This window comes from Bidens hawaiensis, unplaced genomic scaffold (assembly GCF_021521415.1).
Source record: "Bidens hawaiensis isolate Kalapana, Puna unplaced genomic scaffold, B.hawaiensis_p1.1 tig00036691_1, whole genome shotgun sequence".
In the NCBI taxonomy this organism is placed as follows: Eukaryota; Viridiplantae; Streptophyta; class Magnoliopsida; order Asterales; family Asteraceae; genus Bidens; species Bidens hawaiensis.
The window spans coordinates 84,839-156,690 of record NW_027505420.1 but is presented as its reverse complement, the minus strand read 5'-3'; the positions used below and the strand labels follow the sequence as shown (position 1 = coordinate 156,690).

Sequence of the window (71,852 nt, the reverse complement as noted above, 5' to 3'; positions counted from 1 at the left end):
CACTTAAAGTTATGGTTGTGCGACATTTGTCATACCCCCATCACCCCATGCTTCAAGGTGAAGGAGCAAAACAAAACACGGGTATTCTTAAGGAATTTCCCACAATAAAAGATAATCCACCAAAATAAAAGATTTAGAAAATATATTTTGAATATGAGGTGTAGCCTCAGAATTTGTGTGTGTGTGCAATAAATATATAAAATACAATACAATAAAACCCTGTTTTCACCATGAGATGGAAGAGTGGGATCCTGAGCCGGAAGATGAAGAAGAATATGAGGATTACAATGGGGGTCGGTACTACGAGAGGCATCAACAACAATTCCCTCAAGATGGTCGGGTACCTAACAGAAATCGTCAACCGAACCAGCAACCGAGGTATCGGCAAGCACAGAGACGTCCGGTTGTTAGAGAACCACATGTTCCAGTCTATGAGTTTGATGACAGGGTCCCGAGAGCTTTCGTTCCAACACCCGTCCGTCAGAGACATTTTATTCCACAGGTGGCTACAAATCCTTTGCCAATCATTATTCCGGTGAGAAATGGAAGAACATTTTCAATCAGGCAGAGTAGTCTAACTGGGATACCTACATTTCATGGAAAAGCCACAGAAGAACCGTATTTACACTTGAGCGATTTTAACTCAATCTGTGCAACAATCTCCAGTCAAGGATTCACTGCAGAGGAGGTAAAGATGGTAGTTTCTCAATTCAGTTTGAAAGATGCAGCAAAGCAATGGTTTCTCTCATTACCGTCATCCAGTATTTATATGTGGCAAGATTTGGCACAACAGTTCTTAGATGAGTATTATACGCCACAAAGAACCTCAGAAGCTAGAACATCCATCAGAAATTATCAGCAGCGTACAGGAGAAACTTTTTATGAAGCTTTTCAGCGGTTCAAGTTGTTCTTGAGGACTTGCCCTCACCATGGCATAGCTCTGTGGGAGTTGATAAAGGCATTCCATGATGGTTTATCGAATAATGATGTGCGAGACCTCCAATCTACTACTAATGGATCTTTTCTAACTAATGATGAACAGGTGGATTGGGGGCATCTGGAGAGACATGCTTTGAATTCTAAGAGACAGGCCCAGTCGAACAGGATGATAAAGAGGTCAGTGGTGAAAGCAGTAGACAGTGGAAGTTCAGATGATCAGATGGCACGGTTAGAAAAGAAGTTGGATTAGTTAATGGTTGCTGGTACAAAAGAAAAATGGAAATCGGGAAAGGCATATCTAATTTGTGAACAATGTGGTGAGCTGGGGCACGAGGTAGCAAGTTGTGGAGTTGTGGAAGAGTTGGAGGATGAAGAGGAAGAAGAGGTAAATTTTGTACAAGGAGAGAAAAGGTACAATAATAGTGGTACTATGAACTCTAACACCTACCACCCGGGCCTCAGAAACCACCCTAATTTTAGCTATGGAAACCCGAATACCCAACAAAACCCAAATTTCCAGGGCACTAATCAGAGAACCAGTTATCAATCAAATCAGAGGCAGTATGGAAATGGTTCAAGTAATGGGCAAAGCGGGCACAATCAGAGAGAGTCAGGTGATTACAACAAGAGTTATCAACATAATTATCAACAGGGTCAGCAAAGTCAAGGAGCGGCTCAAGGTCAAAATTCTTTGCAAGATTCAGAAATTGTGACACTCTTGAAAGATTTGAGTCGCAGGATAGAGATTCAAGAGAAGACAAACACTGCAAGAGACAAGCAGATGAGCCAATTGGCTGAAGAGTTGGCCACATTAAAGAGAAATCCTTCCAAGCTACCAAGTGATACTTTGAAGAACCCCAACCATCAGGGTAGCAGTTCATCAATTGGTAAAAACGTGCACGTTAGTGCCATCACAATTGAAGATAATGGAACAATGCGGTTGAAAATTTTGAAACAGGGGCACCACTCATCCCCATTCAGATTGGCGAGTTCAAGACCACCAAGGCACTTGTTGATTATGGTGCGAGTGTAAGTGTTCTACCGGGGAGTGTGTATGACCGGTTTGAGTTTGGACCTTTGCAAGAAGTTGACACCACCTTGGTGTTAGCTGATTTCACTCAAAGACGGCCCCGGGGGAAGTTGGTTGGTGTCGCGGTAAAGGTTGGTGATTTTTACTATCCTGAAGACTTTCTTGTTCATGATTATGCACCAGCAAGGAATGAAGACGAACCTCGAGTGATATTGGGGAGACCGTTTTTGGCAACATCAAATGCTCAAATCAATTGCCAAGACGGAACAGTGTGCATGACCTTTGGTAACCGTAAGTTTGTTCTAAATATATTTTCAAATTCATTTGATTATTCTTTTGAAAATAAATATTCTAGTTCAGGTGCTACTAACAGGTGTCTTCCTCATGTAAGCGAAGATGACACCGAAGAAGAGGGTTTTGTGTTTGATAGGTCGAAGCGGGAGAGAGAGACAGAGGAGTTGAATGAGTAGAAATTCGAATTGGGGAGTTGGCTACTTCAGGTGATGATATCAAGGCTGCGAGTAAAAAGGTGGGTAATGATGAGACATGTGGAAGGAGTAAGAAGAAACCGCCAAAGAAGGTGAAGGTAAAGAAGCCACCGGGGTTTGAGAATGAACAAAGAAGGGTGGCATGTTTTGGGCCAAGGTGGAATACTATGGATAATGTATCACTCTGTTGGAGAAGTAAGAAGAATGAAGCGGAGGAATGTAAGCACTCCATTAGACCACCATAACCGCAAAATGAGGTAGTGGTCCGGCTGAAGACCTTAACAAAAACTTAGCGCTAACCGGGAGGCAACCCAACCTTTTATTTTATTTGTTTTGTTTTTCTTTAATTTTGTTATTCTTTTTGCGTGTTACTTTTTGCTTATGTTTTGCGGTCATAATAAACGCTAAGTGTGGGGAAGTTCATGGTGGTCTAATCAAGATTCGGTGGAGCATATAGTGTAACATCAAAGTTCAAGAAGTTCGGGTCAAGTTTGCAACAGTACTTATCAGCAGGACCCGTTTGACAAGAGAGATTCGAATCAGGTGCATGTGTCTCCTTCCTTTACCTTGGTTGTTAAAGTTTTTAAGTTCTCGTGTACTACACTCAATTTTTAACAGTAAATTACATTGGGAACAATGTAAAGTTTAAGTGTGGGGATGCGGGATTGGAGTTGAAAAAGTGAAAAATGCTAAAAATGTCCCGAATTTAAAATTTTTACACACAATGGAAAATGATAGAAAAACTGAAACTGTTTGTCAAAAATATAATAAAATAATAATAATAATAACAAATAAATAAATAAATCAAATAAGAAATTTAAAAATAAAAATAAGCAAAATAATAATAATAATAATAATAATAATAATAATAATAAAATAACAGTAACACACTTAATTTCGGATGTGTCGGTAGGCTCAGCCTTTAAGAATGAAAGGACGGTTTGGTTGTTGGCTCAATTGAACCTCTAATTACTTGATTTTAGTGGGAAACATTTTCGGGTTTTGTTTGTTTAGCTAAGCCTGTGTAAGGACTGGGATGAAAGGTTGGGCCGTACTCAAGCCTTTTGTTAGATTTGATCACCAAAAGAAAATTTTAAAATATGAATAGACTATTGAAGATGCTTGGATAGGCTTAACGTTAGAGTATGCTAGGTGGCTTGTGATATAAACATAAAGAAAATACTTCTAGTTTAAGTGGTTAACGCTTCATAGGTGTATGGTTTTATAACCTTAAATCCTGTATTGATGGGATGCTCTAGGGTTCGGAGTCCATGGGTCTTTATGCGGTATATCATCTGGGTATTCATATCCCCTAAGTGGATTTATGAATATTAAAAGAGCTCAAAGAGCAAACCCGTAGTTTATCTGCCAACTATAAGTCATTAAACATGATCATTACGTGCTTTTAAAAGTACAATTACACTACTGACTTGATCATACACGCTGTTAGTCATGTGGGGTCCTCGTGCTCGCGTCTCATTACCATTAAGAAGCGGACCACACGGGACACGTCATATGTAAGCCCTACAGATGAATTCGTGCATACTCACCCCTGGAGATGGACTTTGGGGTGTTGCTTGATAACGGGGGTATACCATGTAGTGGGGGCTATTTGCTAGGTAGTAACATAATTGTACCTTAATCGTATCTAATGGCCATTCTGGTAGACTTTGATGATTAAGTTTAGGTTTGGGTTGATAAAATATCCTTGATTGTTTTAGCTATTAAATATGGGCTTAAAATGGTACACATGGTTGTGCATAGTTTTGATCATCTAACTCTAAGGTTTAAGTCAAGTTGGGGTGGTCTGGCTCGGTAAAACCATAATGAAGCATGGTAAGGCGGCTTCAGGGCTTTGATGTGTGGGTCCCATTTAATCATATAAACTAATAAAATTGTCACGCCTTATTTATCTCGGTAAGTATTAGGGCATGGGTTTAAGAGGATAGCAATATCGGCAATCGCGATTTTTGTGTTATTTGTTGATACTTAAAATAAGTTGATTATTTAATAAAAACAGTTTCCGGTTCTGATTTCATTGTACATCTTTTTCGGGACGAAAAAGGATAAGTGTGGGAATGTGATGTGTGGGTGAAATATCGTGTATTAAATGAGTCATATCACATGTTTTACGAGTTTATATGCCGGAAACACGATTACTTTGTTTGAGTTTATGATTACAGGTGTGCGGAGCTTAAAGAAGCTAAATTGGAGCATAGGAGATGGAATGTAAATGAAGGGTTTTATTGCATGAAATGATAGAGAATTTGAAGACGAAGACGTGGCCGAAAACGGGGCATAAATCGGAGTTCAAACGAAGAAGTTACATGTGAAACACCATGGTGGGTGACAGGCCCACCATAGCCTACGGTGACCCACCATAGCCTACGGTGGGGCTGCCATCGTAGCCTACGATGACCCACCATAGCTTATGGTGGGACTGCCACCGTAAGGCAGAAGATGAAGACCGTAGGCTACGGTCTCCACCGTAGCCTACGGTGGTGTGACCGTAGCTTACGGCCGCCTGGGCGGAAAAACGCGATTTTTAGGTTTTTTCTTCCATATTTAAGCCCGATTCAACCCTATGCCGCCTATGCTTCATACCCTAGCCCCCTTGGACGATTTTGGGGCCATTCTCCACCATTTTAACACATCTCAATCATCATAATCATCCATGCCATCATCCATTCAAGAATCAAAGAGGCCATTCAAGATGCATATGCTAGGCTAATCCGCTCGTGACCATCTCCGGGTGTAGGGTTAAGTTGTTCATTGGATTTGTGGTACTTTAAACCTTAACTTTTGGATTTTTTTTGTATGCTTGACAATGTTCTTGGGTAATCAATGATATTTGAAGTTTATCAGTTAATGATTTTTGTCATCAACAATTAGGATTGAGTTCTTAGTGTCACTGGCCTAGTTATCTTTAACCATAGAACGAATGTTTCATCATTACCTAAGATTTACAATCAATTAGATTATTGTTTAGCCGTGTCAATCAATTGGATTAAGTTCTAACGATCAACATAGTCAAACATCTAGTCCCTTGGATTATTGATTCAAACAAAGGTTATAATTCAATAGGTTTAATCGTTTATCCAATTTACTTCAAAACCTGAAACCTGGAGATTGGTACCCTTTTTATAATTGTTTACAAATCAATTCATTAGTGTTTTTGTTTAACAAATCTTTGAAACTGCTTGACATCGTCTGTCCGTTTAGTATAATTAGTTGTTAAGAATTAAACTCGATTAGCACTTTCCACTGATTCCCTGTGGATTCGACACCTTACTTGCCCTTGCTAGTGAAGGTATTTTACAAATGTTTTTGATTGACCTTTCGACATCGATCACAATTCAAAAAGGGCTTGTGACATAGCTTGTTGTCCGTTTGCCTCCTGTCTTGATGTATAAGGAAAAAAAAGTGCATTGAAGGCTATGTCCTTCACATAAATGTGTTAAGAGACTCGGATTTTCACATAAAAGTTCTTGAGACTTAAACCAGCTGGTCAATGGAGTAGTTTATTGATGTGAATGATATAAGTTGATTAATTATTGTCACACAATAGTGTCTTGTGCTTTGAATAATCATAGTCGCTTCCTTTCATGTACTGCCGCCTTTAACCGGGGTGTGACAAATACCGTAACCAACAAATCAATACCGACCAAATTTCCACCACGAGAAATCCCACTAGTCATCTATAAAAACAAACTATTATTTATAAATTTTAAATTATATTTGATGCGTTAGTTATCTATAAAATGCTAAAAACTAAATAAAAGGTGTGAGTGTGTCAACTTATGAACCCACCGCAAAATTTTAAGGAGACTGTTGTAAAATGAATGGAGCGTGGGATCTTGAATATCAAATGCAACAACTGAATATTGTACATTCACATATTTTGGCGATATATAACAATTGATTGAAAAATGGGTTCAAAACAATGTCTAGTTTGTGTGAACCAGACGTAACTAATAAATTTAATTGCAGTTTTGATCTTTGTGGTGAAACCCAAAATGCAGGGATCGACCTTATGGTGGATTTTTCATTGGTATCATCCTTGTTATGGTCATTTTTTTGCAATTGATTTTACCATCAAGTCAAACGTTTGGTTGGTCGTTAAATCCAGGGGTAAAGCTATCTTTTCATGCCAAATAATAATAATAATAATAACAATAGTAATAATAATAATACTAATAATAATAAGACATACGGAAGGGATACATGTAATTTAGAAGCTTAAGGACGGAAAATATGTAAAAATTCTGTCAATTTTAGTCTTTAAGTTCTATTTTCACTTTAATCTTTTATTTCTCTTTAAGTAGTTTGCAGATAGAAGTTAACAATATTCTCTACTGCTAACTTCTATGTAATAGGAACAGAAGTTAGCAATATTCTCTAAAGAATAATTATTTGTGAAGGCTAAATTTTTATTGCTTTCTCAATCTTAGCATCTTGAGAGGTGAACTTTGGATCCATACTCATGAAAAGTGGTGAACTGTATCTTGTTACGGGTCAAGTTTGCTCTTCGGTTCTAATTCGGGTGGTGTATCTGTATCCTGGGCTGTCCGTTGGAATTGTTTTCGTTTGATTTCAAGTTTTCTATTAGCCGTCTGAAGCTGAGCGTATATCATGTACTTCAGATTCTGCACCTACATTAGAAATAGATCTCATTTAGTTCGGCGATTAGGAAGGCCGAAGTAGACGTTATCTTTGACCGTTTGGACGGTCGCGGTGAAGATGTAGGGACCGGATGCCACTTTGGCGAGCTCATGCATTGTCTCCAAATTTCCAACATACTGAAATCCACATTATAAAGGGCCTTGTATTGTTTTAAGTAACACTCCATCAAGTTGACATCGCTCATGCCGTTTTTTCTCCCATTGTTTGAAACATGGGTGTAAATGTCGGAAAAGTTCGTCATTTTTTTGTGCATTGCCTTCCATTTGTTGGAGACGGAATCCTCCCCGCGGTAGAAACTTCGACCTATTATAGCAAAGAATTAGTAAGTATTTCTTCCCAAAACTCGGGGTTATGCTTGCTGTCAACTTCAATCCATATAAAAGCTTAGTATTAGTCAACAAAAAAAATAAAATATGAAATATATATAAATAAATTTATAATTTACCTTGAATTGAGTATTCGGATGAGTCAATCCACGCACGCGTCAACGCCAATTCCTCATCCGCTTCCCACTTTTGTTTTTCGGTCTTTTCGGGGGTTGTTTGATTGTCAGCAGGCTTTTTTTTGTGACTTCGTTTACGACGAACTTGCGGTTCAGATACTTGGGTTTCGGATACTTGCGAAGGCATATACGGCATTGGCGGTCGAAAGAACATATCGATGGTAAACGGTGCATGGGTGTAGGCATTACGGTTCGATGTTGGTTGGCAAAGAAAGGGTTATTAGAGTCATTGTTATTTGAGAGCAAATTAGCCTAACACCTTTGAGCCGGATCCCACGGGTTCGGGTTTGGGATCGGGTTTTGGCATGGGTTTGAGCTCGAGCTTGTGTTCGGGTTTGGGTTGTTGGAAATAATGGACCGATTTGATTAAGTTAACGTGGCCAAACAAGCTATGACCCATAAGTGTTACACCTTGGGCAACGAACATAAAATCCGCTTAAATTGTTTAACCAGTAAATGACGAATCTAATTACGCGAAATTATTATTTATAATAGTTATAAATAATATAGTTTATTTACTAATTAAATAAAATGATTCGGGCTTTAAACGAGAGTTGGCTTGAGTTGGATCTTGTGGCCCGTTAAACTATTTATTGATTATATATAATAATAATAATAACCTAATTAGTATATTTTCTTGGAGACCACTGCAGAAACAAAAAGGAAAAAAAAAACCATCGTCCATGATTTTTCCCCTTGGGTTTTTAATACCGCCGTTCAGCACCATTGCAGCAAAGAAAACGCTGTCGTTTTGGAAACTGCCGTTGCTGCCGTCAAAGGTTGCCACCGCCGTTCCCACTGTCCGGTACTTATTCGTCACCTAGCATCGTTCGTTGAACCTTGGTGTCTTAACCGGTTATTCATTAACCAAGGTATATATTTATCTCATATGTAGATATTAATATATTGTCGGTTTATATTTATTTATATTTAATTGGTTCTTGTTTTACCGTGCTCGTATTGTTTTGTAACCGGATCAGTTTTAGTTTTACTCGTTTATATTCCGCTGCCCATTTATTAATTAATGAGATTTGTTTTTATTTGTCACATTTATTAAAACCGGGTTTAGTGAATAAAATTTTGGCTGATCTCCACCGAAACCCAACATGGGTTTGAGCTCAGATTCATGGTTGTGGAAATATGAGAGTTGTAGAGTAAAATAATGGTATAGAGAGAGTTGTTTGAGTAAAAATGAAAAATGGTTTGAATTTATATAAAAAAATGGTTAAATTGTTTTTTTAAACGGTCATGTGACCGTTGACTGAGGAGGGCCCACAAAATTAATCCAAGTGTGCTGGTCGTTCTAAGGCCGTCCCCACCTTCGGCGCCCCCCTAAACCGCACTCCAAGGGAGCCCACTACCGCGTCCATAGCGAACCATCTTAGGGTTCTTTGGATTATCAGGTTACATGATACTAATTTGTTGATTCTTGTTAGATTTTGTTTCGATTTGGTGTTTTTTTAGTATAGTATTATATAGAGGTGTTAAAAAAAACTGATTTGGGACCGGTTTTAGGCAAACCAAACCGAACCGGTTTGGGTTAAAACCGGTTTCACCCAAACCAGTTCTCAAACCGTCAGTTTGAGGACCGGTTTCCCTTAAGATCTACCAAACCGGTTTGAGGAAAACGATTTAAAACCGGTTAAACTAGTTTACAAACCGGACCGAACCGACCTGACCAGGCTGGCCTATCTTGCTTCTAAACCTGTTTATAAACTCAACCGGTTTGAGTCAAACCGGTTTTGACCAGCCGTTCGGTTCTGATTGGGTTTAAAACCGGTTTTGTACACCGCTAGTATTATATTTGTGAAAGGTAAATTACGGAGTTGTTAGGGTTTGATGACTTTTCCAAATACAGGGAGGGAGGATATCTGCGTCTGCGTCTACGTCTTCTGATCCATCCATCCATGCTAGAAAGTTAAAGCCGTTACATGCTGAACCGTACCTCGGCTCAACGTTTACCGACTCCGATTCAGACGACGAGGAATTTCGTCAGCGTAAGTACTAGCAGCTAGCTTCCCAGTTTTTTATTTCATGATGCATATGCATTATTGTGTTTGTATATATCTAATTTCTACACAAATAATATTAGTATAGATGAAGTAGAACTTCTCAATGACTATATAGAGAACGGGCCGTATTCTGTGAAATTTTGTTCATGTAAGTTTCTCTACCCATACTATACTGTCAAATCATCATCTTTCATTCAATAACCTTCCGTATATAAATAAATAAATGTTATTTAGGTGATGCATGATATACCCAGTTTCTCGTTGGGATGGGGCAGGTTCGTCAAAGAAGAGGCTGTATTTGTAAGTTTCTCACACTTATAACTAATTAATTCATTTTACCCAACCTAATGGAATGGATCATTATATATATCATCTTCTTTGATTCAATTTATGTAAATAATAATAAATAAATAAATGCATGCTAGGTTATGATAATAAAGATGCCAAAGAGCTGCCGCTTCCTGTCAAACGAGGAGGCTGTTCGTGTAGTAAGTTTCCTTTCACTTTTACCCATTGAGCCAAATGATCATATCATCGTTGATTCAATAATGGTACGCGTATGTATATCTTTGTAAATGATAAAACGTTAGGTGATGAAAAAGATACCAAAGAGGATGAGGGGCCGCTTCCGGTCAAACACCAAAAGACTATGCGCTAGTGGTATGTACATCAAGTCTTTATGGCTAATAAAGTCTTGAGTGGCTGGGAACAACAAACACATAAGTGTCTCGGCTTGTTGTTGGGAGTGTTAACAATAACAATACTTGAATAAAAAAAAAATATTGTTTTGTGTTTTCAAATACATGTTTTCTTTTTCCAAATAGGGCGAGGCAATCAACTTAACTAAAAATTACACAAATTAAACATTGTTAAAATTGTACTTGAAAGTTAATGGGAGACCGAGTCACTATCTATTACTAGGGGTGCAAACAAGCCGAGCTTGGCTCATTTATTAATTGATTTTCATACATTTATAATTGTGTGTGTTTGTGTGTATTTTTATAATTATATAAATAATAGGCTCGCGAGCTCCATAAGTGAAGCTCTGGCCCAGGCTTTTTTATAAAGCGAGCTCATTTTTAGGCTCGGGCTCGTTTATAAAGCGAGCTTATTTTTAGCCTCAGGCTCGGGTTCATTTAGGCTTGGCTTGATCGAGCTTTCTACGAGCCGATCTCGAGAAGCTCGTGTTCATCTTGGCTTGCTAGCACCCCTATCTATCTGCCAACATATAGGGCCGTCACTTTTAACCAAAACCCGAATCAAAGTAATTCGGGCTGGTTCTTGGCCCTTGGGTCTGATTTATGGGTTTAGGGTCTACCCGAATAAACTTTTTGTTACAAACCAAAAAAAAATTTTTATGTATAATTTAGCCGCTAAGGATGGCAAAATCCGAGCACCGTGTACAGAATCTCTACGCGTTCCATCCGTTTTCGTTCCACCTTTCATGGATCGACTGTTTATTGCATATTTATGTTTTTGATTTATTTCTGATAGCAACCATAATCTAACTCCCCTAACCACCGTAGTTGTCCTAGCAGGTTTTATCAAGACCGAATCAATGGTACCTTACTGTTGAAGATGGCTTTTCAATTATGGCTGGACAGTGTTTAGTTATGGCTACTCTTTGTTGGACTGTGTTTATTATGGATACTCTTGTTGGACTCTGTTTAATGATGGTTACTCTGTGTTGAACTGTGTTTAATTATGGTTATAAATATGAGCAAATTAAGCGCGTGCAACTACTAAAAGCATACATTATTAAACCTGTGTTTTCCTTGGGCCAGTACCGTAGTTTCCGATGAATGATAATATTGTGAAGATGGTTTGTTTTGAGAGAGTCTAATTGGTTATGCAAGTTTAGTTGCTGCAAGCAAATGCTGATGTGCCCCTTTTGATAAACAGTCATAGAGTACATGAATGTGGTGGTTTGTAATTTGTGTAGTGAAAGTGATCGAACCTTGTTTTCTTTACATGACTGTTGGTTAACTGCGTCTGTTGTTGTCGTCGTCGTTTTGTGGTTTTGCATTCATGGATGATACATGAACGGACATTGCTTTTGTAGTTGATTTCTCATGTGGTTTTGCATTCATTGAGGATACCTGAATAGACATTGCTTTTCTAGTTGATAAATTGTAAAAAATGATAATCAGAGAAGAGGCGAATGGAACTTCAAACTTGTTGATCGATAATTCCAGAGTCTAAACACAATTACGACGACTTGATAACTCACTATAGATCTAACAAGTACAACGAATACTAAACAGTGGCGGATCTATGGGTTATCCGGGTGGTGCCCGGGTTACCCCTCAACTTTTCCGATGAAGTATAAAATTAGTGAAAAATTATGTTTTTCTTCTTCTTTTGGTGTATTATTAGGTTACCCCTGAACAAATATTAAGATACCCTTGAAAATATAAGGAAAGAAAGCGTGGAAGGTTTCATCGGATTTTATTTTGTTTTTTCGGTGGCCATACACAGTTGCAAGACGATGAAGATGAAGTTTTGTTTTGTAGTGTATTTACGTTTACAAGGTAAAAAGTACAAAAGCATTCAAGTTACATTTGTCCTGTCCTTTCATGTTTTAATATTTATTAAATTAAAATTCTAAAATATTTAATATTAATAACATGAGACATAAAGTTATCAGTTCATCAATAATTTGAATTTCTAAATATTATTTATTTATATATTTGTTGGTATAGTTTATTTAGTTGGCTTTATTTGTTTTATTTATATATAAATTAAATATATATTTATACTTCATTTAATTTTTTACTTTATTGTTTTATTTATATGTTAATATATTTTTAATTCACAGGTAAAAAAATATAAATAAATATATATTACGTTTTTGTTTTAGCCACAGTTTGATACATTTTTACTGTTATTCTTTTATAACTTTGAAATAATGGTGTTTTCTATCTCTGAAATAAGTTGTTACGATGTATTTATTTTTGTATATGTTTTGATATAAATTTTATTAAAAATAATCAGTTTTACGTTTCGACATAAATTTTATTCAAAATAAGTCAGGTCAAGATGTTGTTACAAACAAGTAGAGTTGTAAGAAATTGAATCCATTAAAAATTAAAAATTAGGGGCCCATTTTTCCATTCGTATAGGGCGGGCCTCGAATGGCTCTTGAATTCTCGATGACGGTCCTGTATCAGTGTATAATAAAAAATTGGGTTACCCCTCAAATTTTATCCTAGATCCGTCACTGATATTAAACACTATAGATCTAACAGGAGACAGTTCTTGAACAATACAGACAAGAACAAAGCCTAGATCTAACTAACTCGTCTAACAATATTAGACGGGTGCCCGCATGATGCAGTGGGTGTTTGAATGTAGACCCTCTTAATCACGTAACAATGAGTGTTTATGGGCTTGCTTAAAACCTTGAAACCGGTTATCGGTTTGGTTTCACGGTTGGTTTTTTGACTTTCAGTCGGTTGATCGGTTTCAAAATTTTCAAACCGTAGCGAACTGTTTGGTTCACGGTTTATACCGGAAACTAGCCATATGAAACTAGACCAGGCTATAACTGTTGAATGTGTTCAAATATATTTTATCATTTAGTATCATATATATTTTGTTATATATTAGATACTAGTCTATATATGCCCATGTGACACACGGATTATAAACGTTAATTCTAAAACATGTGTTAATAAATATAATAAAAGTAAATTTGAAATTTTATTAAATAAAAGTTTTTTTGCCCGAGTGTTACGTGGAGTCATGTTAATGTTTCTACAAAGGGATAGTTGATCATCAAGATGTATATATTGAGTGTAGTAATGAAAAAGTTTGTCATCATGTGCTATAACTTTGAGGCCACAGTCAGGCGTATCGGTAATGTTAAAAAGTGTTACCCGTTTAAACTCCTAGGAGGCATGACATTGTAGGTAATTGTTGGAGGCTTGAAGTAGTAAACTAGACACACAACCACGATCCTGTTGTCTTTGAGGAGGGGCACGCGCAGCTCAGGAAAATGACCAGCGTTGAACTTGATTTGGTTGCGACGTTAAACCGGAACGGCTTGAGGTCCAGTCAAATTCACACAGCCGTACGTGAGGCAGTTTCCCGGTTCCAAACGATAAGATCTATTGTCATTCGATATTGGTGATACGCTTAATAGTGTCCTACATTCACCATGATACTGCTTTCTTTGGGACATAACCAAAGGAATTGCGTATTTAAATAATCATGTTAACCACACTATGACCAAACCAAAAATAAAATAATCATATAAGTTGGATATCCTTAACATGTCACAACCATACAATACATACTACTGTATTAAAATCAAAATACAAGTTAACCCCATTGCTGTTGTAATCAAAGTAGCAATTAACCTCATTACGAATGACCTAATCATTAGTACAAAATTTAAACCTGATTCAAAAACCTTACAACAAGTGGGACAAAGCAATAAAGTGTGATTCCGCGGGTTCCTCGAGCATCAGCGATGTTTTTTCAAGACTAAAATAACCACTATCCCCCGAACTATTCCTACATAACCAATATTCGGTATCACCTATGCGACTGAATCCAACTATGATGATACAATGGTTTGATTTACCAAAATCCGAGCCGTACATGACAATTCCCGAATGACAAAACAACACTATATTAACCAAAATAAAATCAAAATAAATTTATTACAATTAAATTTATTTTATTTGGCTTTACCTTTCTTGGATTGAGTTTGTGGCGTAGGTTTGTAGCATCAATGCCAGCCACGACTGGTGGGTATGGCACTGTTAAGCGGAAACGGGTTTATAGGGCACTGTTAAGGCTAATGATTGCATGGTTATTTCTAGATTGATAATCAGGATTGCCTGGGCGTTTGATACCATCGGCTGTTGGATTGCTGTCTATGGTGGTGTTGTAGAACCAAAAAAGGTTTGGTTTGGAGGAAACGTTGGTGTTAAGTTTTCTGGTCTCATGCATTGGTTCTAAGTGAACGAGCGCATAGTTTGTGGGGAAGAGGTTTTTGGTAAAAAGGTTGCGACATGGGCATTGGTGCTTAGATATTTTGATTAGTAAATCTTGTGTTTGATCGTGGCATGGGTGTTTGTAACGGAGCAATGTTAAATGATGCAAATGGCGTATTAATGACAATATTTGAAGAGGTAGGATAAGTTGGCCTTACTGTAGTGTAGTAGCTGAAGTTGGTGTCGCGCTGAATAAATTGGTCTAGATAGAGTGCATTGTTGCTTCTCTTTCTTGTTTTTTTTTCTTTTTCAGATTTAGCCGAGATCTTTGTTCTTTTGGAGGAATCCTTCTCCCAATTCCCCTAAGTCTGTTCCGGTTTCCTCATTTCCATCATCATAATGTCGTCAGGTATATTACTTGCTGACGCCATGATATCCGCAGTATACCCCAAAAAAATCGGCCGAAAAAACCATAAAAACTCAAGTTCTTTCATCGGATGGCGCCAATGTTAAAGCATATCCTAACCCAACATGAATTGGGTTACACAGCTAAAGGTGTAAAGTCTGATATTTCATAGCATATCACATTGTTACATCGCATATGCCTATCGTATTATGCTCTAGTGGTAGATGTTGTCTTCTTGTCTTATAAGTGCAGATGCGATATTATAATTGTAGATGGTCTATTTGCGGGTGTTACCCTTACACTGAGCATAAGTAACCGTCGTTTCTAAAATAAAGTTCACCGCTTTGTAAGGATTACCCGAAGCAAATCCTTTGTTGAACTTACCACTTGTGTCACAATCAATTAAATGAAGTTCAGACAGGCCAACCCTTCTCTGTTCCTCAAGATACACATTATCTTGAACTGCACTAGGGATGGCAATGAAACCCGAACCCGATAGGAAAACCTGAAACCCGACATAAATGGGGCGAGTAATACCCAACCCGTTAGTGTTTGGGACGGGTTTGGGATTAGTTTTGAAATTTTTCGCAGGTTTGGGACGGGTTTGGGATTTCTAATATACCCGATTGCCCGATAACATAAACCCATTTACCCGATTATATACCCGATGCACCCGATATAGCTTATTATATTATATATACTATATTCCAAATATATTATTTGTCAAAACTTGTTTATGTCAATTATTTGAGATATTTTACCTATATGGTAACCATCTTTAACCATCTTTGTAATCGATTAGTTATATTTTGTCAAAACCTCAGTAGAAACCTAACGGGTTTTGAACCGGGTATACCCAACGGATATTTTGTCAAAACCCGACACCTGATGGGAAAACCTGAAACCTGACAGGTAATTACCCGATTAAAACCCGACGGGTTTGGGACGGGTTTGGGATGAACTTTTATAACCGGGTATGGGTTTGGGAATACCTAAACCCGACCCATTGCCATCCCTAAACTGCACCTGCCTAGCAAATCGCTAGATATTTACATAAAAAATTTAAAATAAACAATATTAAATCTATATCGCTAGATATTTACATAAATATTTTTAAAATAGACACAATTAAATCTAAGGGTTTTGTTGAAAATTGATATAGAACTATAATAATATAATAAACAATCATATGGGACCGAAGGCCCCCCTCTAATCAACCTCTAATAAATCTTATGAATGAAGTTTTTATTACAAATAGGATATGACAACAGTAATTTAGGGGATTGGTTGGACAAAAATTGCAATTAATCCTAACAAAACATTGGTCAATTGGTAAAAGACCTTGGGTCGGGGGAGTTTGGCGGTCTTAGGTTCAAGTCTCATATATCAAAAAAGTTAAGAGAAATTAGTCGTTAAAAAAAAAGAAAGAAAGAAAAAAAACCCACCTAAAGTGCCCAGCAAACTTTATAACGTGTAAATTTAGGGCAGGAACTGAACCGAACGTCCAACGAACCGTTTTGCAGAAAGTTCGTTGATCTTCGTCTGTTTAATAAATGAACGGACATGAAAACAAAAACTTGGCTCGCTAAGCTTGCAAAACGAACATTTTTTATGTTAAATAAATTCAAGTTAATACACATTTACAAGATTCAATGTAACAATGAAAAATGTTATCAGACCGTCACGTCACGCTACGCGATCCAGAGTCCATCTAACATCCTAGACATCATTTTCACCGGGTCCGACGGGTGCTCCCAAGCGTAACCGGTCTCACCTCTATGGTTCAAAAGGTCAGTGTTCAGATAACTTACAAAGGTTCAAGCTTGCACCTTCTATCACTACCAGTTTGCCAGCTGGCATTGTGCTGACTGTACAACTCAAAAGCATCATTCTACCTCATCTGTTGAGACCTTATATAGGCGTCTTCTTTCTTCTCAGGCACTCTACAAATTGGACAAAATTGGTTTAGTCAACCCAACCGACTGGACACGGCGCCCATACCTACCCAACCGACCCGATTCAGGACCTCTAAATTCAAAGAAAAGAGAAAAAAGCATACCAACTCTATCTTGTATCACAACAGAGAATTCACGCCCGCTGCTTTGTGCAAACGCGAGTATATTTTGATACATATCAAAAGACGGCTCGATACCAGAATCTTCCATCCACTCCATTACCTGTTAAATAAGAGTGATGACTTTAAATTAGAGGTGTCATTTTATATCCGTTTACTTAGAAAGGGTCCATTCGGGCCACTAGGGTCTAGGGGTATGCAGAAATTGAAATAACCGAACCGTAACCGGAATAACTGACATAAACGAACCAAAATAACCAAACCCAATGAAAAGGCAATGGTTTGGTTTTATGTGTTTTGTAAAAACCGATTTTTTGGTTCTGTTTCGGTTTTGTTTTCCACCAAACCGAAAAAAATCGATTGTAATTATTTTGGGTCTTTTTTTCCGGCATAAAATTTCATGCTCAAATTCATTATTTTGAGTCATTTTTTCGAGCCCAAAGTTTCAGGCTCAAATTCATATTTTGGGTCATTTTTTTTCAGCCCAAAACTTTTAAGCCCATGTGGTAAAACTGAAAAAAAAAAAAACACACAAAAGCCATCGTAAAAACCAAAACCAAACGGTTATCAAAAAGCCCAAAACCGACTCATGCACACACCTACAGGCCACATTTATAATGTTTTGGACTATCAAGTGTTTTGAGTGAATCAGGTTAACCCAACTCTTCAACCAATACAAAAGATTAAATTTTGACCCTTTACCAGCTGACCCATTTTGCCACCTCTAGTTTAAATGTAATTAATATTATATGTCAGAGTTAAATGCTAAAGGAAGTTAAGGAGATTAGTGATCACCTCAAGGTACTTTCTCCAATTTTGAGCAGCCAAAAGATTCTTTAACAAAACTGAATAAGTAGAGTTGTTAATTTCAGCACCGGTTGCCACTATTTTATAAAAAACCTGCATAATCGAAACGAGACAGATGACATCAACCGGCCAAATTATCAAAGTTAACCGTTTTTTTTTTTTAACATTTTAAGTATTAAAGTCAAATCACCTTCATCATGGTTTCGGTTTTCCCCAATTTTCCAACCAAATGCAGAAGCTGATTCAAAAGTCCAACCGACATCGTATTGAATGATGGCTCCATTAATCCAATTAGGTCAACCGTCTTCCTCCAGTCTTGTAAACTAACATCAAATACAAATAATATTTATAATACTATTAAAAGTAATAGACATAAATTTACTTGTATAGTTATATGAAACTAATCCACCTTTATATTATGAATTAAAGAACTTACATGCTACACGCTGACAACATTTCGTAATAAATGCTGTCATTCATTGGTATCTTTCTGTCTTGCATAAATTCAGCTACAACAAAAACTTTATCGGGTTGGTTTCCTTTATTAAAAGCCCGCATTAACGCAGAACACGCAATAAGATCGGGTTGAACACCCTTCATTTCCATTTCTTGAAATACTGCAAATGCATTTTCCCATTTTTCTGCAATATGAAATTACCTAATTAACGTTTAATATGGTTTTGCATCTTTGAATGCGAAAACATTACCTGCAGTACTATAAGCATGCAGCATTGCTGTATATGCAATCACATCCGGACCTCCATGTGTCATCTTCATTTTCAAGAATAAAGATTCTGCTTCCACAAGTTGACCCTTAAATTAAAGATTGTGAAATCAAACACCAGTTTGCTTAAGATTTTAAAAAAAGGTGAAATAAAGGTGTAAACTTTATACAATTTACCTGTTTACTATAAACTGAAATCATAGAAGAATAAACCTCATTGGATATATTTATATTTGAATCCATCATTTCATTAAAGAAGTCAACAGCTTCGGTGTATTTTGACATCTTAGAACAACCACTAATTAACACGTTAAATGTAACTGAGTCACGTTTAACGTTCTTTTCCTTCATGGACTTGTATAAATCCAAAGCTTTATCGCATTCCCCTATGTTCATATAACTCCCTATAGCAGAATTATAAGCAACGGTATTCAAGCGTATCCCTCGTGAATCAGCAGCATTGAGAATTGAGTCAATGTTGACTTTTTGGCCAAACCGCCCACAACCTGCCAACAAAGTACTAATCGTCACAATATTTGGTTCCACCCCGTTTGTCTCCATTTCATGCAGCATATTTACAGCTTCGGGTAGAAAACCATTTGACCCGAATGCATCAATTAGTGCATTATAAGTGACCAAATTCGGCTTCAAGTTATTCTTTTTCATCTTATTAAACACTTCCAGTGACTTTTCAGGCTGCTGTGATTTTCCATAAGCATTGATTAAAGATGTATACGACACAACATCGGGCCGAAGCCCGCTTTTCTTTATATCATTAAAAACCGTTAACGCGTCTTTATCCATACCACGTGAAGCATACGCACCCAAAAGTGCGTTATACGATATAATATTCGGTTTAAAGCCTTCAGAAACCATTGTGTCAAAAACAGCTTTGCAGTTTTCGATTTGACCCGAAGCCGAATACAAATTAATGATGCTTGTGAATGTCACGATATCCGGATCACATTGTGATCTTTTGTTCCTCATTGAGTGAAAAATATTAACTGCCTTTTCGAAGTGTCCAAGTTTTGATAGACAATGGATCACAATGTTTAAAGTGGTTGTATCGGGACGAATGTTTGTTCCTTCCATTAACTCATAATAAGATAATGCTTTTGAATATTGTGACCCGGTTTTGAAGGCGGATAGAATGATATTGTGGGTTACAAGATCGGGCCCGACTCCGTTTTCTGTCATCTTTTTGGAAACTTTTAGAGCTTCTTTCCAATTTCCACTTGATCCACAAGCGTGGATTAAGTTGTTGTATGTTGAGCGAGTTGGAGGAATCTGAAATTGAAGTTTTGCATATTTAAGAAAAACGTCAATGAAATGATATTCCATTAACAATATTTAAGAAAATGTCCCACAACAAACTTCACACTGGAGGTGGCAAAAAGGGTGGGTTGGGTAACGGGTAAAAAGGGGTTGATTTATTAACGAGTCCAGCCGGAGCCAGGGTAAGCTCGGCTCATTGGCTCACTCATTAGCTGGATCATTGCCTCGCCCGGCGATTAGTTTAAACTAAAGCCTAAATTAAAATATGTATAAATTACAACCCCAAACTATAATATATGAAATCATAAATTTTGTATTGTATTAATTATGCATCCATCATGTGTGTGTTAAAAATAATATATTTTTTTCCTTCTCATCATATACATAGTATGTGTTTTTCTGTGTAAAAACATTAAAAAGAATAAAAATAAACGAGCTGGCTCATGCGTTTTACGAGCCTAGCTTGAGCTAAACATTTCAGCTTGTTAAGACAAACAAGCCAACCCGAGCCCAACCTGACTCGGCTCGTTTACAACCCTAAGTATGACCCATTCGTCTTTTAGTTAAACGTTTTTATTTTACCCATTTGATATAAAAGCATAACACAAATCGACCCGTTCATAAGTAATAATTGAAATTGCCACAAACTTTCACTTAAAGGGTAGATTTTGATAAATGGAAATAAGAAACCAAATATAAAGATAGCTTATAAACGAATTAAACAGATACACACAGCTGCACGAAGCATGTCTTCCATGATATTGGTTGCCCAACGCCACTGACCGGCTCGACCATGTGCACTTATGAGAGCATTATAAGTTTCAGCATCTGGCTTACACCTAAAACAAGAAGATAAAACTCAAGAACAATGTTATTAACATCAAATGAAGTGACATAATTATTATAATATGATAACAAAATGATACCTCCATTTTTGCATCTCAAAAAACAAGCCGCGCGCCTGATCAGTCTGATTATGCCTTGCATATAACCGAATCATCATGTTGTATATATCATTGTGTGCACAATAATTCTTCTGATTTTTCATCCACTTGAAAACTTGGTTACTATGCTCAAGAGACCCTGTTTGGCTAATCTCCTACACTAGCAAATCAACAACACAAGTATGAGATTGAGCTTAGCATATTACTAATAAGTAAATAACAACATCTTGAACAATGGCACACAATATAAAAAAGATTAGGTCTGACTAAGTTTGACTCGCATTCGGTTCTTCCTCTCTGACACAACTCCCTCATCTCCCAATCTCTCGAATTTTCTGCTTCTTTTTGCATTATGCTGCACCTTTTAAAAATCGTATACAAAAATGTATGTCATCATATTCTCATATGCTAGAACCCTAAGCAAAAGAATTATATTTTTTTACTGAAATACCCTTAGCCCCCAAATGGTTTGAACCAAATTATTTAAAAAAAAGGGGGTATTGGTTCTTATTAATCCCATCTATCATCTTTAGGACATTGCCGGTCCCAACTAACGAATTGGCTGCTAACAGTCCCATCTTTTAACGTGTTTGTTCCCAACGATCCACGACTAACAGAATCCTAACGCCGTTAGTTGCAGGTCGCCAGAAAAACGTTTTTGGCCTGTGCAGTCACATATTTTTAGGGAAAAGTAGATACTAGAGAAAAATGGTATTAATAAAAAAGGACCTTTAGCAGCCAATTCGTTAGTTGGAACCGGCAGTTGGGATTAACAAAAACCAATATACCAAAATAATAATAATAATAAATAAAAAGCTGGGAATTCAAGATTTGGGTAATAAAAATAAAAACTTTCTCAATAACCATATGACACACCTAAAAATCCAATCTTGCATAAATTTCTTGAACACATATGCACAAAGAATCCAACTTGACTACAAAAATGAGCTTACCCTGATGAGGATTGGGTAATTCTTGCGTGTAAATCTACCAGCCCATCGATTAAGCAACCCAACAATATCATCATCATCACCATGTTGACTGAGCTTCAAAATCTTGGAAACCAGTTCTGAAACTGCCCAGTCTTTCTGAAACCGGTCGGACTGGACACGTGTCCGGATTCTTTTGGGCAAATCAGAGTTCTTGTAACCGGGTACGAGGATGGAAACCTGCCGTTCTCCTTTGTCGTAGTCTACAAAGCCCACTTGTTTCTTGGTGGAACACTGGAGTGCCAAGTGTTTTGTTTTTGTTTTTGGTTTGGGTTTGGTGGGTGTGAAGAGGTGAGGAGTGTGTAATTGTAAAGAGGACTCCATGGCTATGGAGTAACAGGAAGATGATGATGAAGATATTAATATCAAGTTAAAAGAAATTATTTTTACTTTGGGTTTGCGTATAAATCCCGACCATTATTATATCATGATTAATTAGATTTAATAGGCTTTTTCCGACGAGGTTCCGGTCAAAATCGGCGGTTTCCGATGAGATTCCGGTAATATTTGAGCCAATTTCCGGCCAAAATGCTATATATAAAACAGACCTTTAAGTCCAATTCGATTAATACCGATTAATCAGTAGTTCACACCCCACCGCCTGACTAGCGACTAGAAATTTCAACGAATATTATATCTTTGTATGATTGTATGATATCAAATCAATAGTTGGTTGATTAGTAAAAAATTGTACGCGTAATATTGATAATCCTATTAATGTTGGTTAATTAGATGTGGTTTAATGGTAGAGCACTTCCTTTACTAGTGAGAGGTAGGGGGTTCAAATCTCATTATCTCCAATTTATATGGGAGATATGAGGGATGACCCTGGCTTGCCAGGGTTTGAGTCCTGATCTCACCCGGTTTTACCGGCTCCTCGCTGTCGTGCCGTTTGGCGGGCGTGGGGGTCGGATTTTATCCGGGGAATCCCTTAATTGGTGGACCGCCAGGGGCTTTGTTTCTTCCGGACTTGTGGCCGGATCGGGCTACCTTTAGCCAATGAGGGCCACGTACGAAATACCCAGTGTTACTTAGTTGGTCGTTCCAAAAAAAATGTTGGTTAATAATTCTTAATTATATTTAATTTTATTTTATAACAAATATGAAGTTAGGCCTCAAGAAGAACAAAAACTAAAAGAATGAACGCTAAACAATAAAGTTTATATGTTTATATAAAGTAGAAGTGTTGTTTTATTCTTTTTCTTTGTTACATTATTTAATATGATAAAAAAAATTATCAATTTGTTTTATTTGGTTGTTTGATTGGTTTTTGGCAATCTAACATATTTTTTACATTGTGAGCATGTTAAAAAGACTTATCATAAGTTGTAAGTTAAGAAAATGCCATAAGCTGTAAGCCCGTTAAAACGGATTGGCAGATTCAAAATATGTCATTTTTATTTCATTCTTATTTTCTTAATCTGCTTAACGCTGAATTTATTTGTGAAGTTCAAATCCAACACACCATTTTGGACAATTCAAACTAAACATTGTATTTAAGATATGCAAACGCAGCGCCTAATTATTAACGTGCCCAACCACACCCGCACCAAACCCGTTCACATTCTGATTCCGTATCTGAGTCATAACCCAATGACCCAATCTCATACCCATAAGTACAACCTGACCTACATCAACGCTGACAACGAATCCCATGGGTATGGACATACCCGATCACATACCGAGACCAAAGTTAACTACGAAAACCAAATAAACTTGAATGATTAATTTTAAATGGCACTACACTCACATAACTTGAATTTTGTTTTCTTTTCCGAACTATGCTACATACACCATTCCCATATAACATGACACAAATCAAGAAATATATCGACTAAGCGCTCATGATACATATGTATATCCAGAGTAAACATGGTAAGATACGAGCTATGAGCAATACGAACCGTTAGTGCCATTAGTGTCTCTAGCCTTCCCTCAAAATGAGACCAAATGCAACTCAGATACTGAAAAATTATAGGCTGCATAATCAGCCAGATGCATTTTTCTTGCCTCCTTTATTCCACTGTTTCTGTCTCTTCCCACCTGATTTATTATCATTTTTAAAACTCGGGTTTTTTCTTTTAAACCCACCTTGTGACGAACGGTCAGTTGATTTAGCAAAACCAGAACGTTTTACGTCTTTCGTCCTGTTATTCCCGCGAGGTGAAAATTTACTAGGCTTATCTGAGTGCTTTCTATCATCCCTCTTTCTCTTTTGGGTATCTGTTGAATATTCTTTCTTGGTGAAATTGCCTGCAGCCTTGGGTTTAAACTTTGACTTACTGAAAACAACAATAAAAAGTAAATCATATTAGCACCATGATAAAGTAACCGAGCTTAGAAAAGTGTAGTTTATGAAGTCAGACCCGTTGTGGGTTGTTTCAGAAAGTCCTGCCTCTGTTCCAGTTGTGTTGGTTTCTTGGGAATTTGGTTTGCCTTGACGGTTCTGTAAATTTAACAACTTTTATGAGATTAATACTATTTGCAAGAGTTGTTAATTATTATTCATTCGGGTCATTAAGCAAACACAGCCAAAATCCATGAAAGGGTATACCTCCAAGACATCCTTCACGAAATCTAGGTATTTAGCAGGTACTAGTGATTTCACTGCTGCAGAACCACACTTTCGCATCATAATCTCCAGGATGACCGTTACCTGTAATTGCAAAAACAATAATAACAAAGTTACAGATAAATATATGTCTTGAAAATGTCCAGTGTCATGATTTATAAACAATTAAAATTATGAAAACTACTTAATGCCATCTTTTGTGGTGAAATATTAATGAACATAACATACTTTGGATTTAAAATGATGGCGAGAAACAGATGACCAGGGCAGAAGTCCATGGAGAATGTCAGATAAAAAGTTCTGCAAGTCATTCACTTGAAGACTCAAAACTAACACCTTGAGAAAGCCTAGAACAGCCTGGAAAGAGAAAACAAATTGTTATGTTGTGGTCTCCGATCCATCATGGGTCGGGTCCGGTTTAGACGAATAGACAGAATTAGGAGATTAAGCTGTTTGAGTTTTGGCCAAGCCCAAAAGCTCTAATCAGGCCCAGTTTAGTTAAAGGGTTAAACCCTAATTGTCTAGTCTATATATTCTCTCCTGTACTTGTAAGTTTGTATCACTCAATAATAAGAAAACCCTAGTTATCGACAGTGGACGTAGGTCATACACCGTGACCGAACCACTTAAATCCTTGTGTCTCTTTCGTTTATTCTTTCGGTTTTACTATTGTATTCGTGTTTGTGTGTGACTCCGAACCTAACAATTGGCATCAGAGCCTGGTTATCGATTATACACACAGTTCCGCCGCCGCCGCTACAGTACCGCGCCGCTGCTACAGTTCCGCCGCCGCTGATTAGGGTTCCGCAGCTGCTGGTTCGTTTTTTTCTGATCAGTTTCCAGTCCTTTTATTCCTTGGGTAGTTTGGTTGTTTGCTGTAATCAAAACTCAGTTTGGATAATGGCCGAGGACGGAAAGATCAAGATTGAGAAGTTTGATGGTCAGGATTTTGGATGGTGGAAAATGCAAATTGAGGATTTGCTATGTCAGAAAGACTTAATGGAAGCACTAGAAGAGAGGAAACCGGAAAGTATGAAAGATGATGAGTGGAAGGTACTTGACAGAAAAGCCATAGCTGTTATTAGACTCTCACTAGCTAAGAATGTGGCATTCAATATTGTAAATGAAACTACCACGTATGGTCTTATGAAAGCCTTGTCAAATATGTATGAAAAGCCTTCTGCATCAAACAAGGTATTTCTGATAAGACAGCTAGTTAACACCAGAATGAAGGAAGGGGCATCTGTTACCTCTCATGTTAATGACTTCAACACTATTATTTCTCGTTTGTCTTCTGTTGATATCAAGTTTGATGATGAAGTTCAAGCGTTACTCTTGTTATCCTCATTACCCGAAAGTTGGTCAGGGACTGTTACTGCAGTTAGTAGTTCTTCTGGGAATACTAAGCTTACTTTTGAAGGAGTCCGGGATTTGATTTTAGGGGAGGACATAAGAAGAAGGAATTCTGGTGAGACATCTAGTTCTATATTGAGCACCGAAGGGAGAGGTAGGAGAAGAGAGAAAGGTAATGGCAGGGGTAGGTCAAAGTCTAGAAGAAGAAGTCAGTCAAAGCCCAGAAAAGACATTGAGTGTTGGAATTGCAAAGAAATGGGGCATTTCAGAAACCAATGCCCTAACCCCTCAATTTCAAAAGAAAAGAAAGAATCTAAGAAGGAAGTTAATCTGGCCACCGGTTCAGATGATTCAGAAGGTTCAGAAGAGACTCTTATCTGCTGTGTTGAAGAATCAACAGATTCATGGATTATGGATTCTGGTGCATCTTTTCATGCCACTTATAGCACGAAGAAGATGAAGAATCTCCGAACAGGTAATTTTGGTAAAGTTCGTTTGGCTAATAATCATGCTGTTGATATCATGGGGATGGGGGATATTGAACTAAAAACTTCATTGGGCACCTCATGGACTCTAAAGGATGTTCGGGTCGTTCCTAGCCTTAGAAGAAAGCTAATTTCTGTTGGGCAGTTAGATGACCAAGGATATGATGTTATGTTTGGTGGGGGTCAATGGAAAGTTGTGAAAGGGAATCTTGTGATCGCCAGAGGTAAAAAGAAGGGCACTTTATACATGGTTGAAATTCCAGCTGATGGGGTAAATGCAGTGACCAGTGGACCGAGTCAGTCTAGTTTGTGGCACCAACGACTCGGCCACATGAGTGAAAAAGGGATGAAAATGCTCGTTGCTAGAGGAAAAATTCCAGAACTGAAGAAGGTTGAATCTGAATTTTGTGAACCATGTGTTTTCGGTAAAAAGAAGAAAGTATCTTTTGTGAAGACCGGAAAACAACCAAAAGCTCAGAAATTGGAGCTTATTCACTCTGACGTCTATGGACCAACTTCAGTCTCTTCTTTGGGAGGATCGCACTATTATGTCACCTTCATTGATGATTCGACACGCAAGGTATGGGTTTACTTTCTTAAAAATAAATCTGATGTTTTTGATACTTTTAAGAAATGGAAAACTGCTGTTGAATTGGAAACTGATTTGAAGGTGAAATGCTTGAAGTCGGATAACGGTGGTGAATACGTTAGCAAAGAATTCCGTGATTATTGTGAAGAGTACGGTATTCGGATGATCTTTACAGTCCCTGGCACTCCTCAACAAAATGGAGTGGCAGAACGAATGAACAGGACGTTAAATGAAAGGGCAAGAAGTATGAGACTTAATGCCGGGCTTCCAAAGACGTTCTGGGCAGATGCAGTTAACACTGCAGCTTATTTAATTAACCGGGGATTGTCAGCACCGTTGGGTTTCAAGACACCAGAAGAAGAGTGGAAAGGTAAAGCTGCAGATTATAAGCATTTGAAAGTCTTTGGGTGTAGCGCTTATGATCTAGTGAAAAATGACAAGCTTGATGCTAAAGCTAAAAAATATGTTTTCATTGGATATGGGTCAAACGAAATGGGCTACAGGCTTTGGGATTTAGAAAGCAGAAAAGTAGTCAGAAGTAAGCATGCAACTTTTAATGAGGCTGAGTTATACAAAGATAGAAACACTTCAAAATCAAGGGTTCAGAAAGAGCGGTTGAATATGAAATTGATGCTCAGAAAAAGACAGTTGAGTCAGCTACCGAACCCGAAACAGAAACTGAATAAACCACAGTTCCTGAATTTGAAGATGATGATATTGGTGGAAATGAAGAGTCAGAGGGAGTCTCTGACAGTGGGAGTTCAGAGTCTGAGGATGAACAGTCTCCACAAGAACCTGACCCGCCTCAGCACTGGGTTAGGAGGTCCACCAGAGTTTCTAAACAGCCGGTACGTTACAAACCTTCAGTTAATTATCTCCTTTTAACTGAAAATGGTGAGCCAGAGAGTTATTATGAAGCACTTAAGTTGAAAGATTCGCTCCAGTGGGAGCATGCTATGAAGGAGGAGATGAACTCTTTGAGTAAAAACCAGACATGGGTTTTAACCAAGTTTCCACCAGATAAAAGAGTTCTACAGAATAAATGGGTCTATAGAGTCAAGGAAGAACATGATGGGTCTAAACGATACAAAGCTCGTTTAGTGGTCAAGGGTTTCCAGCAAAAGAAGGGAATTGATTATAATGAAATATTCTCTCCAGTTGTGAAGATGACCACCATCAGATTGATCTTAAGTATTGTTGCTGCAGAAAATTTACATCTAGAGCAATTAGATGTTAAGACAGCATTTTTACATGGTGATCTTGACGAGGAGATCTATATGGCACAACCTGAGGGATTTCAGGTTGCCGGGAAAGAAAAATGGGTCTGCAAATTGAAGAAAAGCTTGTATGGTCTGAAGCAGGCACCTAGGCAATGGTACCTAAAGTTTGATGATTTTATGGTGAGAACTGGGTACAAGAAATGCGAGGCCGACCATTGCTGCTACTTAAAGAAGTTTAAAGGCTCATATATCATTCTACTTCTTTATGTAGATGATATGTTAATTGCAGGATCTGATATGAAGGAGATTCGCAAGTTGAAGAAACAGTTGTCTGATGAATTTGAGATGAAAGATCTTGGTCTAGCCAAACAGATTTTGGGGATGAGTATATCCAGAAAGAAAGATGGCTCCATAACACTATCCCAAGAGAAATACATAGGGAAAGTGTTAGAAAGATTCAGGATGAATGATGAGAAGACTAAACCGAGAAACACACCTTTGGGAAGTCATTTCAAACTTACCAAAGACCAGTCTCCCAGAACAGAGGAAGAAAGAACAGAGATGGCTAAAGTTCCGTATGCATCTGCTGTTGGCAGTCTCATGTACGCCATGGTTTGTACACGGCCAGACATTGCTCATGCTGTCGGGGTAGTTAGTCGTTTTATGTCGGATCCGGGAAAGGAACATTGGGAAGCGGTGAAATGGTTACTCAGGTACTTAAAGGGTACTTCCAGTTTGGGGTTATGTTTTAAGGGGAAGGATACAATTCTCAGGGGTTATTCAGATGCTGATCTGGGTGGATGTAAGAAGACGTTTAAAAGCACTACTGGTTATGTTTTCACAGTTGGGGGAACAGCAGTATGTTGGATGTCCAGACTTCAGAAAAGTGTTGCTTTATCAACCACTGAGGCAGAATATATGGCAGCAGCCGAAGCAAGTAAAGAATTAGTATGGTTGAGAACTTTTCTTGAAGAGTTGGGAAAGAAACAGGCAGAGTTCTTCTTATATTGTGACAATGAGAGTGCAGTGAAACTTGCGAAGAATCCAGTCTATCATTCGAAGACTAAGCACATCGGGAGGAGATATCACTTTGTCAGAGATTTGATCAGTGATGGTGTTTTCAGTTTGAAAAATATCTCAGGTGCTAAGAATCCAGCAGATATGTTCACCAAGCCGGTGATGCTGGATAAGCTGAAGCTGTGCAGAGCTTCAGCAGGCCTTCAGGAATAATGTTGAGAAGGCGAAGGGTAACTAGGAGGTGCAAAACCAGATGGGTTTTATTTTACATGTACAAGGCAATGCAGGTGAAGACATTTTACGTCTCCAAATGGGAGCAGGTTGAAATGTTTGACGCATCCAAGTGGTGGTTTAGAGAAGATGTCTCGAAGCCCAAGTGGGAGATTGTTATCTTGTGGTCTCCGATCCATCATGGGTCGGGTCCGGTTTAGACGAATAGACAGAATTAGGAGATTAAGCTGTTTGAGTTTTGGCCAAGCCCAAAAGCTCTAATCAGGCCCAGTTTAGTTAAAGGGTTAAACCCTAATTGTCTAGTCTATATATTCTCTCCTGTACTTGTAAGTTTGTATCACTCAATAATAAGAAAACCCTAGTTATCGACAGTGGACGTAGGTCATACACCGTGACCGAGCCACTTAAATCCTTGTGTCTCTTTCGTTTATTCTTTCGGTTTTACTATTGTATTCGTGTTTGTGTGTGACTCCGAACCTAACACAAATAAAGTTAGATTGATCAAATATAGATCCAGAACTAATATTATCTTAACTCACTTTTACAACTTCAATTGTTTTACTATGCAGCAACTCAAGGATTGACGGGACAAGATCAGGCATCAAAGTACAAATCTTTGAGTCGTTATAGATCACTAAAGATAATGCAGAGACAGCGCCACTTTTAATGTGAGGAGATGATCCAGAGAGGTAGCCCATTATCTATAGAATTGCGTAACAGTGAGAATGAGAAGTAAATAAAGATGAGTAAATAAAGTATATGTTTTTCATAAGTATCAAACTACATAGAAGAGAATGATATGATGTTTTAAGCTACTTTTAACAAAACAAGTGATTACCATGCTGACAAATTCATAATAAGGGCTTTTCTCGAGTGTAGATGATGTTTTTTGCAAGGTCGAGCTTGTCCCGAGAAGGATGTCATATGCCACTTTTCTACTTTCTTCCTTGCCCTGGAGGTCAAAAGTAGGTTATAGATATAAGCAATTATAAAAATGCAGAGTAGATAAAAGTAAAGCAAGAAAGAAATTATGATGGATGAATTATAGATACATGTGACAAGGTAATACAAGTGTAAAACTATCTTCCCGTCTAGCTTTTTACATTACCCCTTCCATAATCAGCTAATTACAAGCAAACCAAATACAAGTAATACGTTACTTTTAATATTTAACTTTGTGACGAAATGCCATGTAGTACATTTATCATTTTATATTTAATATCTGAATTTAGTTAACATTTAAGAAGTAGATCCTTCTCTAAACTGATTTTTGTTTCTTAATTTAAAATTACTCAATAATAATCAATTTTTGTTCCATAATTAGCTTTAACTATTAACTTTGTTTTCTTAATTTGCCCATGCAGGTAAATAAGCTAGATACTTGTAAAACAATTAAGTAGAAAAATATGAGGGTGTCCAATTATTTTACAATCAGAAGAGATAGTGACAACTCCGTCAACAAAATAAAAGCATAAAAAGAAGTTAGTTGAAGGAAGAGAGAACAAGAACTTACATCTTTTAATGTCACTATAACTTCATTTAGCATACGAAAACCATATGGGTTTTCTTCATCCAACGCAATCTACAGAATATCATTAGTAAAGCAAACTATTAGAGCGAATTTCCACACGGTAAAACTATTAGAGTGAATTTCCACATGGTATGTAAAACAATTAACTAAATAAACACTAAAGCGGCAGCAACAAAAGAGCCTCAAACTCAAGTAGCATAAAATTAGCAGCATTATTGTTTCATAACAAAATATTACCATAGATCCTACCATATCCTACGTGACTTCTTAAATAAAAAAGGGACAACTTATAGTTGCTTCAGGAATCCAAGGACGCAACTATAACTTTTTTGTTTAGATAAAAAAAATGCTGATAAACAAGTTGTTTAAACCAGTTCAACTCAGAATGAATTGAAAGTAAATATGGCCCAGAGTCTTATTTAGTTATTTAGGTTATATAACCTCAATGTAACATAACTGAGAACTGAAAGCAGATATAAAAATAAATAAATAAATAAACTTCAGAAGGGAGCAATGTGTAACCTCCATTGAGTGAATTATCAGGTTCTTGAAGCACGAAAGTCGCCATCAAAGTGAAGTAACATCATCAGGGGACTTCAAACCAAGTATTAAATCCGTAAGTTCCTCAAACTTTGAAGAACAGAACTCAGAGGATCCCTAAACAATTAAAACAAAAATAAAAATATATATATAAATCTCCTTAACACTAACTATATAAGAACACACAGATGGTTGTTTACTTACCAGATGGTTGTTTACTAACTATATAAGAACACACAGATGGTTGTTTACTAACTATATAAGAACACACAGATGATGTTTTAAGCTACTTTTAACAAAACAAGTGATTACCATGCTGACAAATTCATAACAAGGGCTTTTCTCGAGTGTAGATGATGTTTTTTGCAAGGTCGAGCTTGTCCCGAGAAGGATGTCATATGCCACTTTTCTACTTTCTTCCTTGCCCTGGAGGTCAAAAGTAGGTTATAGATATAAGCAATTATAAAAATGCAGAGTAGATAAAAGTAAAGCAAGAAAGAAATTATGATGGATGAATTATAGATACATGTGACAAGGTAATACAAGTGTAAAACTATCTTCCGGTCTAGCTTTTTACATTACCCCTTCCATAATCAGCTAATTACAAGCAAACCAAATACAAGTAATACGTTACTTTTAATATTTAACTTTGTGACGAAATGCCATGTAGTACATTTATCATTTTATATTTAATATCTGAATTTATTTAACATTTAAGAAGTAGATCCTTCTCTAAACTGATTTTTGTTTCTTAATTTAAAATTACTCAATAATAATCAATTTTTGTTCCATAATTAGCTTTAACTATTAACTTTGTTTTCTTAATTTGCCCATGCAGGTAAATAAGCTAGATACTTGTAAAACAATTAAGTAGAAAAATATGAGGGTGTCCAATTATTTTACAATCAGAAGAGATAGTGACAACTCCGTCAACAAAATAAAAGCATAAAAAGAAGTTAGTTGAAGGAAGAGAGAACAAGAACTTACATCTTTTAATGTCACTATAACTTCATTTAGCATACGAAAACCATATGGGTTTTCTTCATCCAACGCAATCTACAGAATATCATTAGTAAAGCAAACTATTAGAGCGAATTTCCACACGGTAAAACTATTAGAGTGAATTTCCACATGGTATGTAAAACAATTAACTAAATAAACACTAAAGCGGCAGCAACAAAAGAGCCTCAAACTCAAGTAGCATAAAATTAGCAGCATTATTGTTTCATAACAAAATATTACCATAGATCCTACCATATCCTACGTGACTTCTTAAATAAAAAAGGGACAACTTATAGTTGCTTCAGGAATCCAAGGACGCAACTATAACTTTTTTGTTTAGATAAAAAAAATGCTGATAAACAAGTTGTTTAAACCAGTTCAACTCAGAATGAATTGAAAGTAAATATGGCCCAGAGTCTTATTTAGTTATTTAGGTTATATAACCTCAATGTAACATAACTGAGAACTGAAAGCAGATATAAAAATAAATAAATAAATAAACTTCAGAAGGGAGCAATGTGTAACCTCCATTGAGTGAATTATCAGGTTCTTGAAGCACGAAAGTCGCCATCAAAGTGAAGTAACATCATCAGGGGACTTCAAACCAAGTATTAAATCCGTAAGTTCCTCAAACTTTGAAGAACAGAACTCAGAGGATCCCTAAACAATTAAAACAAAAATAAAAATATATATATAAATCTCCTTAACACTAACTATATAAGAACACACAGATGGTTGTTTACTTACCAGATGGTTGTTTACTAACTATATAAGAACACACAGATGGTTGTTTACTAACTATATAAGAACACACAGATGATGTTTTAAGCTACTTTTAACAAAACAAGTGATTACCATGCTGACAAATTCATAACAAGGGCTTTTCTCGAGTGTAGATGATGTTTTTTGCAAGGTCGAGCTTGTCCCGAGAAGGATGTCATATGCCACTTTTCTACTTTCTTCCTTGCCCTGGAGGTCAAAAGTAGGTTATAGATATAAGCAATTATAAAAATGCAGAGTAGATAAAAGTAAAGCAAGAAAGAAATTATGATGGATGAATTATAGATACATGTGACAAGGTAATACAAGTGTAAAACTATCTTCCGGTCTAGCTTTTTACATTACCCCTTCCATAATCAGCTAATTACAAGCAAACCAAATACAAGTAATACGTTACTTTTAATATTTAACTTTGTGACGAAATGCCATGTAGTACATTTATCATTTTATATTTAATATCTGAATTTATTTAACATTTAAGAAGTAGATCCTTCTCTAAACTGATTTTTGTTTCTTAATTTAAAATTACTCAATAATAATCAATTTTTGTTCCATAATTAGCTTTAACTATTAACTTTGTTTTCTTAATTTGCCCATGCAGGTAAATAAGCTAGATACTTGTAAAACAATTAAGTAGAAAAATATGAGGGTGTCCAATTATTTTACAATCAGAAGAGATAGTGACAACTCCGTCAACAAAATAAAAGCATAAAAAGAAGTTAGTTGAAGGAAGAGAGAACAAGAACTTACATCTTTTAATGTCACTATAACTTCATTTAGCATACGAAAACCATATGGGTTTTCTTCATCCAACGCAATCTACAGAATATCATTAGTAAAGCAAACTATTAGAGCGAATTTCCACACGGTAAAACTATTAGAGTGAATTTCCACATGGTATGTAAAACAATTAACTAAATAAACACTAAAGCGGCAGCAACAAAAGAGCCTCAAACTCAAGTAGCATAAAATTAGCAGCATTATTGTTTCATAACAAAATATTACCATAGATCCTACCATATCCTACGTGACTTCTTAAATAAAAAAGGGACAACTTATAGTTGCTTCAGGAATCCAAGGACGCAACTATAACTTTTTTGTTTAGATAAAAAAAATGCTGATAAACAAGTTGTTTAAACCAGTTCAACTCAGAATGAATTGAAAGTAAATATGGCCCAGAGTCTTATTTAGTTATTTAGGTTATATAACCTCAATGTAACATAACTGAGAACTGAAAGCAGATATAAAAATAAATAAATAAATAAACTTCAGAAGGGAGCAATGTGTAACCTCCATTGAGTGAATTATCAGGTTCTTGAAGCACGAAAGTCGCCATCAAAGTGAAGTAACATCATCAGGGGACTTCAAACCAAGTATTAAATCCGTAAGTTCCTCAAACTTTGAAGAACAGAACTCAGAGGATCCCTAAACAATTAAAACAAAAATAAAAATATATATATAAATCTCCTTAACACTAACTATATAAGAACACACAGATGGTTGTTTACTTACCAGATGGTTGTTTACTAACTATATAAGAACACACAGATGGTTGTTTACTAACTATATAAGAACACACAGATGATGTTTTAAGCTACTTTTAACAAAACAAGTGATTACCATGCTGACAAATTCATAACAAGGGCTTTTCTCGAGTGTAGATGATGTTTTTTGCAAGGTCGAGCTTGTCCCGAGAAGGATGTCATATGCCACTTTTCTACTTTCTTCCTTGCCCTGGAGGTCAAAAGTAGGTTATAGATATAAGCAATTATAAAAATGCAGAGTAGATAAAAGTAAAGCAAGAAAGAAATTATGATGGATGAATTATAGATACATGTGACAAGGTAATACAAGTGTAAAACTATCTTCCCGTCTAGCTTTTTACATTACCCCTTCCATAATCAGCTAATTACAAGCAAACCAAATACAAGTAATACGTTACTTTTAATATTTAACTTTGTGACGAAATGCCATGTAGTACATTTATCATTTTATATTTAATATCTGAATTTATTTAACATTTAAGAAGTAGATCCTTCTCTAAACTGATTTTTGTTTCTTAATTTAAAATTACTCAATAATAATCAATTTTTGTTCCATAATTAGCTTTAACTATTAACTTTGTTTTCTTAATTTGCCCATGCAGGTAAATAAGCTAGATACTTGTAAAACAATTAAGTAGAAAAATATGAGGGTGTCCAATTATTTTACAATCAGAAGAGATAGTGACAACTCCGTCAACAAAATAAAAGCATAAAAAGAAGTTAGTTGAAGGAAGAGAGAACAAGAACTTACATCTTTTAATGTCACTATAACTTCATTTAGCATACGAAAACCATATGGGTTTTCTTCATCCAACGCAATCTACAGAATATCATTAGTAAAGCAAACTATTAGAGCGAATTTCCACACGGTAAAACTATTAGAGTGAATTTCCACATGGTATGTAAAACAATTAACTAAATAAACACTAAAGCGGCAGCAACAAAAGAGCCTCAAACTCAAGTAGCATAAAATTAGCAGCATTATTGTTTCATAACAAAATATTACCATAGATCCTACCATATCCTACGTGACTTCTTAAATAAAAAAGGGACAACTTATAGTTGCTTCAGGAATCCAAGGACGCAACTATAACTTTTTTGTTTAGATAAAAAAAATGCTGATAAACAAGTTGTTTAAACCAGTTCAACTCAGAATGAATTGAAAGTAAATATGGCCCAGAGTCTTATTTAGTTATTTAGGTTATATAACCTCAATGTAACATAACTGAGAACTGAAAGCAGATATAAAAATAAATAAATAAATAAACTTCAGAAGGGAGCAATGTGTAACCTCCATTGAGTGAATTATCAGGTTCTTGAAGCACGAAAGTCGCCATCAAAGTGAAGTAACATCATCAGGGGACTTCAAACCAAGTATTAAATCCGTAAGTTCCTCAAACTTTGAAGAACAGAACTCAGAGGATCCCTAAACAATTAAAACAAAAATAAAAATATATATATAAATCTCCTTAACACTAACTATATAAGAACACACAGATGGTTGTTTACTTACCAGATGGTTGTTTACTAACTATATAAGAACACACAGATGGTTGTTTACTAACTATATAAGAACACACAGATGATGTTTTAAGCTACTTTTAACAAAACAAGTGATTACCATGCTGACAAATTCATAACAAGGGCTTTTCTCGAGTGTAGATGATGTTTTTTGCAAGGTCGAGCTTGTCCCGAGAAGGATGTCATATGCCACTTTTCTACTTTCTTCCTTGCCCTGGAGGTCAAAAGTAGGTTATAGATATAAGCAATTATAAAAATGCAGAGTAGATAAAAGTAAAGCAAGAAAGAAATTATGATGGATGAATTATAGATACATGTGACAAGGTAATACAAGTGTAAAACTATCTTCCCGTCTAGCTTTTTACATTACCCCTTCCATAATCAGCTAATTACAAGCAAACCAAATACAAGTAATACGTTACTTTTAATATTTAACTTTGTGACGAAATGCCATGTAGTACATTTATCATTTTATATTTAATATCTGAATTTATTTAACATTTAAGAAGTAGATCCTTCTCTAAACTGATTTTTGTTTCTTAATTTAAAATTACTCAATAATAATCAATTTTTGTTCCATAATTAGCTTTAACTATTAACTTTGTTTTCTTAATTTGCCCATGCAGGTAAATAAGCTAGTTACTTGTAAAACAATTAAGTAGAAAAATATGAGGGTGTCCAATTATTTTACAATCAGAAGAGATAGTGACAACTCCGTCAACAAAATAAAAGCATAAAAAGAAGTTAGTTGAAGGAAGAGAGAACAAGAACTTACATCTTTTAATGTCACTATAACTTCATTTAGCATACGAAAACCATATGGGTTTTCTTCATCCAACGCAATCTACAGAATATCATTAGTAAAGCAAACTATTAGAGCGAATTTCCACACGGTAAAACTATTAGAGTGAATTTCCACATGGTATGTAAAACAATTAACTAAATAAACACTAAAGCGGCAGCAACAAAAGAGCCTCAAACTCAAGTAGCATAAAATTAGCAGCATTATTGTTTCATAACAAAATATTACCATAGATCCTACCATATCCTACGTGACTTCTTAAATAAAAAAGGGACAACTTATAGTTGCTTCAGGAATCCAAGGACGCAACTATAACTTTTTTGTTTAGATAAAAAAAATGCTGATAAACAAGTTGTTTAAACCAGTTCAACTCAGAATGAATTGAAAGTAAATATGGCCCAGAGTCTTATTTAGTTATTTAGGTTATATAACCTCAATGTAACATAACTGAGAACTGAAAGCAGATATAAAAATAAATAAATAAATAAACTTCAGAAGGGAGCAATGTGTAACCTCCATTGAGTGAATTATCAGGTTCTTGAAGCACGAAAGTCGCCATCAAAGTGAAGTAACATCATCAGGGGACTTCAAACCAAGTATTAAATCCGTAAGTTCCTCAAACTTTGAAGAACAGAACTCAGAGGATCCCTAAACAATTAAAACAAAAATAAAAATATATATATAAATCTCCTTAACACTAACTATATAAGAACACACAGATGGTTGTTTACTTACCAGATGGTTGTTTACTAACTATATAAGAACACACAGATGGTTGTTTACTAACTATATAAGAACACACAGATGATGTTTTAAGCTACTTTTAACAAAACAAGTGATTACCATGCTGACAAATTCATAACAAGGGCTTTTCTCGAGTGTAGATGATGTTTTTTGCAAGGTCGAGCTTGTCCCGAGAAGGATGTCATATGCCACTTTTCTACTTTCTTCCTTGCCCTGGAGGTCAAAAGTAGGTTATAGATATAAGCAATTATAAAAATGCAGAGTAGATAAAAGTAAAGCAAGAAAGAAATTATGATGGATGAATTATAGATACATGTGACAAGGTAATACAAGTGTAAAACTATCTTCCCGTCTAGCTTTTTACATTACCCCTTCCATAATCAGCTAATTACAAGCAAACCAAATACAAGTAATACGTTACTTTTAATATTTAACTTTGTGACGAAATGCCATGTAGTACATTTATCATTTTATATTTAATATCTGAATTTATTTAACATTTAAGAAGTAGATCCTTCTCTAAACTGATTTTTGTTTCTTAATTTAAAATTACTCAATAATAATCAATTTTTGTTCCATAATTAGCTTTAACTATTAACTTTGTTTTCTTAATTTGCCCATGCAGGTAAATAAGCTAGTTACTTGTAAAACAATTAAGTAGAAAAATATGAGGGTGTCCAATTATTTTACAATCAGAAGAGATAGTGACAACTCCGTCAACAAAATAAAAGCATAAAAAGAAGTTAGTTGAAGGAAGAGAGAACAAGAACTTACATCTTTTAATGTCACTATAACTTCATTTAGCATACGAAAACCATATGGGTTTTCTTCATCCAACGCAATCTACAGAATATCATTAGTAAAGCAAACTATTAGAGCGAATTTCCACACGGTAAAACTATTAGAGTGAATTTCCACATGGTATGTAAAACAATTAACTAAATAAACACTAAAGCGGCAGCAACAAAAGAGCCTCAAACTCAAGTAGCATAAAATTAGCAGCATTATTGTTTCATAACAAAATATTACCATAGATCCTACCATATCCTACGTGACTTCTTAAATAAAAAAGGGACAACTTATAGTTGCTTCAGGAATCCAAGGACGCAACTATAACTTTTTGTTTAGATAAAAAAAATGCTGATAAACAAGTTGTTTAAACCAGTTCAACTCAGAATGAATTGAAAGTAAATATGGCCCAGAGTCTTATTTAGTTATTTAGGTTATATAACCTCAATGTAACATAACTGAGAACTGAAAGCAGATATAAAAATAAATAAATAAATAAACTTCAGAAGGGAGCAATGTGTAACCTCCATTGAGTGAATTATCAGGTTCTTGAAGCACGAAAGTCGCCATCAAAGTGAAGTAACATCATCAGGGGACTTCAAACCAAGTATTAAATCCGTAAGTTCCTCAAACTTTGAAGAACAGAACTCAGAGGATCCCTAAACAATTAAAACAAAAATAAAAATATATATATAAATCTCCTTAACACTAACTATATAAGAACACACAGATGGTTGTTTACTTACCTCCAAAATTTTGTAAAGAGTGGCATATGCTTCCCTCTGGATGTTTTCATCCTCTTCCTACACCAAAATAGAAATATAACTTGCATGGTAAACTGAAATTTGGTTATAAATGAAAGAACATATTAAAAGTTGCAGAACACTGGGTCATTAACACACCTGCAAACTCTGTTTGATAAAATTGTATATAAGAACAATTAAATCCAACCCAGCTGCTCCAACAACCGATGATGCTAGCTCAAGGATCAGACACCTGGACAAGTGCAAAAAGGACAAATATGTTATTGTATAATACATCTCATCAGTTATAACTCATCACCCTTGATATGCAAAATAAAAAGATACCTTTTCACATTTACTTTATCTACAGAAACCTTCTGTTCCAATCCTTTTAGTGATGAAATGAAGATCTTTTTGATTGTCGCAGAATCAGTGATTAGTGCCAAGCATTCAATTGTATCCTGGAAATTGAAATACAAATATGATGTAAGAAAGCAATGAATAAAAACAGTTAAGAACATCTGGCAGCAAGTTTCACAGTTCACCGAATACCCTAAACAAGTTCTGTCTTATAATGAAGTTAAAATTTATGAATCATACAACAAATATCAACACCCAAATCTTGTGATGCGGTAACTTTTACTTGAGAGTATCCTTGTTAGTCTTAACTATCCATAATGATTGCTTGTGTCCTCTTATTTTTAATTTCCAAAGTGAGTAGAGTTTTAGTTTTTAGTTAATAAAGGACCAAAATCTCCTTTAACATGCTCACAATCTTGTATCCTCTTAAGTTAGTAGTCAACTATGCTGGGATGCACAAGTACACTCATAGAAACTCCTAGATTTACCAAATTATAGAAAACATAGAACGAAAGCAAACAAAAAGTTAGTGAAGTGATAAAACTAATGAAAGAAGAAAACAATCATAACCTTCACAAAAACACGTTTCTTCGTCGACACTTTGAAGAAAACTTTAGTAAAAGCCTTGAGCAACTTCTCTGAACATGATTCCAAGGCTTTAATGTTTTTAGAAGCAACTTTTTTTGAGTAACTCATTTTTGGAAATTTGGAATGCTCGTCTTCACCATGATCAGCACCAAGGGGACTTCTGTTTTGCTTCACAAGAAGCTATATAGTATATACAAAGCAAACATGCAAATGTAAATAAAACTTGTAGAGATTAAAATTAAAAATACACCATAAACAAATTTAGACATGACCTGCACGGCAACGGCAATATCCTCGAGCATAAAAGCATCCTTTCTAATGCATGGAATAAGAAGTTTTGCCAAAGATTGAAACTTTTTTTGTGTGTCGTTCGGATAGCGACAAAAGGCCGGCAATAATCCCCAACATACACTGGCATGAGTCTGGAGTTCGCCTCCAATTACTGACTTTTTAACTGGTAAAAAAGAAACCATAATGTAGTTATATTCCCTGCAATTACCCTTCATAAAGTTCATGATGTTATACTAATAAAAAAAGGAAGTTACACCTGGAATATAATCTTTTATGGCTAATATGTGAAGCACCATAAAACAGCAATCCATAATTAGTCTATGTTTGAGGAGGTACCTTTTTGAGACTCCTCTTGAAATGATTCAGCTAGAGGTACTATATTCTCTATAAAGAATCCCAATGATGAACCGGCAACATACTCCTTCAAAATAGGTATCAACCAAACATTTGAGCAGGTTTGATCATTGGCATCAAGAGAGATAGGTAATACATCAAGTAGTTTCTCCGGCCCCATAGCAATTACAGCAGACTCCACACACTTGTGAAGCTGTAACAACAAACATCAAAACATAACAGTATGTTAATAAAATGGCATCCATACAATAAATATACAGCCTTTGAGTATTATATAAATCTAGAAGCCTGTAGCATCACAAAGAACTATTTCTTCAATCTCAGTAATCAAAATTGGACAGATTGCAGAAAGATTATAATAACTTAAAAATCCAAGCATGTGTGTATATGTTTCTACAAATGAAAGCAAATACTTGAACAAAGGATCTTACATGCTTTACATCAAAAGTATTTCCAGATGCAGCTGCCATAATATTGGCGAGCTTCAGAAGTAAACTCCCCATGTAGATATGAGAACTCTTCCCTAAAATCACATAAAAAACAGAGATGCGTATCAAGTGCTTATACAACAACAATAATACATTCAAGTATACAGCTGATGCAATAACAGAGAAAAGACAAGCAGTATCCAATTAAAAACGCATGGCAAGTATAAGCGATACAATGACCATGATATGTCTTTAACAGGGCATCATTTGCAACAAGCATAAATATAAAACTGGACATACCAAGTTTGACAAATAGAACAGAGATGACATCCAAAGTATGCTCATTTGGAATTCCTTTATTGGTGTTGACAACCTTAAGAAGTGCATCACATAGCGATTTCATTATTCTTGATGCCTTGGACTCGACATTATTCTCATCAGTCTCTGAACTCAAAAGGACTTCTACATCAATATGATGGTTAATCATTTCTCTTAAAATATTTGAAGCCTTCGTAGCAGTTGAATCAGATGTCAGAAGACCTGAAAGTATAGACACAAAGTTAATAAAAGTACTGCAAATATCTGCAACTATCATATCCATAAACACATCTTATATTCCCAACAAGAAGTGTTTATATAGCATATAAAGCATCGCTTCTCAACACTAGAAGCACTAAAGTCATGCAAGCCTCGCAACAAGCAATGGTTTAACAAACCAAGAGAGAAAGCATATATCTTTTATACTCTTCCATGTTTATTCTTTACTTGCAAAATTTTATTATTTTGCTAAAGCTAGCATCTAGTATGAGTATCCTAGTTTCATTTGCATGATTGCCTCAAAACTGATGTTTCTTGTACCATGAATGACAAGCTTCATGAGTTAATATCACAATGTTCTATGCTACAATTTAAAAGGTCGACAATTCATTGTTCCCATCATAAGTTAGTTAAATCATAAAATACAATAACATCAAGCAAGAATGTATATCTACCTGCTATAGACCCGATGATTAATGAAAAATGATCATTCCATTTGGTTGCATCTCCAATTTGAAATTTGGTAAGAAAAGTATCAAGTAAGGCTGCTGCAGAAAAAATAGTGTCCACTGGATTCTGTTTCTTAGATATATAACTTGAAAGTACTGTGACAAAATTTACAGTATCAGGAATCATAGATCCAGCATCCAAGAATCCAAGTATCTCATCCATCACATCAAAAACATGTCTTGTTAATGCTGAGAACTTGGCACTTATAGCCGTTTGCAATTCTATAACAACTTTTGATATCACTTTGCTTGGCAAACAAGGAACCAAAAGTTTCAAAAGATTTAACATATGAAGAACCTCCAAGTGTTCACCTTTCGATGAACTATCATCTTTACCTCCATCTGCAGATTTTGAGGCAACTGTTTCAACTGCCAATGACATATAAGTTTTAAATGAGCTTAACACCAACTTGCTTGCACTTTTTTCCACAAGAGGAGATTTAAATAACTTGAAGAGCTTCACAACACAATCTTGAGCACACTTTCTAACCTGCAATGTGGAAGCAAATGCAACAACCCACAATGTCATTAAAGAACATGAGTAACGAAGACTTCGAATCAGACATATTTTCTTGGTTTGACTATGCACTATGTTTGCAAACTATGCATAGTAGTTAACATAATCAGTGTGGTAAAAATTGGTTCAAGGCAGCAATTAATCGCCAATTACTCGCTAATCGCTGGACTGCCGATATTAAACTAGTCTGCCTCTAAAATCGGTAATCAGTCAGCTTTTGGTCAAAATCGGTCAATTTTTGGTTTAGATCGCTCAAAAATAGTCAAAATTTTAAGTATTCAAAGAATTATACTTATTAATCCAATCCGATTAATCCTAGTTGGTACCCCACCACCCGGCTAACACCTAGCGAGTTTTACAGCACTGAACATAATACATTATAACACATTATGCATATAAACTATGCATACTTATTTGCCTAATACTCAAAAGTTCATTCTCCATATTTGCAGAAACTAATAATGTAACAAAGCATACCTTAGGACGCTTATCAATCGAATACTTCATAAGCGTCCGAAACCCCAACTTAACCACTTCCCAATCCTCCAAATCACAAAACTCCACCAAAACCCCCAAACACTTAACCAACGCCCTAACCGTCGAAACCGGCAGCCCCTCGGATCCACTCTCCATCACCTCAACCACAATCTCCGCTGCCTCGGCCGCCTTAGACGTCGCAATAGACTTCTCTGGAACCAAAGGCAACACAATCGACAAAAACGACGATAACGCGGACACGGCATCGGAATCATTAGCTGTTGGTTTGGTGTCGGAGAGAGTTTCAATTGTGGCGGCGAAGTAGGAGAGAGAGGAAGTGACTCCGATTGAATGATGGAGCGGGTGGCGGCGGCGGTGGCGCAGAGGTGGCGGTGTTGAGGTGCGGCGGACTTGCCGTAACGGTCCAGGAGTTGCTGGCATATGTCGGAGTCTCCGGTGAAGGACTCCGGTGATTCTCCGGCGGATTGTTCCTTCATTGCCGGAGGTGAATTGAATTTGATTGATTAATTTCAGTTTAGGGTTTATGGGGTGTTTCTGTTTAGAAGTTAAAACCATGGGGGTTACTGAACCGGGTTTATTTCAGCACGGGTTATTAGTTTTGGACCCGTTTGGTTCTTGCATAACAACTAGCATTAGCATCCCCTCATTAATAATGGTGTTCTTCGGGTTTGTTTTCAGGTTTCGGGTTTTTCAGGGTTCTTCGGGTTTCAAAGTTTTAAATCTTAACCCGAAACCCAACCCAAATCTTTCACGGGTTTTTCGTGTTCGGGTAATTTGGGTTCGGGTTTTTTCGGGTTGGGTTAATCGGGTTTTGAGTATCTTAGAAAATGAAACAAAAGACAAAAAAAAATTAAAAAACTTCAATGCTAAATTTAAAATAACATATTCTTCTTTGCTCGTGACGCAAATAATCAAATAATAAACCAACATAACTTGATAAATTCATAAAACAATTCAAAAGAAGAGTAAAACTAAGTAACTAACTCAAACCATAATCGTCTTCAATCAGACGGAATTTGGTTGTTAGATTACGGTTGCTACTGGTAATAAACGGAAAACATAAATTAACAATAAACAATCGACCCATAATAGTTTGAATGACAACAGTCGATTAGGCTCAAATTTTGATAACTTTAATGACTAATACTAAGCATATTATACCTAAAAATATATTTAATTTCAAAACTAAAAGTTTATTCGGGTTTTTCGGGTTGACCCGAACCTTATAAATCAAACTTGAGAACCAACCCGATTTACTTCGGTTCGGGTTCGGGTTAGTCTTTTCTCGGGTTTTTCGGTTTGGGTTAGTTCGAGTTCGGGTACGGGTTTTTTCGGGTTGAGTTTCGGGTTTCGAGTAAAAGTGACAGCCCTACTCATTAATATATATATTAAAAAGTAGACTTACCATTATGTCTAAATTTTACCATTCAATTGTGTTAGGATTTTTTATGCATAGTTTACAAACTCATGATGCATCTTCTTAATTTATAATACTGTTGGGATCAGGATTCTTAATCCTCGTAAATCAGTTATATGTGGTAGCTATTTCTAGGACTGAGGATCCTTAGTGTTTCAAGGATCCTTAATCGTCAACTTCAGTTATATTCTAATCTATTTTTGCAGGTAAAACACGTGCTTACTGGAATTCCTATTTTTACGGATGGGATATTTTACCAGGTCTTGCATTCTCGTCCACGCTCCTAAATGGTCAAGATGAAAGAGTAAACGAACATGGCCGGATTTATAGAAGTTAGTTAGTAGACGTTATCTTCCTTTGTATTTATATATTAAAAAAAGGCTGATCATAACTGTTGGGACCGAGATCTTTGATCCTGGAAGATCAATTATCCTCAGCGCTCGTAAATGTCTGCTGCCAGGACCAAGGATCCAGTACGGTTAAAGGATCCTTAACAGCTATCTCCGAAAATATTTCTATCTTATGTGCAGGTGATTGATTTTGTCAATTACGTGTCCTACATTCGTGGAAGCCGCATTTACCGAGTCTTTACACACGTCTTCTTCATTTTGCAACGGCCAAGAGAATATATGGAAGATTACAACCGGATTTTTAGCATAATTAGTTACTAGTCATTTGTATTTCCTTCTATATATACTGAACAAAGCTAGAAAACACACACAACACAGAACATACGAGAATAGCTTACTTAGAACTTTCTACACATCTTTGTATTCATTTCTAGCTGAAGTTCATCACTTGTAATCGTGATTTTCATCGATAATATGGTTGGTAAGGACTTTTCCTCGTATAAATCTCGTTGTCCAACCTTTACAATTACTACTTTGATTATTTTGTTCATACAAGCACCAATCCTCACATACGAATTTGGTTACGTGATCCTTAGACTGATTTTTGACCAAAACTTTTGGTCAAAAATCGGTCTAAGGATCACGTAACCAAATTCGTATGTGAGGATTGGTGCTTGTATGAACAAAATAATCAAAGTAGTAATTGTAAAGGTTGGACAACGAGATTTATACGAGGAAAAGCCCTTGGTAACTAGTATCCCGCCGGCATAAAAATCTCGGGTAGTGAAAACTATCACTACCAACTATATTATCAATGAAAATCACGATTACAAGTGATGAACTTCAGCTAGAAATGAATACAAAAATGTGTAGAAAGTTCTAAGTAAGCTATTCTCGTATGTTCTGTGTTGTGTGTGTTTTCTAGCTTTGTTCAGTATATATAGAAGGAAATACAAATGACTAGTAACTAATTATGCTAAAAATCCGGTTGTAATCTTCCATATCTTCTCTTGGCCGTTGCAAAATGGAGAAGACATGTGTGAAGACTCGGTAAATGCGGCTTCCACGAATGTAGGACACATAATTGACAAAATCAATCACCTGCACATAAGATAGAAATATTTTCGGAGATAGCTGTTAAGTATCCTTGAACCGTACTGGATCCTTGGTCCTGGCAGCAGACATTTACGAGCGCTGAGGATAATTGATCTTCCAGGATCAAAGATCTCGGTCCCAACAGTTATGATCAGCATTTTTTTAATATATAAATACAAAGGAAGATAATGACTACTAACTAACTCCTATAAATCCGACCACGTTCGTTTACTCTTTCATCTTGACCATTTAGGAGCGTGGACGAGAAGGCAAGACCTGGTAAAATATCTCATCCGTAAAAATAGGAATTCCAGTAAGCACGTGTTTTACATGCAAAAATAGATTAGAATATAACTAAAGTTGACTGTTAAGGATCCTTGAAACACTAAGGATCCTCAGTCCTAGAAACAGCTACCACATATAACTGATTTACGAGGATCAAGAATCCTGATCCCAACAATTGCCCCCAAACATGATAGTTGTAAATGGATAACAGCTGTCATGTTTATCTTGATAAAATTGTATCGCAACCGTCGATTCGGATTAGATGTGACCTTCGCCTGCCACCATATAATTAAGCCTGCTTAATAGATTTGAAACCCTTATAACTCCCCTTCATCGGATTATAAGCTCTATTCCGGCGTCATAATCAGGTATCCTTCTCTCTCTTTTCCTATAAAGCCTTGTAACCCATTGTTCCAGCAGATTCGTCTTTAAGAGCAAACCCTTTTAGCCTCTTCCGATCAACAAAACCATACATAACGACCAAAGCTGGAAGAACCAATTCTTCTTTGTTCTGAGAGACTCTATCCCAAATGGGAATTTGCTACTGACCCGTTGGATCCTCAAGGGTAGGATAGTGAATGCACAGGATGCATGATCCTTTCTTTATTGATTAATTTATTATTGCCTTGTCGTTTCTTATGCATATCCAACTTCTCAGATCTTGCTGCTGACTCAGATGGCGTAAAAAAGGCGAAGGTGTTTCTGTCTCTAGATCCTGTTGATCGGAGCTTTAAGATTGTTGGTGAAGAATCAAGTACTGCAAGTTCCTCAGAAACCATGTCCAGTAAGTTAGAGTTTGTTCTTTAATTATAAATATAGTAAAAATAGAAAAGGCAATAGGTCATAAAGAACTTATCTTTTTTCGCACAGGTGCATAGAAATCATCATCAAAGCCATCCAAGAATCTGCTGGGTCAATTGCAGTTAGAGAATGTTGACAGCCTCATCTCCTCTCGCTCCTCTGAGAAGAAACCCATGAAAAGCTCTAGCCTTGCACCGCCAAAGACCATGATGACTCTATCTAAGGCCACTGTTAAGAGAAAAGGGACCCTGATGTGGAAGTCCACAGTGCCCAACATGTGTTTGACTAGCTTTCGGAGGTAAGGATCCGTGCTGGCATAACTCTAAAAGACAGGCTCAATGCAGCACTTCAGGTGGAGAAGGAAGCTCTGGAGGACAAGTTGGCCCTCACGGACATCCGAGCTCAGGAGCAGGTGGTCGAGGTTACGGAGCAGGCCAAGGTGTGGGCTAGTAAGGTGGTACTCACAACCAGGATCAAGATGGCTGCAGAGTCTGAGGATCCTAGCTTCGATAGGTCCATTTGGAATGTGGCTATGTGGGAGAAGGCATTGGCTAGCTTTGGTGAAGAGAGCGAGGATGTTGGGATAAGCGAGGTCAAGGATGATGTGTTGGAGGTCAAGGAGGCTGGTGAAGGTGATGGGGGTGAGGCTAAGGAGTAGGTGACGACAATGGGCGATGAAGGATATTATAGACAAGGCCGGAGCCCATTTTTTATGATGTTTTAATGGGTTTTCTTGATGGTGGCTTATTCGAACAATAGTAGTTGTAATTCTCAGGATCGATGATCCTTAAGACAATTACGAAAGGTGGTTAGGGTAGAGGGATCCTCTGTTGTGAGGATGAAGCCTTAACCGCCTTTCTCTCTTTGCTTTGTTTGAACTTGTGATAAACTTGACGTAACTTGATCTGGGTGGATGGTCCACGTTTTGCTGTGTCACTAGGACATGGGATCCTTTATTCTTGGAATTTTTCTTCTTGTATTATTTACCTGTTAGAGCAAATAATCAAAACAAAACGTAATAGTTAGAAAAGTTGGATTCAAATCCAACTAACGTGGGGACAAGCCCAATATAACGTGGGGACAAGCCCAACATAACGTGGGGACAAGCCCAATAAAACGTGGGGACAAGCCCAATAAATACGAGCGACGAGCCGATCCTTAGCGTTGGCCCAATTGTACGTGGTGACGAGCCTAACCCGGCGTTGACCTTAACTTGTGTATATGGTACGTCTACTATTTAATTCGTAGGATCCAAGATATGATTTTTAGCCATGAAATTGTCAGCACGTATAGTGCACTGGTCCCACAGCCTCCAATCATACCCGGATAATCGTGCGCTCCAGGCGAGGGTGTAGAAACCCTAATTCGGGATATAAGGTGAAAACCTTATAAACCTGGCGACAAGGCCGATTAAACTTAGGAGAGAGTTGGCCAACCCATTTTTTCCACTTGAGGGCCCTATTGCTCGGCATCTCTGTAACTTGACATATTTGACAAAACAAGAATCTGATATAATGCATATAAACATAAAGTAAAATTTTACCAAGTAATGGACTGAAGTAATTGACTAGGATCCAGGATCCTGATCAACAAAAATACTTTTTTAGATGAATCGCATTCCAAGCCCTCAGGAGCATGTCACCTTCCATATTCATCAAACGATATGCCCCCTTTTCTACTTCAGCTTCAATTAAATAAGGACTTTCCCATTTATGTGCTAACTTTCCGTCAGAAGGATTAGTTGTATTTTGGAAAGCCTTTCGAAAAACTAAATCTCCAACTTCAAATCTTCTGATTCTGATATTCTTGTTGTACGCACCGACAATCTTCTGTTGGTAGGCGACCATCCTGAACCTTGCTTGATCTCTGAGTTCTTCCACGGTATCCAAATCTTGAGCAAAAGTTTCTTCATTTGTCTGAGGATCACGGATGCTTGTTCTGGCTGTTGGATACACCATTTCGGTGGGGATCACTGCCTCAGCTCCAAAGACTAATGAGAACGACGTTTGTCCTGTGGCGTTCTTTAGGTCGTCCTATCTTGTTGCTCGATTCTGTTTGGCCATTTGCTTGCGGATGTACCAGCGTTGAAGTGATCATCTTGATTCCCCAACTGTTATAAAAGTTAGTAGTTCTTTTCCCAATAAATTGGGAACCATTATCACAAATAATTTCAGAAGGGATTCCAAATCTAGTAATAATGTTACGTTTAATAAAGGATATAACTTCCTTCTCCCTGACTTGAGGAAAAGCCTCAGCTTCGATCCATTTAGAGAAATAGTCTGTCATTGCTAACATGAAGACTTTCCCCCCTGGAGCTGTAGGAAGCTTGCCCACTATGTCTATTCCTCATTTCATGAATGGCCACAAGGAGGCGATGGGATATAAGGGTTCTGCCGGTTGATGTAGAATGTTGCCATGCCTCTTACAAGCATCGCACTTTCTGAAGTACTCCATAGCATCCTTCTTCATAGTAGGCCAGAAGTATCCGGTTCTTAGAATCCTGGAGAATAATGCTTTGCCCCCTGTATGGTTGCCACAATCTCCTTCATGGATATCTTTTAGCACTTCTTGGATCTCGAATCCTTCGATGCACCTTAATTATGGACCTGCAATGGATTTCTTATATAGCAATTATGTACAATGGTATATTAGGATACCTTAACTTTAAAAGCTTTGGGGTTCTCTTCTTTTGGGATTTCTCCATATTGGATATACTTCATTACTGGAAGAATCCAGGATGAACGATCAAGAGGATGATCCTCAGGATCCATATGTAGATTCCCAACTACTTCCATCGCTTGAAATTCCTCAATTGCAGGGGATAGAACGTGGATGATAGGAATTTTTATGTTCTCTGGGAACTTCAAAGCTGAAGCTAGGTTTGCTAAGGCATCGGCCCCAACATTTTCTTCTCTAGGTGCCTTTGTTATATTAAAATACTCGAAGGATCCTGCAAGATCCTTTACTATATCTAAATATTTCATTAATTTTTCACTTTTGACTGCATATGAGCCATTAAAATGATAGCAATTAATAATGAATCTACAAAAATTTGAAGATACTTGATTCTCATACCTTTGGCTAGTTGTATACCTGCGATGAGTGCCTCATATTCTGCCTTGTTGTTAGTGGCCTGGAATTCACAAGCTATCGAATGGGGTAGTATGTCCCCTTGTGGCGATTTCAGTAGTATTCCCAATTCTGTTCCTTTGACATTTGAGGCTCCATCAGTGAAGAGTGTCCAAGGATCCTTGGTTTCTTCAAGCTGTTGAACTTCAAGATTGGCTTGTTCTTCTAAATCGCTACTGAAATCAGCCACAAAGTCCGTTAGTGCCTGTGACTTAATTGCATTTCTAGGCTCATATTGAATATCACATGCACTTAATTTTACAACCCATTTGGCCATTCTATACGACATTTTCGGTTTTCTAAGGACATTTTTATGGGATAATTAGTTTCTACAACAATAATATGAGTTTCAAAATAATGTCTTAACTTAGTTGAAGCCATAATTAGAGCAAGAATAAGTTTTTCTAGGTGAGAGTACCTGGACTTGGCATCAAGGAGACTTTTACTTACATAGTAAATAGGGTGTTGGTTACCTTCGTGATCCTTTACCAGGACTGCACTTAAAGTAGTTTTACACATTGGTGGTAGGTAGGGGGGAACCGCCTTCATTTCGTGTATCCAAGACCTGCCAAGAATAACATTGCAACAAGACAAGGAATTGATAACACAAAATTTTTGAATAGAATTTACTCCCTCTATATATATGGGTAGGTTGATGTCCCCCAATGTATTCTTCGTTTCCCCACTGAATCCTACAAGAACTGAGGATCCTGGGACAATTTCTGACTCTAGGATATTCATCCTTCTGAGTACTCCCAGTTGGATGATGTTAACTAGACTTCCTCCATCAACGAGTATCCCGCGAACATAATGGTTAGAAATAAATAATGTAATGACTAAACCGTCGTGGTGAGGATCCTGGACATTGACTCGGTCATCCTCATTGAAGGAGATAATTCTTTACTCGGCTGTTGTAGAAGTCCTGATCGGCCTTTCACCATTCTCCAGTTTGCATTCTTTGGCGTACTTCTTCGCAGATGAATATGAAGTTCCACATATATCAGATCCTCCAAAGATCATGTTGATAACTTGAGCATCTGGGGAGGTGGAGCAGCCTTTTTCGGGACTGGTTCAGGATACTGGGTCCTAGACTTTTTGTCTTGAGACTCGTTTTTTGTTAGAGTATTCAGTTAATCTTGTATTCTTTGATCCTCCTCCAACCTGATGAATCTTAAAGCTCTGTTTTGGACTTCATCTAAATTCCTGCAAGAGGTCATCACAAGATCTTGATAAAATGGAGAGTCCTTTTGCAACCCCATCTTGAATGCCTCAACAGCTGTCTGGACATCCAAATTTGGAATTTCCAAGGCCTCTCTTCCAAACTTAGTAAGGAACTACCTAAGAGGTTCCCCACGAGGTTGGACAACCTTATATAAATCACTAGTTAATTTTTCGAAAGATCTACTGCATGAAAATTGACTATTAAATAGATTGATTAAATGAGAAAAGGAAGTAATAGAATAAGGAGGAAGACTTAGCAGCCATTTAAGGTCGGATCCAGTGAGGGTTGAGCCAAAGCCCTTACACAAGCAGGCTTCTTTCAACCTTTTCGGGATTGGGTTGATCTCCATTCTCTCACGGTATAAGGCTACATGTTCCTCAGGATCCGTGGATCCATCATATAACTTCATACTAGGGGTAGCGAAGCGCTTTGGTATCTCAGCATCACAAATTGGTGGAGTGAACCTGGATATGTTATGGCTTCCTGCTGGTACTTCGGGAATGGGTTTGATGACTCCTAGTACACTCAATATCATATCCTTGAGCTTTTGTAGTTCACGGGCTATGGTTTGATTGATCCCAGTATCCTGCATAATATCATGATTAGTTCCAGAAGATAGATTATCATAAATGTTACCTCTTGTGTGATCGAAAGATCTAGCTCCATAGCTGCGTCCGGGGTACACTGTTTCAGCCTCAACAGTTGGTCCAACAGGAGCAGCGGTTTGCATGGGTATGAAGTTGCCTTCATGGACCTCCAATGGCCTGGACCTGGGTTCCTTCAGAGGTTCTTTTACATAAGGATAGTAGGATTCTGGATGCTGATGGATGATGGATTCTGTTTGGAAACCCAAGGATTCTGGTTGAAAGACTGAGGATCCTTGAAGTTGTTGGGTGGAGGATCCTTGACAGAATCCTAAGGGTCCAGATTGGAATGCTGAGGATCCTTGCAAATGGTGATTGAAGGATCTTAAGGGTTGACCTAATGATCCTTGTTGAAGGATAGAGGATCCTTGTGAATATTGGTCAGGGAATCTTTCTGGGAAAGATCCGAGGATCCTTGCTGAGGATAAGTGGATGCTGGGCACCTTTGATCCGGGAAATCCGGAGTGCTGAAATCAAGCATTCTCGGCATAATGGGGCTTATGTTTTCAGCGGCCTTCTTGGTCCTCCTGATTTCCTCGATCTCGTAGAGGATCCTCTGGTTGGTCTTGTTTTGCTGATCCATATAACTCTTCATCTGTGAACACTAAACAGAAACATCATTGTTAGCCGTTACCGTTTGGGAGACAGTACTGAATTTTGATCCGGAGAAGACAGCAGTCTCCTTCTTCTGAGCGACTGTTATAGGTTTTTGTGGCTTCGTAGTGCCAGGTAGCGGTGGTAACGTCACTTAAGCCAGGACACTTGAAGCAGCGGTTGTGGGAATAGCTTTTCCTTGAGAGGCCATTGAATGAGTGATTGTAGGGATTGAATAAAGGTAATGATTTTTTGTGATTAAAGCACCAACATCCCCACGGTGGGCGCCAAACTGTTTTGGTCAAAAATCGGTCTAAGGATCAAGTAACCAAATTCGTATGTGAGGATTGGTGCTTGTATGAACAAAATGATCAAAGTAATAAGTGTAAAGGTTGAAAATCAAGATTTATACGAGGAAAAGCCCTTGGTAACTAGTATCCCGCCAGCATAAAAACTTCGGGTAGTGAAAACTATCACTACCAATTATATTAAGCTAAAAAGAATTACAAGAGATGGAACCATGGCTAATCACACACAACATACAACACACTTATAACTCTTAGTGAAGAGGTATGTACCAGCCTCAACACCGAGCGAGGCGGGTCAACCCACAAGATATAGACAACAGGCTTGAAATCAAGACATTACGAAGGCACAAAGCCAAAACCTATGCGCATGGCGCATATCACATATGCTCAGGCATCATATGCCCAGGCACCACACATGCTCAGGCATCATATGCCCAGGCACCACACATGCTCAGGCATCATATGCCCAGGCACCACAGATGCTCAGGCATCACATATGCTCACGCATATCACATATGCGCGTGGCGCATCCGCGCGTGGCGCATATCACATGCTCGTGCATATCACATCTGCGCATGAAACATCTGCGCGTGAGAATAAAGAGAAGACCTCGCGCATCCTCAGGATAGGCGCGTATCACACATGCACATAATCAACCTCATCCTTATCCAAATCAGGATTAGGGCAACCTTGATTGTGCACGTCAGACAACCCTCCAGAAGGTATCTTTTTAAGGAATAAGAATATGCTGATGTTGACAGCTGCCAAATGAAAGGTAGACAACTCAGCATGACACATGTGCTACCACGTGATTACAACCAATGAGAAAGCACCAGGTGTCCCAGAGGACACGTGGCGCATAGCAATTGGAGGAGGCCAACAAGGCTGAGCCCAATCAGTGGAAACCCTAGCACTATAAATACAGCATCAACTCCACAAGGAGAGACATTCATTCACATTCAATCATATTCAATTACATTCAATCACAGACAGTTACAGCCAGTAACATACACAATCACATCCAATCACAGAGTATTCAGCCATTAAGCAATACTCTCCAGATTTCCTGACTCTGATATTATTATCTTCTCCCACAAATACTTATTCTCACACCGGAGGGTTACCCCAAAAAGGACCCATCTGTCCCTTTCTGAGGGGTAAGTTGACGGTGCTGTTCATTTTGTAGGTGGAAGAACCCAGATCCAAGAAAACCATCGGTGAAATAGTATAATCATACCCGAGGAAAGTAGATCGTCTACCAGTGAGTCGATCCACGCTTCTTCATTGGCGCCATCCGTGGGACAAAAGGCAATCAGATCTCATCAGATCTATATATAAAAACAAATTTTCACCATGGTTTCTGGTGCTCGTAACGTCGATCAAGTTCTGGAGGATATTGAACGTGAGGATGTTAATGAGGGACAACAGTTTCTGAGGGGGCCGCGTGATTCTACGCGCACCACCAGTAACCGTCCCTTCATCACAACTCCTCACGGCCAGACTGAAACTCCTCCAGACGATCTCACGTTACAAAATCTTGCCGGCGCGAAACAAAAAGGACCAATGGGTCCAGAAGATGAAACAAATGATCCTAAAGAATGGCTCATAAACGAGCAGCGGCGTCTAATGGACAAGTACAATGAGATGGTCAAACAGAAAAAGCTAGCCGACTTAACACAAAGGCAAGCGTTTGATAAGCAAACTGTTCATGGAACAAAAAGGCCGCGCGCGCCGGAAGAAGGACATTCTGTTCACACTGCACACACTGAGTTCAGTGATGAAGAAGTGCACAGCATGAGGAAGACGCGAGACACTCATGCAGGAGGCTCACAGCTCCGCGCGCCTGTGAACATGCCGCCTGGAGCCAGAGCCGATCTGGATCTGCACATGCCGTACAGCCCACCAGTTAGAGGGCAAGTGAACGTAACCACACCGTATAGACCAGCCATCTTGGTGAAACATTCAAAGTTCACTGAGCGCATCGCGAAGGCTCCCATCCAGCACAAAACCAAAATGCCAAGTGGTTTGGGCAAATATGACGGCACAACAGATCCAGACGATTTCTTGCAAGGTTTTTACAACACGGGAAACCTAGAGAGCTGGACGATGCCAACATGGTGTCACATGTTTGCTCGCTGCCTCACGGGCGCGGCGCGTGTCTGGTTCGAGAGCTTGCCGACTGGGCAAATTGATGGGTTCGAGGAACTATTGGAAAAGTTCCAAGCCCACTTCGTACAGCAGCGCAGACACACGCGCGACCCTGATGACATCATGCACTGCGTGCGCAGGAATGATGAAACGATTGAAGACTACATCACTCGTTTCAATCAGGAGTCTCTGGCAATCGGAGGTATCACTGAGCAACTATTGCGCGTGGCCTTTATACAAGGCGCGCGCAGTGATCAACTCCGCCGAGCTCTCGTAAGCAGAGATGGCATGCCCACTACGTGGGCCAAGTTAATGGAAGCATCGCGAGTTTTCGCGAGAAATGAAAAACAAATTGCCCAAGATAGGGCAAGAGAAAGAGCGCATCAAGCTGAGTCACCGCGCAGCAAAGAAAAAAGGGGCAAACAGAACTCTGTATGGTCCAGGTTGCAACCAACCAGTTTTTCTTCCGCAGAAAAGCAGGCGCAACCAAGCTCACCCCAGCCCCAAAAAGATGTTCGTAATCGCGGGGAGGGTGACAAGAGGGAAGGCGGCAGAGATCCTAGCAGACCTCTGCCAAGAATATGGACTCCCCTCACTAAAACGCCTTCACAGGTGTTAAGCACTGAGAATGTCCAATTCAAAAGCCCCAAGCCACTACACTACAAGGGACCATCAGACAGTGGCAAGTACTGTGAATTTCACAAATCCACAGGACACAACACTGATGCATGCCACCACTTGAAGGATGCAATTGAAAAGGATGTGAAATCAGGCAAGCTGGCTCATCTGGTAAAAAACTCAAGACCAGAAAATGAACAACCAGAAGGAGCCTCTGCCAACAAAAAGTACAAAAGAATCTGTGTAGCCGAGGGAGGAAGGCAAGGGCAAACATCAAGAAAGAGAAGCGCGCAAATCCAAGGAGATTGGCGCGAGCAACAAGTAATCTTCCCAAGAATCAGGGGAGGCCCTTCTATCAGCAGTCCTCTTGTCATCACTACACACATTGCTCATTACGAAGTGTCAAAAGTCCTGGTGGACACTGGCAGCGAGTCAGACATCATGTATGAGCAATGTTTCAGGAAACTGGATCCGGCAGACCAAGCAAGGCTTGAAATTGTGAATGCACCAATCTCTGGTGTTTCAAATGAAATCATTCATCCCCTAGGTCAAATACAATTTGAGCTAACTATGGGGGATGAGAAACACAAGCGAGCCGAAGTTGTTAACTTCTTGGTCTTGCCCACCACTTCTTGCCACAATATGATCTTGGGTAGGGGAACGATTGCCCAATTCAACGCCATACCGTCGCCAGCGCACGGCGCGTTGGGGTTCCCAACACCAACAGGTGTAACTTTTGTATACCGAGATCATTTGTGCGCAGTGACAAGTACTCCGCGGAAGGGGAGAATGAAAATTCCAATGGCAGAAAACGCGCCAGAGGAATGGATTCTCAACCCGAAATTCCCGGAGCAAAAAATCACAATTGGCGCTACGATTTCAGACGACACGAGGTTGAGAATGAAAAGGTTGCTCACATCATATATGTCGGTCTTCGCGTGGCAACACTCTGATATGACTGGGGTTCCGCGAGACCTGGCACAACATTCTCTCAACACGTTCAAGTCTGTAGAGCCAATTGCTCAAAAGAAGAGAGTCATGGGGGATGAGAAAGCGAGGGCCATGAATGAGCAGGTTGAGGATCTACTACGCGCAAACATCATCCGCCCGATACGATACCAGACATGGGTAGCCAATCCTGTGATGGTAAAGTAACGGGTCGTGGAGGATGTGCATTGACTTCAAGGACCTCAACAAAGCGTGCCCAAAGGATTGTTACCCCCTACCAAACATCGATGCAAAGGTGGACTCCGTGGCGCCATTCAAGCTAAAATGTTTTCTGGATGCCTACAAGGGCTATCACCAGATTCAAATGGCACCACAAGACGAGGACAAGACCGCATTCAGAACCGACAAGGGTGTTTTTTGTTACACAAAAATGCCCTTTGGTTTGAAGAATGCGGGCGCCACCTACCAAAGACTTATGGATGCCGTTTTCAACGAGCAAATCGGAAGAAACCTAGAAGTCTATGTGGATGATTTGGTGATCAAGAGCAGGGAGGAAAAGCAAATGCTCAAAGACATCGAAGAAACCCTTGGGCGTCTAAAGGAAGTTAACATGAAGCTCAATCCGAGCAAATGTACTTTCGGCGTACAAGAGGGAAAATTTCTAGGTGTAATGGTCACCAAGGATGGTTTCAAGGTGAACCCTGAGAAGGTGGAAGCCATCCTTGACATGCCCTCGCCATCCACCATGAAAGAAGTTCAGAAGCTGAATGGTAGATTGGTATCAATCAACAGGTTCCTAGCGAACCATGCAACCAAATCTACCCCATTTGTCAATACATTGAGAAACTGCTTAAAGAAAAGTCAGTTCAAATGGACTCCTGAGGCCGAGCAAGCTTTCAGTGAGATCAAAGAATGTTTGATAAATCTGCCCGCGCTCACAGCTCCACTTCCTGGTGAAACTTTGACATTATACCTATCAGCAGGAGAGCGCGCCATCGGCGCAGTATTATTGGTGGATCGAAAGGGAATCCAAACGCCAATATACTATGTGAGTCGGGTGCTGACAGATCCTGAAACGCGCTACTCCATCATGGAAAAGTTAGTTTTATCACTAACACACGCGTCGCGGAAGCTTCATAGATATTTCAATGGTCATCCCATTGAAGTTCTGACTGGTTACAACATCCAGCAAGTTTTGCGGCGCCCCGCGCTCTCGGGAAGGCTGACAAAGTGGGCGCTGGAATTAGGAGAACACACGATCTCCTATAAGCCCCGTCCAGCAATAAAGGGACAAGTTTTAGCTGATTTCATTGCAGAAGTCCCCGAAGGAAAAATTGAAGAGGCTCAGCGCGAGGTAGACAATCCGTGAGCCAATGATGAAGAAAATGTTTGGAGATTGTTCACTGACGGAGCTTCAAACAACGAAGGGTCCGGCGCAGGCCTAAAACTGGTGGATCCAGAGAATCATGAATATACTTACGCCATCAGGTTGGACTTCAAAAGCACCAACAATGAGGCCGAGTATGAAGCCCTGCTGGCTGGCCTGCGCATCGCGCAAAAATTCGGAGTTAAAAACCTGGAGGCCCATGTTGATTCATACTTGGTAGCAGCACAGGTCAATGGCCTTTATGATGCCAAGGAGAACACCATGCCTCTATATCTAGAGCAGGCGAAAAGGCTCATCGAGCAATTTGACTGCTTCAGAATCATTCATATTCCGCGCAGTGAAAACAAATCTGCAGACGCGCTGAGTAAGATGGCATCAACCAGTTTTGATCACTTTGGCAAAGATGTCAGGGTAGAAGTAATGAGCAACCCGTCGGTGGTAGCGAAGTCTGTCATGGTAACTCATACAACCCCTTCATCATGGATAACTCCAATAATGGAATTCTTGAAGGAGGGAAAGGTACCAGATGATCGCGCACAAGCGAGGAAGATAAGACACAAGGCGCAGAACTATGAACTGCTTGACGGTACATTATATCGACGCTCTTATCTTGGGCCGCTCATGAAATGCCTAGATGCTGAGGAAGCAAGCTATGTGATCAGAGAGATACACGAAGGAATCTGTGGAATACATGCTGGCCCGCGCATGGTGGTTGCCAAGGCAATGAGCGCAGGTTACTATTGGCCAGGCATGTACTTGGACGCTCTAAAGGAGATCCAAAAGTGCAAAGCATGTCAGAGCTATGCGCCAAACACCATGCGGCCAAAAAACAACTTGATTCCAGTAACCTCAGCATGGCCTTTCCACAAATGGGCAATCGACATTGTGGGCCCCCTACCGCAAGCGCCTGGGCGAGTAAAATTTTTGGTAGTGGCAGTAGATTATTTTACAAAATGGGTTGAAGCCAAGCCACTAGCAAAAATAACAGCCGAAGTGATGAAGCAGTTTATCTGGAGCCACATCATATGCCGTTTTGGCTTGCCCATGGAAATTGTGAGCGACAATGGCAAGCAATTCACTGACAAGAAGATATCCAGCTGGCTCAAGGAATTGCGCATCAACCAAATTTTCACTTCAGTTTATCACCCTCAGGGGAATGGACAAGTGGAACGCGCAAACCAAAGCTTGTTAAATGGGCTGAAGAAAAGGTTGGAGGGAGAATCCCATTCTTGGGTCGAAGAGCTACCTAATGTCCTGTGGGCACACAGGACATTAAGCAAAACCAGCAATGGCGAATCCCCGTTCAGCCTAACCTATGGAACAGAGGCAATGATTCCAGCAGAAATTGGATGCCCATCCCAAAGAGTGCTCATGATGAGCAAGATTGATAACGAGCGCGAAAGAAGGTTGGATCTCAACTTACTTGAAGGGCGCAGAGAGGCGGCTATCATCAGTGAAGCAAAGTACAAGAAAAAGCTGGAAAAATATTACAACCAGCGCGTGAAAGAATGCCACTTCAAGAAAAATGATTTTGTCCTTCGAAACAATAAAGCTAGCCGCGCGATACCCCCGGGAAAAATGTCCCCCAATTGGGAGGGACCTTATCAAGCCTCAGAAGAATTAGGAAAAGGCGCATACGCTTTAAAAGATTTGAATGGAAAGAAGATCCCGCGCGCATGGAACGCGGCACAGCTTAGAAAATGTTTCATGTAAAAATGTCAAGTTTGTAATCAAGGCTTTTTAAGCCATTATGAATAATGATACGCGCTATCTTCTCTTAATGTGGATTCTATTACCTTTTGCATACATGTTTCACACTTCCCTTTATTAGTTTTGGGCAATATGACAACATTGTATTGACATCAAAACAAAATAAAAACGAAGTAAAACATACATGCGCGAGCTTCAAGCTCAAACGCGTTAACGAGTCTTAACTCTAAAACGTCAGGGCCTTAGCCCATTTCTATTACCTTTTGCATACATGTTTCACACTTCCCTTTATTAATTTTGAGCAATATGATAACATTGTATTGACATCAAAACGAAATAAAACGAAGTAAAACATACATGCGCGAGCTTCAAGCTCAAACGCGTTAATGAGTCTTAACTCTAAAACGTCAGGGCCTTAGCCCAATAATATGAGCCTTAGCTCAGGGCCTTAGCCCAATAATGTGAGCCTTAGCTCAAATCACTCACAACATCCATCCTACATGCTGCGCAGACCGACCATAAAAATACCTAAGCACAACTAAGGCAAAGCGAATGCCAAAACATAGTTGTTAAGGTCTCAGGTCGAGGTCGCGCATGAAATTGTAATGGATCTCTGAGTAACACATATTGACACGTAAAGGCAAAAAAACTCATAATTCCATGCGCGATAACGTCGCGCAAAAAAGGGAGTAATGAAAACGCCAACACACGTGTCAACATAATCAAGATATGGCAAAATCACTTACAATATGACAAGGGTTAAGTATAATAAATTCCTTACAACCTTGTTCTTATTCCAACGTGCAAGCATATCTTATATTCAACAAGCAAACATGCGATATAAAGAGATGAATGGGAATGCGCAAGATGCGAAGAAGGAAAAACAAAATTTCATTCCAAAGCGTTGAAAATTACAAGTTTACAAGATGAGATACAAACTACAAATAAAAATAAAAAACATGAAGGGCTTCTCAAGTCTCCACGTTGACATCAGCCTCTTCATCATCCTCATCATCGCCCTCGGCATCTGGCGCAGCCTGCTCCTCTTCATCTCCAAACTGACCATAGTCAAGTTCTTCATCCTGAATGGAGTCTTCTATCACGACAGTGTCAGGAGCGGATCCTTTGGCCACGCCAGAGCCGCTAGCAACGCCAGCATTCCCCGCGCCATCATCGCCTCCACCAGCCCCTTCGCACTCGTCAAGTAATTTCTTTAGCGCGGCTATCATCAGTGAAGCAAAGTACAAGAAAAAGCTGGAAAAATATTACAACCAGCGCGTGAAAGAATGCCACTTCAAGAAAAATGATTTTGTCCTTCGAAACAATGAAGCTAGCCGCGCGATACCCCCGGGAAAAATGTCCCCCAATTGGGAGGGACCTTATCAAGTCTCAGAAGAATTAGGAAAAGGCGCATACGCTTTAAAAGATTTGAATGGAAAGAAGATCCCGCGCGCATGGAACGCGGCACAGCTTAGAAAATGTTTCATGTAAAAATGTCAAGTTTGTAATCAAGGCTTTTTAAGCCATTATGAATAATGATACGCGCTATCTTCTCTTAATGTGGATTCTATTACCTTTTGCATACATGTTTCACACTTAACTTTATTAGTTTTGGGCAATATGACAACATTGTATTGACATCAAAACAAAATAAAAACGAAGTAAAACATACATGCGCGAGCTTCAAGCTCAAACGCGTTAACGAGTCTTAACTCTAAAACGTCAGGGCCTTAGCCCATTTCTATTACCTTTTGCATACATGTTTCACACTTCCCTTTATTAATTTTGAGCAATATGATAACATTGTATTGACATCAAAACGAAATAAAACGAAGTAAAACATACATGCGCGAGCTTCAAGTTCAAACGCGTTAATGAGTCTTAACTCTAAAACGTCAGGGCCTTAGCCCAATAATATGAGCCTTAGCTCAGGGCCTTAGCCCAATAATGTGAGCCTTAGCTCAAATCACTCACAACATCCATCCTACATGCTGCGCAGACCGACCATAAAAATACCTAAGCACAACTAAGGCAAAGCGAATGCCAAAACATAGTTGTTAAGGTCTCAGGTCGAGGTCGCGCATGAAATTGTAATGGATCTCTGAGTAACACATATTGACACGTAAAGGCTAAAAAACTCATAATTCCATGCGCGATAACGTCGCGCAAAAAAGGGAGTAATGAAAACGCCAACACACGTGTCAACATAATCAAGATATGGCAAAATCACTTACAATATGACAAGGGTTAAGTATAATAAATTCCTTACAACCTTGTTCTTAGTCCAACGTGCAAGCATATCTTATATTCAACAAGCAAACATACGATATAAAGAGATGAATGGGAATGCGCAAGATACGAAGAAGGAAAAACAAAATTTCATTCCAAAGCGTTGAAAATTACAAGTTTACAAGATGAGATACAAACTACAAATAAAAATAAAAAACATGAAGGGCTTCTCAAGTCTCCACGTTGACATCAGCCTCTTCATCATCCTCATCATCGCCCTCGGCATCTGGCGCAGCCTGCTCATCTTCATCTCCAAACTGACCATAGTCAAGTTCTTCATCCTGAATGGAGTCTTCTATCACGACAGTGTCAGGAGCGGATCCTTTGGCCACGCCAGAGCCGCTAGCAACGCCAGCATTCCCCGCGCCATCATCGCCGCCACCAGCCCCTTCGCACTCGTCAAGTAATTTCTTTAGCGCGGCTATCATCAGTGAAGCAAAGTACAAGAAAAAGCTGGAAAAATATTACAACCAGCGCGTGAAAGAATGCCACTTCAAGAAAAATGATTTTGTCCTTCGAAACAATGAAGCTAGCCGCGCGATACCCCCGGGAAAAATGTCCCCCAATTGGGAGGGACCTTATCAAGTCTCAGAAGAATTAGGAAAAGACGCATACGCTATAAAAGATTTGAATGGAAAGAAGATCCCGCGCGCATGGAACGCGGCACAGCTTAGAAAATGTTTCATGTAAAAATGTCAAGTTTGTAATCAAGGCTTTTTAAGCCATTATGAATAATGATACGCGCTATCTTCTCTTAATGTGGATTCTATTACCTTTTGCATACATGTTACACACTTCCCTTTATTAGTTTTGGGCAATATGACAACATTGTATTGACATCAAAACAAAATAAAAACGAAGTAAAACATACATGCGCGAGCTTCAAGCTCAAACGCGTTAACGAGTCTTAACTCTAAAACGTCAGGGCCTTAGCCCATTTCTATTACCTTTTGCATACATGTTTCACACTTCCCTTTATTAATTTTGAGCAATATGATAACATTGTATTGACATCAAAACGAAATAAAACGAAGTAAAACATACATGCGCGAGCTTCAAGCTCAAACGCGTTAATGAGTCTTAACTCTAAAACGTCAGGGCCTTAGCCCAATAATATGAGCCTTAGCTCAGGGCCTTAGCCCGATAATGTGAGCCTTAGCTCAAATCACTCACAACATCCATCCTACATGTTGCGCAAACCGACCATAAAAATACCTAAGCACAACTAAGGCAAAGCGAATGCCAAAACATAGTTGTTAAGGTCTCAGGTCGAGGTCGCGCATGAAATTGTAATGGATCTCTGAGTAACACATATTGACACGTAAAGGCTAAAAAACTCATAATTCCATGCGCGATAACGTCGCGCAAAAAAGGGAGTAATGAAAACGCCAACACACGTGTCAACATAATCAAGATATGGCAAAATCACTTACAATATGACAAGGGTTAAGTATAATAAATTCCTTACAACCTTGTTCTTAGTCCAACGTGCAAGCATATCTTATATTCAACAAGCAAACATGCGATATAAAGAGATGAATGGGAATGCGCAAGATGCGAAGAAGGAAAAACAAAATTTCATTCCAAAGCGTTGAAAATTACAAGTTTACAAGATGAGATACAAACTACAAATAAAAATAAAAAACATGAAGGGCTTCTCAAGTCTCCACGTTGACATCAGCCTCTTCATCATCCTCATCATCGCCCTCGGCATCTGGCGCAGCCTGCTCATCTTCATCTCCAAACTGACCATAGTCAAGTTCTTCATCCTGAATGGAGTCTTCTATCACGACAGTGTCAGGAGCGGATCCTTTGGCCACGCCAGAGCCGCTAGCAACGCCAGCATTCCCCGCGCCATCATCGCCGCCACCAGCCCCTTCGCACTCGTCAAGTAATTTCTTTAGCGCGGCTATCATCAGTGAAGCAAAGTACAAGAAAAAGCTGGAAAAATATTACAACCAGCGCGTGAAAGAATGCCACTTCAAGAAAAATGATTTTGTCCTTCGAAACAATGAAGCTAGCCGCGCGATACCCCCGGGAAAAATGTCCCCCAATTGGGAGGGACCTTATCAAGTCTCAGAAGAATTAGGAAAAGGCGCATACGCTTTAAAAGATTTGAATGGAAAGAAGATCCCGCGCGCATGGAACGCGGCACAGCTTAGAAAATGTTTCATGTAAAAATGTCAAGTTTGTAATCAAGGCTTTTTAAGCCATTATGAATAATGATACGCGCTATCTTCTCTTAATGTGGATTCTATTACCTTTTGCATACATGTTACACACTTCCCTTTATTAGTTTTGGGCAATATGACAACATTGTATTGACATCAAAACAAAATAAAAACGAAGTAAAACATACATGCGCGAGCTTCAAGCTCAAACGCGTTAACGAGTCTTAACTCTAAAACGTCAGGGCCTTAGCCCATTTCTATTACCTTTTGCATACATGTTTCACACTTCCCTTTATTAATTTTGAGCAATATGATAACATTGTATTGACATCAAAACGAAATAAAACGAAGTAAAACATACATGCGCGAGCTTCAAGCTCAAACGCGTTAATGAGTCTTAACTCTAAAACATCAGGGCCTTAGCCCAATAATATGAGCCTTAGCTCAGGGCCTTAGCCCAATAATGTGAGCCTTAGCTCAAATCACTCACAACATCCATCCTACATGCTGCGCAAACCGACCATAAAAATACCTAAGCACAACTAAGGCAAAGCGAATGCCAAAACATAGTTGTTAAGGTCTCAGGTCGAGGTCGCGCATGAAATTGTAATGGATCTCTGAGTAACACATATTGACACGTAAAGGCTAAAAAACTCATAATTCCATGCGCGATAACGTCGCGCAAAAAAGGGAGTAATGAAAACGCCAACACACGTGTCAACATAATCAAGATATGGCAAAATCACTTACAATATGACAAGGGTTAAGTATAATAAATTCCTTACAACCTTGTTCTTAGTCCAACGTGCAAGCATATCTTATATTCAACAAGCAAACATGCGATATAAAGAGATGAATGGGAATGCGCAAGATGCGAAGAAGGAAAAACAAAATTTCATTCCAAAGCGTTGAAAATTACAAGTTTACAAGATGAGATACAAACTACAAATAAAAATAAAAAACATGAAGGGCTTCTCAAGTCTCCACGTTGACATCAGCCTCTTCATCATCCTCATCATCGCCCTCGGCATCTGGCGCAGCCTGCTCATCTTCATCTCCAAACTGACCATAGTCAAGTTCTTCATCCTGAATGGAGTCTTCTATCACGACAGTGTCAGGAGCGGATCCTTTGGCCACGCCAGAGCCGCTAGCAACGCCAGCATTCCCCGCGCCATCATCGCCGCCACCAGCCCCTTCGCACTCGTCAAGTAATTTCTTTAGCGCGGTGAGATCGGGCTGGTCAGCAAGCGCGGATATCTGCATATCATATGGAAAAATACGAGTACAAAAGACTTGGAAAATAAGTCAAGGTAATCTCATTAAGGATAAAATACCTGCGCAAGGATGGGAATGGGAGTATTCATATACTTCTCCCCCATCGCGGCCATTTCCGCGCAGGCAGCGTCGCTCTGATAAGGGTACTCGGATGGGTTCTTCTTCAACATGCCATATTCATAACCATCCGTGAACCCTTCAGCTCGGCCCACCAAGCGCGCGGCAGCGTTGCAATCCATCACCAGGGCCTGAAACTCGTCTGAGTATTTCATCGCGTAAGCGCAACGAGTCATGCCCTGTGAGATCAGCCATTGGCGATCCTGCGCGAGGCCAGCAACAGACGTCTCGAGGGCAGGAACCTGAGAGTTTAATAACTCAACAGTTTCCTTAGTCTTTTTTAGCTCCTTTTGTCGGACGCTGCTGCCGCCAAAGCTTCTTCCTTTTCAGACCGCGCAGAATCAAGTGCTTCCTGGCTAGACGCTGCCATCGCCAAGGCTTCATCCTTCTCGGCCTGCGCGGACGCCAGTTCCTTCTTCAGGCGCGCAACCTCACTCTCCAGTGATGATATTTCAGTGATAGACTGGACAAGAGCTTGGTCACGCGCCTCCGCCTCGAGCTCCAACTCGCGCGCTCTGCGCGAGTACTTGGCCGCGTCCGCCTCCGCCGCCTGCAGCTTCTCCCGCGCAGCCTGAAGCTCATGACCGCGCTTCACGAAGGCGCTGTTGGCACTGGCTCTGTTCTCACTGAGCTCTGCTTGGAGCTTCTCAGCTCTCTCGCGAGCATCAGAAAGATGCCAAGCAGACACCTTAGCCTCTTGCTTGGCTTCCGCAAGAGCATCACGTACTTTTACGTAATCAGAGCGAAGCTCTTGGGAGGCAGCAAAGAAGGCCGACCCAGCAAACATATGGTCGTTGAGTAAGTCGTCGCGAGCGCGGTCCTCCTGAAACCTCCTTTCAGATGGAGGCACAGCATGAGCCCAGAATTCCGCACACACACCCATGGACAGAAAGGTGCTGTCTTCAGTAATATTCCATCTCGGGCGGTAAATGTGATCGGATTCCTGCAAAAGCAAAGTAATTATCTAAGTTATCAAAACATTAAGATGGAAGTCCGCGCAGCGGAGCAAAAAAGAACTAATACCTGCGGGGACGAAGCAGAAAAGTCAGCGCCAGCCCCACGAGAAGGCTCCGCCGCGAAGCCTCGTGGCGCTGCAGGGCTGGCGCGGGCGCCAGCGGAGTCTTCAACTTCAAACTCCTCATCCTCCTATGAAATAGGCCTCTTCTCCTGCGGCCTAGAATCAAAATCGGTCTCGCAAGGAGGGCTGTGCGCAGGAGGAGGTGAGGGAGGTCTCGACGCCGCCAGGTCGGCGCGCAAAACGGCCTCCTGCTCCTTAGTAATCCCGATGAGGGGGGATTCATCGCTTGCAGGAGCAGGAGCAGAGCCAACGGCGCTGGCACCGGCGCCAGGAGTGCCGCCAGAAGCTTGTACGCCAGCTACGGCTTCTATGAAAAAATCAACAAAAAGAAATGGTTCATGACTTGATCTAAAAGAAAGTCAGAAAATAAGAGCGCAATACGTACCTTGGCGCAACTCCGTTCGCGAAGCAAACATCGCCATGAAGTCCATTCTACCCTTCTTTGAGGGTAAAACGGGGGTCTTCGATGCGACCTCCGGCGCAGCCTCGGCATCTTGTTGCGCTGTCGCCGGCCTTACAAACATTTGAGTGACCAAAGATTCATTAGTAATTCTATCAGAATCGCGCTCATAGAGACAAAGGATAAGCAAAGTATACCTGTCGAAGGCGCAACACCGCTTCCCTTTTCCGCCGCGCGAAGGGAGGAGCTAGTGGCACCATGCCTCAGGTGGACAGGAGGTCTGCCCACTTTTTGAGGCAGGGGAAGACAAGGAAACCTTGGTGGTAAACTCCTGGGTTTTCCCAAATCCCCCCGCCTGAGTAGGAGGATCCTGAACAACAGGGGCAACATCTTTCTTCTGTTTCTTACTAGCCCCTGCGCCAGTTTTCCCCTTAGCTTTACGCTTTAGTTGGGGCGCCTCCTCTTCCTCCTCCTCTTCCGCGAGCTCCAGCTCGTAGTTTTCGAGCGCATCTACAATACACGCAACAGAAGTGTTAGCAAAATTTGGTATTATAAAGGAAAATGCATAAGTACAAAGGCTTACCAGGCGCATCGCTGTCGAAGACAAACCCCAGATCAACAGGGATGAACATGTCATCGAAGCGATCGGGGAAAGCAACCTCCCCAGCGCCGAGCGCGACGGAGCCACCCTCCATATGCTCATCATATGCGGCATGGATATACTCCTTGGTGACTGCACAAAACAAGTCGAATGATATCAGCAAAAGGAATTATAATCGCGCAGAAGTAAAGCAATGAGATTAACTTACACAACCCGTCGACTTGGATAACGGGCTCAAGCGCTGTCCGCCCACCTCCTGCTCATACCAACCCCCACCAGCGCCTCCTCACAAATGTTCTTGGCGGGGGATGGTTCAACGGTCAGCTTATTAACCCAGGCGCCAGTTGGGTTCTTGAGGACACCCACATCCGCAGGCGCAGAAGAAATCGCGCGCATGGTCATGCGGATGGGGATCACACCAGCCCTTATATAGAAAAACCTCTCAGACCAGTCATGAAGGCTCTTGAATGAAACAGTGGAGCACTTCACCTTCTGACTGCGAGGAATAAAAGAGAACCAAGAGTCTTGGATCTTGGGCTTGTAAAAAAACTGAAAGCGCCGAGGGGTGGGCTCCTCGCGCTGGGATTTGCACATGAACTCAAAGTGAGTCATGCGCACAAGTCCAAACGGATGGACTTGGGATATATGAATCCCATAAAACTGAAGCAGTGCACCCACAAACCTTGTCATCGGGAGACGAAGGTTGCAGTGGGTGAAAAAATGGCTATAAAGGGATATATAGCCGGTAGGCGGGTCCGCCGCCGTTTGCCCGGCCCCAGGCAACATGCAGCCAAACAGAGGGGGAAAACCCTGAGAGGCGATAAGGCTGTCAAGATCAGCCTGCCTCAATTTGCAGGGGATTTCATTCCACCTCTTCACAGCCTTGGTCCTCCCTACCTCCTCCGATGAGACCTCAGCAGCCTTCTTCCCCTTGCCGGTCTTCTTCAATGTAGACATTACTAACGATTTTCTACGGCAATGGATGGGGGAGATTGTGTTGTCTGAGCTATCAGACATACAACTGTGACAACGAACAAAGATTGCTTCTGAATAACAGATATTTGGGAAGCAGAACAAAGATAATCAGAAGACAAAGAAAGAAAAGCTCTGAATAATAAACAAGAAGATGAAGGATAAAAAACTCTAAGGGCTGGCTTTTATAGGCCCAGGAGAGAGAAAAAATGGTGCTGATCGGACTTCACGCGCCCCCACTCGCAGCTGTAAGCCAACGCTAGCGCGACACGTGTCCCTGACACTGTGTGAGGGGACACGAAAACAAACTTTACAGCTGCTGCCAGAGTTCACGCGCCACCACTCGCAGGAACGGACCAACGCGAGTGCGACACGTGTCCCTGACAGCATGTGAGGGGACACGAAAGGCAACTGTAGCACCTCGAGCACACGAAAGGTCTGACACGTCTCCATCACTGACCCACGTCAGCAACCAACCACGTACAGAGACGATTCGTTTGCAACCAAAAGGATAGAATTTCGCGCAACGATGAATAATAAGAAAAAAAAGACAAACCCCTACTAAAAGAGCAAACTATAGTCTAATATCTATCTTACCTCGCTCGCGCGAGACAAGACACACATTAGACTGGGGGGCTTGAAGAGGTATGTACCAGCCTCAACACCGAACGAGGCGGGTCAACCCACAAGATATAGACAACAGGCTTGAAATCAAGACATTACGAAGGCACAAAGCCAAAACCTATGCGCATGGCGCATATCACATATGCTCAGGCATCATATGCCCAGGCACCACACATGCTCAGGCATCATATGCCCAGGCACCACAGATGCTCAGGCATCACATATGCTCACGCATATCACATATGCGCGTGGCGCATCCGCGCGTGGCGCATATCACATGCTCGTGCATATCACATCTGCGCATGAAACATCTGCGCGTGAGAATAAAGAGAAGACCTCGCGCATCCTCAGGATAGGCGCGTATCACACATGCACATAATCAACCTCATCCTTATCCAAATCAGGATTAGGGCAACCTTGATTGTGCACGTCAGACAACCCTCCAGAAGGTATCTTTTTAAGGAATAAGAATATGCTGATGTTGACAGCTGCCAAATGAAAGGTAGACAACTCAGCATGACACATGTGCTACCACGTGATTACAACCAATGAGAAAGCACCAGGTGTCCCAGAGGACACGTGGCGCAGAGCAATTGGAGGAGGCCAACGAGGCTGAGCCCAATCAGTGGAAACCCTAGCACTATAAATACAGCATCAACTCCACAAGGAGAGACATTCATTCACATTCAATCATATTCAATTACATTCAATCACAGACAGTTACAGCCAGTAACATACACAATCACATCCAATCACAGAGTATTCAGCCATTAAGCAATACTCTCCAGATTTCCTGACTCTGATATTATTATCTTCTCCCACAAATACTTATTCTCACACCGGAGGGTTACCCCAAAAAGGACCCCTCTGTCCCTTTCTGAGGGGTAAGTTGACGGTGCTGTTCATTTTGTAGGTGGAAGAACCCAGATCCAAGAAAACCATCAGTGAAATAGTATAATCATACCCGAGGAAAGTAGATCGTCTACCAGTGAGTCGATCCACGCTTCTTCACTTAGCAAAAACACTCTGTAATCACGATCAGCCTTGATTCCATCTCTTGTAATTCTTTTTAGCTTAATATAATTGGTAGTGATGGTTTTCACTACCCGAGGTTTTTATGCCGGCGGGATACTAGTTACCAAGGGCTTTTCCTCGTATAAATCTTGTTGTTCAACCTTTACACTTATTACTTTGATCATTTTGTTCATACAAGCACCAATCCTCACATACGAATTTGGTTACTTGATCCTTAGACTAATTTTTGACCAAAACAAATACCACCACCTATTCTACTATTCAATTTTTATCTTTTGATTGGTTATTACTTTGAGTTTTATGTTCTTTTTTTATCCTTTTTATTAGTAAAGCATGTAGTTTTAATCACTTTATGTAAAAAGAAAATAAATATAAAAAAATAGTTACTTTTAAATAATAAACTGAATTGTAATGCATACTCTTGCGTTCACAGATTACATAATTTATTTGGTTAAAATCTTTCTATGTATTTATTAATGTTTTCATAATGTTAGCATAATTCAAGCTATTAGAGTTTCATTATAAAGTTATACACTTGAAAAGGAATAATTCATACACACTTTATTCATTTCAAGGCATATGAATTATATTTACTGAAAATCATTTTGGTTATTGGTATCTATACTAATATTATGTTATAATAATATTGGTAATACATAACATAACCGTTGAAAAAAAAACAGATAAGTGTATATTATCCCGCTGCAAAGCACGGGTCACATTTACTAGATACCAATAACTAACCATCACCACTTGACAACGTATTTGTAATTTGAGGCCCGAGTTAGATGATCACATCTTCCCCGGTGCTTACGCACATGTGTGGAGAGACCTTGATGAATGTGATGATGACTATTTGTTAAGTTTAGAGCATCTCTCTTCTAACCCTTTACACATAGCTTGTTTCATGTCTCCCTTTACAAATAATCAACCCGGTAATCATCCCATTTGGTTCAAGAGCTCAATGACCGACCACCTGTGGAAAGACCTGTTCAATCCTGGTTAAACCCCTGTTTCTTCAGCATGCCATCAGCCAATCAGGTAAAGGCAGATAAATCATCTCGTCTTCCGAAATAAACGTTGTTTGTTAATATTACAAGTTGGGTGACCAAAATTGACATGGGCAGTTTCAATCAATGCATTGAATTGAATTTTATTTCTTGGATTATATTTTAATGTGTTAATTAAGATCTTCTTAATACATGCATTAAGATCTTCTTAATGCGTATCATTCCTTAACACGAACAAATTGGTGACATGCATCAACTTAGGA

At 39.0% G+C, this 71,852-nt stretch overlaps 3 protein-coding genes and 4 long non-coding RNA genes across 7 annotated transcripts; all 7 read right to left on the bottom strand.

The window, feature by feature from the left end:
• Window positions 1-16,946: 16,946 nt before the first annotated feature.
• LOC143613099 (uncharacterized) lies at window positions 16,947-22,055 on the bottom strand. The gene is made up of 9 exons (XM_077086905.1): window positions 21,781-22,055; window positions 20,810-20,982; window positions 20,617-20,722; window positions 18,786-19,895; window positions 18,592-18,697; window positions 18,321-18,525; window positions 18,075-18,207; window positions 17,873-17,977; window positions 16,947-17,180 (listed from the first exon to the last, which is right to left on the bottom strand). Exons 2-9 carry the CDS (start codon window positions 20,929-20,931, stop codon window positions 16,947-16,949), a joined length of 2,121 nt encoding a protein of 706 aa, XP_076943020.1. The 5' UTR covers window positions 20,932-20,982; window positions 21,781-22,055.
• Window positions 22,056-23,557: 1,502 nt separating this feature from the next.
• On the bottom strand, window positions 23,558-31,475 carry LOC143613093 (ribosomal RNA-processing protein 12-like). The gene is made up of 8 exons (XM_077086901.1): window positions 31,337-31,475; window positions 30,797-30,865; window positions 30,122-30,235; window positions 29,823-29,984; window positions 24,617-24,745; window positions 24,371-24,472; window positions 24,183-24,262; window positions 23,558-24,098 (listed from the first exon to the last, which is right to left on the bottom strand). The coding sequence occupies exons 1-8, from the start codon at window positions 31,340-31,342 to the stop codon at window positions 23,804-23,806; spliced, it is 957 nt and encodes a 318-aa protein (XP_076943016.1). The 5' UTR covers window positions 31,343-31,475; the 3' UTR covers window positions 23,558-23,803.
• A 213-nt stretch (window positions 31,476-31,688) lies between these two features.
• On the bottom strand, window positions 31,689-33,020 carry LOC143613090 (uncharacterized). The gene is made up of 3 exons (XR_013150054.1): window positions 32,882-33,020; window positions 32,342-32,410; window positions 31,689-31,780 (listed from the first exon to the last, which is right to left on the bottom strand). It is a non-coding gene; the product is annotated as an uncharacterized LOC143613090 (long non-coding RNA).
• A 213-nt stretch (window positions 33,021-33,233) lies between these two features.
• On the bottom strand, window positions 33,234-34,565 carry LOC143613089 (uncharacterized). Its single transcript, XR_013150053.1, has 3 exons — window positions 34,427-34,565; window positions 33,887-33,955; window positions 33,234-33,325 (listed from the first exon to the last, which is right to left on the bottom strand). It is a non-coding gene; the product is annotated as an uncharacterized LOC143613089 (long non-coding RNA).
• A 213-nt stretch (window positions 34,566-34,778) lies between these two features.
• On the bottom strand, window positions 34,779-36,110 carry LOC143613091 (uncharacterized). Its single transcript, XR_013150055.1, has 3 exons — window positions 35,972-36,110; window positions 35,432-35,500; window positions 34,779-34,870 (listed from the first exon to the last, which is right to left on the bottom strand). It is a non-coding gene; the product is annotated as an uncharacterized LOC143613091 (long non-coding RNA).
• A 213-nt stretch (window positions 36,111-36,323) lies between these two features.
• On the bottom strand, window positions 36,324-37,655 carry LOC143613088 (uncharacterized). The gene is made up of 3 exons (XR_013150052.1): window positions 37,517-37,655; window positions 36,977-37,045; window positions 36,324-36,415 (listed from the first exon to the last, which is right to left on the bottom strand). It is a non-coding gene; the product is annotated as an uncharacterized LOC143613088 (long non-coding RNA).
• Window positions 37,656-37,847: 192 nt separating this feature from the next.
• Window positions 37,848-43,781, bottom strand: LOC143613098 (uncharacterized). The gene is made up of 13 exons (XM_077086904.1): window positions 43,341-43,781; window positions 42,293-42,836; window positions 41,601-41,840; window positions 41,304-41,395; window positions 40,855-41,065; window positions 40,500-40,681; window positions 40,210-40,407; window positions 39,625-39,740; window positions 39,439-39,532; window positions 39,283-39,339; window positions 39,061-39,195; window positions 38,522-38,590; window positions 37,848-37,960 (listed from the first exon to the last, which is right to left on the bottom strand). Exons 1-11 carry the CDS (start codon window positions 43,779-43,781, stop codon window positions 39,106-39,108), a joined length of 2,265 nt encoding a protein of 754 aa, XP_076943019.1. The 3' UTR covers window positions 37,848-37,960; window positions 38,522-38,590; window positions 39,061-39,105.
• Between the last annotated feature and the right edge of the window lie 28,071 nt (window positions 43,782-71,852).

What these genes read in the sequence shown, in the direction of transcription:
- LOC143613099 (XM_077086905.1), bottom strand. Translation starts at nt 20,931, where the DNA reads ATGAAAAATCAGAAGAATTATTGTGCACACAATGATATATACAACATG. An exon ending in TTTCAGTTTATAGTAAACAG is followed by an intron (nt 18,698 to 18,785) that starts GTAAATTGTATA and finishes CTTTAATTTAAG; the next exon opens with GGTCAACTTGTGGAAGCAGA. An exon ending in AAACCGAAACCATGATGAAG is followed by an intron (nt 17,978 to 18,074) that starts GTGATTTGACTT and finishes TCGATTATGCAG; the next exon opens with GTTTTTTATAAAATAGTGGC.
- LOC143613093 (XM_077086901.1), bottom strand. An exon ending in AAACAATTGAAGTTGTAAAA is followed by an intron (nt 24,746 to 29,822) that starts GTGAGTTAAGAT and finishes TTCTCTTTCCAG; the next exon opens with GCTGTTCTAGGCTTTCTCAA. An exon ending in TCTGAAACAACCCACAACGG is followed by an intron (nt 24,099 to 24,182) that starts GTCTGACTTCAT and finishes TGTTGTTTTCAG; the next exon opens with TAAGTCAAAGTTTAAACCCA.
- LOC143613098 (XM_077086904.1), bottom strand. Translation starts at nt 43,781, where the DNA reads ATGCCAGCAACTCCTGGACCGTTACGGCAAGTCCGCCGCACCTCAACA. An exon ending in AATCATCGGGTCTATAGCAG is followed by an intron (nt 41,841 to 42,292) that starts GTAGATATACAT and finishes CTATACTTTCAG; the next exon opens with GTCTTCTGACATCTGATTCA. An exon ending in ATACTTTTGATGTAAAGCAT is followed by an intron (nt 41,066 to 41,303) that starts GTAAGATCCTTT and finishes TTGTTGTTACAG; the next exon opens with CTTCACAAGTGTGTGGAGTC.